The 72,089-nt window shown below is 39.7% G+C and overlaps 3 protein-coding genes and 1 pseudogene across 4 annotated transcripts; 3 read left to right on the top strand and 1 right to left on the bottom strand.

Annotated features, from left to right (window-relative positions):
• The first annotated feature begins 13,828 nt into the window (after nucleotides 1–13,828).
• Nucleotides 13,829–19,190, top strand: LOC104120687 (pheophytinase, chloroplastic-like). Of its 2 annotated transcripts, none has more exons than XM_033652683.2 (6): nucleotides 13,829–14,038; nucleotides 14,999–15,760; nucleotides 16,914–17,140; nucleotides 17,477–17,668; nucleotides 17,766–17,922; nucleotides 18,400–19,190. In XM_033652683.2, the coding sequence occupies exons 2-6, from the start codon at nucleotides 15,014–15,016 to the stop codon at nucleotides 18,622–18,624; spliced, it is 1,548 nt and encodes a 515-aa protein (XP_033508574.1). In that variant the 5' UTR covers nucleotides 13,829–14,038; nucleotides 14,999–15,013; the 3' UTR covers nucleotides 18,625–19,190. The 2 variants fall into 2 exon arrangements, with proteins under 2 accessions (XP_033508574.1, XP_009630798.1); XM_009632503.4 differs by having other exon boundaries at nucleotides 13,832–14,035.
• A 6,457-nt stretch (nucleotides 19,191–25,647) lies between these two features.
• On the bottom strand, nucleotides 25,648–54,759 carry LOC104120689 (T-complex protein 1 subunit theta-like; annotated as a pseudogene).
• A 6,201-nt stretch (nucleotides 54,760–60,960) lies between these two features.
• Nucleotides 60,961–62,021, top strand: LOC138902558 (uncharacterized). The gene is made up of 2 exons (XM_070190440.1): nucleotides 60,961–61,194; nucleotides 61,299–62,021. The coding sequence occupies exons 1-2, from the start codon at nucleotides 60,961–60,963 to the stop codon at nucleotides 62,019–62,021; spliced, it is 957 nt and encodes a 318-aa protein (XP_070046541.1).
• Nucleotides 62,022–62,630: 609 nt separating this feature from the next.
• Nucleotides 62,631–67,281, top strand: LOC104084596 (N-terminal acetyltransferase A complex catalytic subunit NAA10-like). The gene is made up of 2 exons (XM_009588496.4): nucleotides 62,631–63,068; nucleotides 66,482–67,281. The coding sequence occupies exons 1-2, from the start codon at nucleotides 62,769–62,771 to the stop codon at nucleotides 66,749–66,751; spliced, it is 570 nt and encodes a 189-aa protein (XP_009586791.1). The 5' UTR covers nucleotides 62,631–62,768; the 3' UTR covers nucleotides 66,752–67,281.
• The last annotated feature ends 4,808 nt before the right edge of the window (nucleotides 67,282–72,089 follow it).

Raw genomic sequence — 72,089 nt, 5'->3', positions numbered from 1 at the left:
ATCTTCTCTATTTGCAACTACTGATGAATTATTTATACTAATGCCTATCTTCTCTATATGCAAGTTGTTGACGGTACTCGATATTTCATTCATATCTTCCCTATATGAAATTGCTGACAAGTTACTTGATATGCTGAATTATTAGTTGGTTACAATGTCTCTGCATATCTTCTTAGTATCAAAAGTATAGCTTATTTATATGTTAAATTGTTAAGAGACTTGCACACATAGTATATATATATATATATATATATATATATATATATATATATATATATATATATATATATATGTTTTTGAGTTGCATATGTTATGTAAAGTAAGTATTCTTGCCCAGAGATATCGTCACTACTTCACCAAGGTTAGTCAAGATACTTAGTAAGTACATGGGGTCGGTTGTACTCATACTATACTTCTGCACCTTTCGTATAGATCTTGGAGCTGAGCTACTGTGGATGATGGAGGCTATAATTGAAGATGTACCTCCATTTCGGATATAGCTACCACTTGTTCTTGATAGTTTAGGATTTGTGCTTCTGTTCATGTATATTCCAAATAGATGTTGTATTTATTTTTCTACCAGTTTTGTAATCCAAAAATCATAGTGGTTCATGACTTGTACTACTAATCCTTGGGATGTTGTATGGTATTCAGCTATTTTATTCATTGATATTAATGATCTTTGACTTGAGTTGTATTATTCATTATTTGGCTTACATAGGTGGGTTTTTTCTGGGGTCGTGACAATATTAATTGGGACGCCCTTACCCGCTTGTCCCACAAGCATGAACAACTCACACATATGACTCAAATCTTGCTTTAGACAAAATCCCTCAAGAAGAGTAAGTCTAATAAACTTACCGCAAGTCTAAGCTCCAAAAAAATACCACGACGCTCCAATTTGAGTAAAATACTCAAATATCGCCAACAAGTCGATATATACATCAAAGCATTCAATTCGCATCAAGAATCGATGATCGATAGTCAACTAGTCTCATTCAAGCTTAACTTTAAGTTACAAGCCCTTCAATTCCGAGACAAGTTTAAGATCTTCAATCAACTCTCATAACTTTCATTAACAGTATCTGCTAACTTTATATGTCGTTTAGGACACCAAGATTCAAAGTGCCTAAGGTTACTATTTATCGTTTCATTCACTTAATCCAACAATGGTGAAGTTTTCATAAATCCAAGGGTTCACTCAATAGTTCAATCAATACATATTTTCCTTCTCTTAACAACCCCCAAGAACAGTTTTATTAACAGAAATAAAGAAGGAGTTGAGATATTACCTTTTGAATAACCCTAAAAATCTTCTCTCTTGAGTGTTCTTGGTGATTCTTTAGAAATCTAGAGATTTTAATGTAATTGAAGGTTAATACTTGCACTTACATGATGAAATCTAACATAAATGTCCATAAAGACTTACCTTGGCAAGCATTAATGTCACGACCCAAAATCCAACTAGTCATGATGGCACCTAACCCCAATCCGCTATGTAAGCCAATTAACAATAAACCAATTCCATGAGATTCATTAAGAGAAGTAATGATAATACAATTGTGCTTTTATACAAAGAATTCCCAAGGACTTGTAATACAAATCATGAGCTTCTAAGATTTAGAGTTTACAAAGCTGGTATGAAATAAATACATCATCCGTTTGAAATATACATTAACAAATTAATAATTCTAAAGCTACCAAGAACAAAAGACAGCAATGACCGGAACGCATGTACATCTTCAATGCCAGCTCTCGCCATCCACAGCAACATCAGCATCAAATATCTGCACGCAAGGTGCAAAAGTGTAGTATGAGTATAACTAACCCCATGTACTCAATAAGTAACAAACCTAACCTTAGGTTGAAAGTAATGACGAGCTAGGACAGGGGTCAAAGTCCAACACTAGCAGCCAAAAACACCTCATAACAATATAATAAAAGTGGTACAAGAAATAACTCAGAGATATGATGCTTAGCTAGTTCACAGTTACGGAAAATAGTCATGTTTTTCAAGTATAACATTAAAATCCAAATCCTTCACCGAAATCACCAAAATATGAGTAAGTCAGAAATCTTTGATTTTTTCCAAAAACTTTCAACAATAGATAAGATTCAATCTAAGATAGCATGAGGAAAGTACATCTCTATGCCTACATGTCAATGTGCATGTGAAGTCATAAATGTGATAAACCGTGCAACATGAGGAAATGCACCTCTATGCATGTGTGTCAAGTATGCATGTCAGATGCAATGCATCACAGTGATGAACTCATGTACTCACACTCTCAGAGTACTCAGTATCAACATTTCACATTCCCACTCATCACGCTTAATCACTCAGCACACTCAGTCACTCAGTATTGTATAGGGCCGATCCAGCCCAAATGCTTATAAATCCTGCTGCGGCGCGCAGCTCGATCCCATCGTGAATCAATAGCAACTGCGCACACTGTGGGTGTGCAGACTCTGGAGGGGCAGATCCAACCCAAGCGCTATAATAAGCCAATCATAGCATGAATCAATAATAACTGATGTGTCGCGCAGCCCGATCTCATCATGAATCAATAATACATGATGCGGCATACAACCCGATCCAATCAATATCACTCACAAATCTGGCTCTCAGACCTCAACTCAGCCATCAATCTCTCTAGTCTCTCGGGCTCACAATATCATGAAAATCAACCCAAAAATGATGGTATGATGTATCAAAAAATGGCAACAGAAACTGAGATATGATATGCAAATGAATGAGTATGGTTGAGTATGTAATTGCGATGTAAGTAAATAATTCAACAGTAGAACTAACCTCAGTGAGTCTCAACATGAAAAGCATATAGCCTAGACATGGTTTCTAACATGGATCACAGCTCAATTACTCTAGCACGTAGAGATCTCATGGATAAAAATAAGATTAGGTAACTACACAGTACCACAGAAATAACCAAGTCATAATTCACACGGTGCACGCCCACATGCCCGTCACCTAGCATGTGCGTCACCTCAACACCAAACACATATCACGTATATATTCAGGAGTTCATACACCCAACACCAAGTTTAGAAGTGTTAATTAACTCGAACAAGCCAAATCCAATACCGAGCAAGCCAAGCGATACTCCAAAAATGCGATCACACGCATACCGACCTCCGAACGGCTTGAAACTAGCCAAAAGCAACTCAAATACATCAAATAATGCCTAAGGAATCAAACCCAATCGATAAAGGTTGAATCTTTAATCAAAAGCTGAAAGTCAACCAAAAAATCAAACTCGGGTCCGTACCTCGGAACACGACAAAACTTACAAAATCCGATAACTCATTCAATTATGAGTCCAACCATACTAGTTTCACTCAAATCCGACTCCTAATCAATGTTCAAACCTCAAAACTTCACTCTATGAAGCTTTAGACAAAAACCCCCAATTTTCTGTTTAAAATTCACAATCCAATTACCAAAAGGAAGATAGATTCACGAAATATAACCAAAATCGAGTAGGGAACATATACCCCAATCCATATGGTGAAATTACTCTCCAAAGTTGCCCAAACCGAGCTCCAAAATCTAAAAACGTGAAATGAAAATGACCAACTCTCGAATTATAGCTTCTGTCCAGATCTTTCGCAAATGCGAACAAGTAGTCGCACCTGTGACCTCCGCTTCTGCGGTAAAAGACTCGCACCTGTGAGAAATCACTGAATACCAGCTCATCACACCTGCGGAATTTTCCCTGCTTATGCGCACACGCAGGTGCGACACCCACGCACGCTTCTGCGCCACACGTCACTTCTACAGCTCATATTTCCGCTTCTGCGGACGCGCTTCAACGCTCAAACTTCTGTTTCTGCAGCTCACCACTTCCATCCTATTTTCTCTTATGCGACCAAAGGGCCGCATCTGTGGGCTCGCATCTACGATCAGCCCTCCGCATATGCGGTCACACTAGAATAGACATGCCCTTAGACTTAACCAAGAATGATCCAAACGATCTGAACCTCGTTCGAAACTCATCCGAGCCACTCGGGACCCCGTCTGAATATACCAACAAGTCCTATAATATAATGCGGACCTACTCGAAGCCTCAAATCACATCAAATAACGTCGAAACTATGAATCGCTTTTCAAATCAAACTTAATGAACTTTGAATATGTCAACTTCCAAAACTCGTGCTGAATCATATCAAATCAACTCGGAATGAACTCAAATTTTGCGTACAAGTCCCAAATGACATAACGAAGTTATTCCAATTCTCGGAATCACAATTTGAATCATATATCCTCAAAATCAACTCTCGGTCAAACTTATGAACTTTCCAAATCTTCAAATTTCTAACTTTCGCCAATTAGCGTCGAAACCTTCTAAAATTATCCAAATGCAAATCCAGGCATACAACCGAGTCTAAAATACTAAAAAGTCAAACTTGGTCAACTCTTCCAACTTTAAAGCTTCAATCATGAAATTCATTCTTCCAAATCAATTCTGAATAACCTGAAAGCCAAAATTGATGATTCACATAAGTCATAATACATCATACGATACTGCTCAAAACTTCAAATAGCTGAACGAAATGTAAATTCTCAAAACGACCGGCTGGGTCATTACAATTAATGATGGTAGGACACCTCTTTCTCTCACTAGTACTCTAAAACTCTACAATTTTCTTCCCTTTTCTCTCTACCTGACTTGGGGAGTATACATAAACTTTGCTCAACTGTTGCAATAATTTATGGACACAGTTTAACCGTGGAAATGGTTGATGTCCATGGTTGGGCTAAGGCTTCCCTCCCTCTTCTTAATTGGAAAATGCATTGTGGCAATGGATGGAGGGCACGGTTGTCTCAGTCCCCCTAACTTCATCTTTAGTCCAATTCTCGTCAGTTATGTGTTTGGCCATCCAACTTACATTATGGTGGTTTCTAAGTATCCCAATGACCGCATTACCCTCAGGTAGGTCCCCCGTACTTTGAGGATTCGCTAATTTCTCTCTTAAGCTCGTCTTATGCTTTGTTTTTTATCTCTTAGTTAAATACCTTATTTTTTCAACCTTTTTACATTTCTTTATTAACCCAACTCTTATACATTAATAAAATAGTTATTTCAAGTGTTCCCATAACTTTGTTAGGCTCGAGTCACCCCGTGTACCATGGGTTTTACTTAAATTGTACTTTTAGGCTCAAAAGTCACCTGAATTAATTGTAGAAATTTATGAGGCTTTACAATACAAGAATTGCTTTCTGGTACTTGAGTTGATAACTAGTTAGATATTAGCAGGTGAGACTAGTGGATTAGGAACTTACTTGGATATCCATGAGTGGAAGTTAGAATGGTACTATGGACTTGTGAAAGACTTATCACCTACTTTTGAAAGGTTTGAGATTAGTTTGTGTTTATCCTCAAATCGGATAACAATTAAATTTGTAAGTGGTTTTAAAGATACGCGGATTAATTTGATAAAAAGTGATAAATTAAGTTGCTATTGAATAAATAAAGACAAAATAAATTCGAACCACACAAGTTGGATAGTTTCAGCCTTAATAAAATAGCCACTCTCGAACCGAGCTCACTGAGACCGGTATAGACGAAAAAGAACTAGAGCTGGAGACAATGAAAATAATAATATAATTGCTTTTAAGTGTGTGTTACAATATTTTTCATGAATTATCAGACCCACTTTATATAGTAGGGGAGTCCTATTTTAGGTACAACTCTGTAAAAAGTAAAAAAATCTTTTGATTCACTGATTGCCGGTTCCTCACCGATACGTGTCAAGATCCCGCTGTAATATTCGGCAGGTTACAAATATTTTGGCCTTTTGTTGTCTATGCTAGATTGTCCAACAATTTCCTTCGAAGTAGATCGAGGCTAAGACCGATTTCTAGACCATGGCCTCGATATTCTCGAAGGCACGTGTCATGACCCCGAGTTCTGGCCCGGTGGGACTTTGGATCGATTTCGGTCCCTTGTTGCCATGTCTCAAGCCTGACTTATTTTGTCGGAGGCTAGGATGCACCATAAGCTCGATTTCACTGTATACAGATACTCCCCTCATTTTTTGGAGAGTAAACGATGAGAAACTACATGAGCTTCCGATTCTTATTTCGATATATCGTGACAGAAATGACAAAACAACCGAAACGTCTCATCAGTCAAGTCATAATGGCATTAAATGCATGTCAGTCGCCGGTCGGCCATCCCTGGATGCGAAACGCCTCTAAACTACTATAAATACCCCCTCATTTGTTCATTTTAACTTTACATCCAAACCTTCTACCCTCGTACCTTTAAGATTTCAATACTCTTTCGCACTTTTACCCCGATTATTCAAGGTCCTTTGCAAGAATTTTTACCCATCTTCATTCTCAAGCCAAAAAGTCTAATCCTTCAACTTTCTTTCTTTCTTCTCCTTTCTCAGATTTTCCTACATTTTAATTCTCTAAAGAAATGGCAAAAACTTCTAAAACCATTCCCCAGAAATAAACTCCTTCTTATTTGCGGTCGGCTATTGAGGCCGAGGAGACCGCTTTGCGCGCGGCCGTCGACGAACCAGTACCCGAAACCCTTTTGAAAATGTTCATCCCCGGGGGATGCTCGATCAACGTCAATTTCAAGGTCGAAAAGCGTTCCTCGATACAAGGCCAGTGTGAGGATGTCTCAAGATACATTTGCTCGATCACCGAAGAGGTCCTCCATATAGTCCAAAAAGATTGCAACTGGGCCGATAAAGACATAGTGGTCCCCGACCCCGATGAGGCCATTACCACTTATGTCGAGGGATACTTAAGTGTTTACACTTATCCCTTTACACTAGGCCCGGTGGACCCGGTCATTATAGATTTCTGTAAGAGATACGAGGTATGCCTCGGTCAGATTCATCTTTCACTATGGAGGATTGTGATCCTCCTTTAGTTCTTTGTGAACAAAATCGGTGGGAGCTCGTTCACCATCGACCATATTTTTCGCTTATACAGTCCCCGAATCTTCCGGGAAAGGACTGATAAAGCTCTTGCGTCGGGCCAGTAAAGCCCTGCTCTCCAGTATTTATGAGGACCAGGATCGGGGCTGGCAAGGCCATTTTGTCCGAGTGAGGACTTCGGACTTAATCCCAGCTGAGTGCAGGCCCTTCACCGAGAAGTGGAATACATCACGTAAGTATAACATACTTTCGAATGTCGATTTCATACTTACTTCTTTTTTCCTTATCGGTGCTTTGTGGTGGTGCAGCCGTCTCTCAGGTCCTTCGACTCGAGGAGTGGATCGAGAGTATCGTAACACAGGTGCCCTACTCCGAACGCTCGTGGTGAAAACTATCGAAGGGCCATTAGGAGGTCCGTTCCCATGGTGAGACTTCTTTCCCGAGTACGTAGTATTAGGATTCTCGTTTCTACGTTAAGTCCTTACTCCCTTTACTTCTTTTTGCAGGTTTATCCAAGGATGTCGAGCTGAGGCCTCCAGTTGGTGGCGAGGACTTTCCTGTCGAGTCCCATAATCTGAGACAGACCGAAGAAAAGAAGAGGAAGAGGGCTTAGAGTTCCCCGAGCTCAGAGATAAAGAAAACAAGGAGAAAGCTGGTGCGTAAGTCAAGAGAAAAAACCAGCGCCCGAGCACCAGCTTCGGATTCGCTCTATTGGCTGATGGACGAATCTGAAGAAGAAGAACCTTTTGTTCTAGTGGCCCGCGAGCCATCACAATTTGAAAAGCAGGGGGCCTCCAAACAAGAGATCAGTGAGGTAGATCTGCCTCAAGCCAAGGAGGTCGATGAGGAGACTGGGGCCGAGGCTTCCCGGGATGCGGGCAGTTCCCCGAAGGAGGCACTCGGTATGATAGACATCACCGAGTCACCCTCGTTCACTGAGTCCATATACAACAAGGCCCAAACGGTGAAAGAGTGCCCCAACGAGGGGGCCCACGGAGCGGACGAACCCCTCCGCTACTTTTTTGATGGCTTGGATTCCACCGCCACGGAAGATGTCACCGGATTGGGAGACATAGAGTTACCGAGGAAGAGTCCGACCTCAGGGGCAGGCGGGCCTAACTCGAGCCCGAAATTGGTCAACTGGTTCCCTGCCCCAAGTGTGGATCCTGATCAGAAGCGGTCCATTGTCATTACTTTTCCGGAGGATGCCCGGGTTCTTTCCGCCCCCGTAGGGGTGGCCAGTTACCTCCGGTGCCTGGTGACCGAAGAATATAAGGCCAAAATGAACGAGGTTGACGCACCATGCCTGTTCAATGAAGCACAACACGCGCTGAACCGGGTAAATTTAGATAACTCTCGATGATTTCAATTTCTCCTTTTATACTTGAATTAAATCATTGATAATCCTAATATTTTTCTTCGTATTTGTAGGCCTCGGTGCTTCACTGTGAAACTTTCCTCCAGTACCGATATGAGCTGAACCAACTCGAAGCCGAAGTCAGAGAGCTTACTGAGAAGAGAGACACGTACAAACTTCTCAGCGAGCAGTGTGAAGGAGAGGCTAAGAGCCTTCGAGCTGAGTTGGAAATGGCTCGGAAAGAACATGCCAACCTGGTTGAACAGGTAAAAATTTTTAAAGTTAGTGACGAAGAGCTAGACATGGTGTCTAATGGTCGGAACCCACAGGTTCAATAGAAGATTGATCGGATCAACCAGCTCCGAGCCAAGATGGATGCAGTCAAGGTCGAGGCCGAAGAGTAGAGAGGTAGGATGGATCGCCTGGCCTCGGAAAAGGATACTGCCCGGACGCAGTTGACCTCGGCGGAGGTCCAGCTTCAAGCGACGAGGGAGAAGGCTGAGGCAAGGTCACAAAATATTGAGGAGCTCTAGTCTAGGCTAAGCTCGGTTGTTTCTGATCGAGAGAATTTTTCCAAGGAGCTTAAGGTGGCCAAGTCAGTGGTTGAAGTAACCAAAGCCGATGTCGAGGCAGTCGAGGACCGCCTGAAATATATTGTCGAGTATGTGAAGTGGCAGTCCAGAAGGAAGGCCCTCGAGAAAGTTCATGCTCGGGGTTTTGATTTGTCGGCCGAGGTCGAAAATGCTAAAGGCTCGAAGTCGAGGCCAAGAAGTTAGTATATCCCGAGGACGAAGAAGACTCCAAGGGTTCGGACGGATCCAGGGACGGAAAAGACTCTGATGGTCTCGGCGACAAGGCAGGCTCCGGTGGAGACCAAGCCGTTTAAGTACCTTGTAGATTTTTTCTTGTTTTGTACTTTTGTTCTTTTTTGTCAAGGTCGTTTTGCCTTTGTAAAGATCTTTTCATATAAATATATATAAGGCTCTTTTTCCCTTCGACAATTTTTAAGCTCGTTTCCTTTTGCTTTTTTCCTTGTGATTGTAAAGATATTGAATGCCTTAGCACGTAGTAATTAGGTCTTGTTCGGAGGTTCGAACAGGCCTTGTTCTCGATATTATTTTGTTTAAACCTCGTGGGGGGCTCGGGATGACTGGAAGCTTTCCCTAAAGTACTTAGAATTTTTTAGATTACAATTCGCCGAGAGTAGCCTTTTGAACCGGTTTAGAATTTTTTGGTTACGAGTCTTGGACGTCTCCGAGCCATTTTAAGACGGTCATAGCCTTTCTAGTTCGGGTGTTGCCCAGTGGGCTTGTTATCCTGAGTCATCCAGGCTTAACCGAGATAACCGTTGCCGAATGGGGGTGGCCCTAGCCTTTAAAATTCGGGCACTTCCAAATAAGCTTTGTGCCCCGGGCTTCATTATCCCGGGCTATCCGAATCTGCCTTGGGCGGCAGTCCTCGAGTGAGGTGGCCCTTGGGCTCAATGTCTTTAGGGGATCAAATGTAAGAAAGAAAAATTTTCAAAGGGCAAAATATTTATCTGCAAGGTAGAAACTTCCTTTCAATTTTGTGCATAATATACAAAGTTACACATGTGTTCAAGATTTGTGTCCGGGATCAGGCAGTCTATGTGGGAACGATTCATTCGACCGTTTGGCCCTTACAGTAAATCTTATCGATCGAGCATAAACTATTCGAGCACAAAAGTTTCTTTCCTTACCATAATCGTTATCTAAGGGTGATGCCCCCTTGCCCCCCAGTGTTTGAGGTCGATCATAGAGAAGCCTCGGATACTGTTGACAACCGATCTTCGATCATAAGTTAGCATGATCCATTGTTTCCTGGTTTAAGGGAAAAAGAATACAACGCGTGCTTTCAGGCCTAAAACATTGTATCGTTCTTTGACAGTTACCTGCAAGTGTTAGTCCAAAATGTAAATAAATAAAAGAAGTAAACGGGGTCGTACCTCAGCAGTAATATCGTTTCAAGTGAGTTATGTTCCAGTTGTTCGGTAGTCGCTCACCATTCATTGTTCCGAGTTTGTATGACCCATTTACGGTGATCTCGATAATATGATACGGACCTTCCCAGTTCGGCCCCAGCTTCCCTTCATTCGGGTTCCCGGATTTTAATGTGACCTTCCTCAACACTAAGTCTCTGACATTGAAGTTTCGAAGGTTGGCTCTTCGATTGTAATACCTCTCGATCCATTATTTTTGGGCGGCCATTCAGACGAGTGCGGCTTTGCGCCTTTCATCCAACAGTTCCAGGCTCGTATTCATGGTCTCGTTGTTTAATTTTTTGATTGCATGTCGGAACCTGAGACTTGGTTCTCCGACTTCGACCGGTATTAGAGTTTCGGCACCATAAACTAACAAGAACGGGGTGGCCCCGGTACTGGACTTTGAGGTCATACAGTAAGCCCATAGGACCTCGGGCAAGATTTTTTTTCATTTTCCTTTGGCGTCGGTCAATCTCTTTCTGTGGTTTTGGAGTGTGGTTTTGTCCGTGGACTCCGCTTACCCGTTCCCACTAGAGTGATAGGGTGTTGACATGATTCTTTTGATCTTATGATCTTCGAGAAACTTGCTTATTTTGCTGCCGATGAACTGCTTCCCATTGTCCCACACGATCTCGGCCGGCATTCCGAACTGACATATTATGTGCTCCCAGATAAAATCGATGAATTCCTTCTCCCTGACTTTCTCAAACACCTGGGTTTTCACCCATTTAAAAAAATAGTCAGTCATAAACAACATAAATTGAACCTTACCGGGTGCCCAGGGAAGGGGGCCGACGATGTCCATCCCCAAGTTCATGAACGGTCAGGGCGACAAGACCGAATGTAGCAGCTCCCCGGGCTGATGAATCATCGGAGCATGCCTTTGACATACGTCGCATTTTCATACGAACTCCTCCGTGTCCTATTCCACGTCGATCCAATAGTAGCCGGCTCTAATTATTTTCTTAACTAATGATTCGGCGCCCGAGTGATTTTCGCAGGTGCCTTCATGAATTTCTCTCAGAACATACTCGGTGTCTCCGGGGTTGACTTTTTAACTTTGACCTAAAACCTCATCTTTTACTTAGTGAATTAAGTCCTATAACTTTGTTGGACATTGTGGAGAATTCTTTGGGCCAAATTGGGATAGTTTGATACATTTGGAGCAAGGAAAGATGATTTTTGAAGGAAAAGGATAGGTTGGACTGAGGTAAGTTGAGACTTGACCTCAACGGGGAAATATTTTATAAATTGTCTTATTTTTTATGTGCTACGAGTTTGGGGTAACATATATGTAAGTTGATGAGCACATATGCGAACTCCATGTCTTCTTTGCTTGGATGGAATGATAGCTTCGTATGCATTACTTGCCCTACTTGTTTTTACTTGCTTACTCGTTCATGACTATTTGTGCTTTTGCACGTAATAGTATCATATTTTAGGCATCTCTCACGTGCTAGTTCAATATGATAGTATGTTATGATTAGTTATTGTAGGACTACTTAAGCATCTTATTTATGCTTGTATAATATTATAGGCATCCTTCATATGCTTGTATATCTATATAAATCTCATGTATCTATTTTACATAGTTAAACTTCTCAATCATACAATGTTTTTATGCACTTTGTTAGCATAAATTATTTTTATTACTTATGTGAGATGATTATGAGATATTGAGCTATTAGGGCATGTGAATTCACGATCCTGTTGAGATATCAGTTAAGGCATGTGACTTTATGTTCCTGTTAAGGCATGTGGATCCACATTCCGATTGAGGTATCAATTAAGGCATGTACATCATGTTCCTATAGGACGCAAAGGATTTACGTTCCTATTTGTATATAGATAAGGATCTATCCCTCTCGAGTAGCCCTTCCATGTTTCTCTCTCGGTGGCATATACACGGGTTTATGAGAAATAGTCAGGTTTCTAGTTTGATCATGATATCGCTAGTGTTCGATCATAAAAGTAGAAGCTTTGTATGGTTTTAGTGATTCTTTATATCTGTTCATGCATTCTTATATGTTATACCAATGCATATTATTATATATGTTATTTTGATGCATTACAGACATGCACAGAACTTGTTAGCGGGTTTAATTTCATATAAAAGTTGTGTGGATATCATTATATATATGATATTTTGATGCACCAGTTCATGCATTGGACTTGTTAATTAGCCGATAGAGTGCATTACTTTATATGTTATATCTGTGCATATTGATATATTTTATTTGACCGTAATTAGCTTATTATGTTATTGTTTTGAAAATTTCTCTATTGTTGCTATGTATATGAACTGCACAGTTTAAAAAGAGAATATTTTGATTAAACCCTTGGCACTATTTTTTTGAATAATAGTCGGGATACTTACTGAGTACTACGTCAGTATACTCATACTATACTTCTGCACACTATTTGCAGATATTGGAGCTGAAATGTTACAGAGTTCGAAGCGAGCATTGAAGATATAACAATATTTTAGTTGTGAGTTGCTCTTTGTTCATGGTAGTCTAGAGTCTGTATTTATGTTAATATATATTCAAATAGATTGTATATTTTTCTTTATATCAGTAATATATTTCTATTCTTTGTTGCTCATGACTTATGACATCAAATTTTGCCACAGTATGTATTGGATTTTGCATTTCAACTTTATTATTTTTATGAAAATCATGGAGTTGAGATGCATTTGTGTTAGTTGATTTGTCTAATGAGTACGGTTAGACGCCATCATAACTTTTTTAGGTCGTGACATGTTTGATGGGTCATGTAATCTTTCCACGAGACCACGATGTGGGCAATTTCTGAGCAACTTTTAAAATCTATTTAATGCTTCACGCAATGTTTCCCTATTGTTCTAATGAAATCCCACTATCTGACTCCGTACCATCTCTGTCTTCCTCGAGGGAAAGAACTTGTTTAGTCCTTACATGTACTCCAGCGTACTTTTGGTTATTTGATTTTGTTAGTAGTGAGCAATTTTTGTTAGCGTCAAATATTTAACAAACTCGAGCCGTTAAATTTAATATAAATGTGATAAATAATAAAGATGTGATCAGAATCACATTTGGAGTTGAAGTTTTTTATTTTATTTTATAGTTTTTTCTATTTTGTTCTATATATGATGTTTGATATAGTTCTTGAGGTGCAGTTTTGGTTGTTTTTTTTGGTCTATTTCTAATATTTGGTGTAGTTTTTGGTGTAATAGTTTTTGGACTATCCTGGTGTTTATGGTTAAATATGTATTTTCACCCTTAAATCTAATACTCAAATTTTGTTAAATATTTGACAAAAACCAAAAATGCTCATTTTTGATAAATTTAAATGATTAAGACTGCTCAAGAGTATATTTAAGAGACTACGTATTTTAAATCTAACTCCAAATAAAAGGAACCACTTTTGTTATATTGTCTGCAAATCTCCTTTGAAAATCCCACTTTCTGTGGGCCCACCGCAACCCATGAACAAATATGGAACGCCAATCAGCAGCCATGATCACCGGACACGTGGTGGCCCAAACGATTAAACCAAATCCTTCCGTTCACTCCTTTTCCTTTTCGTTAATTCCAAATTCTGCCTGAAAGAATTACCAAAAATAAGCAAATTATAGTGGGAAAGAAAGAGTTGAATTCTACTACACATTTTCATGATTATTCTCGTTTTCTTTTTCTCTCTACTCAGCAGAGAAATAGGAAATATTTAACCATCTTTCCCACTGTTTTGGAGCTTCTGCTAATGATATCTGATTAGAGGTGGTACTATTATATTCTTTCCTTCCTTCTTCGTATATTTATCATTTTTTATTACTAAAAAATTGGACTTTTTTGTTTGAATTATCGTCTACATGCAAAACTCTGTTTGGGTACTGAAGAATTTGTAGATATGCTTCTAACTTCCTCAGATCGGTCTGCCATTATTCTTTCTATTTTGGTGATGACATGGAATGAAGAGTGACTTCACTTTTAAAAAAGAAGTGGTAGAACTGGTGCCGTAGCCAATGAATCTGATTTTCTAATTAATATCACAGATAGTCTGTCTTAGAGCCGGATTGAGGATTTTAACTTGGATGGGCTCGACCTTTTAAGGTTCTTAGCATCGACTTTTGAAATTATGAGTTCAGAAGGTAATATTTGTTGAAATATTTGTGATTTTTCAAACCGTGTCAAAACACTAGGTACGATTGAACTCATAGCTAATAAGCTACATCAACCACTGGTCTGACTATTTGATATTACTCGTTTTCAGCACTAATGATGAAAACCAACAAATACATTCCAAAAGAATCTGATATTGATATGCTAGAACTAAAGTAAGGGAATTGTATTTTGGGGCCTTACCTTAGCAAGTGAATTGCTGATTCCTTTTTTGTTCGGTGAGCACTCTCCACTTCCAACCAAGAGGTTGTGAGTTCGAGTCACCCCAAGAGCAAGGTGGGGAGTTCTTGGAGGGAGGGAGCCGAGGGTCTATCGGAAACAGCCTCTCTACCCCAGGGTAGGGGTAAGGTCTGCGTACACACTACCCTCGCCAGACCCCACTAGTGGGATTATACGGGGTTGTTGTTGTTGTTGTTGTTGTTGTTGTTGTTGTTGTTGTTTTTTGTTTGGTGAATTGGTATTGTGCATCGAATTACTTGTGCTCTACATGTTACATTTCTGTTTAACAATAACATAATTGCTAGTTATGGTATTTTCTTGATTTGAATCTTTTCATTTCAGAAAGTTGATTCAGGAATGGAAATTATATCTTGCCATTCTACATCATTTTATTACGTTGTAAACGTTAGAGGGAAAGCAACGGGTAAATGTCCAGGTTCAAATCAGGCAAGTTTTCCCATATTAAAAGAGGAAAGGATGTGTTATGTTCTATTTAAACCTTCTCGGGGAGCGCTCGGGTATTCTGGTGCAGATCAGTTTAGCATAAAGAGACCAAATCGGAGCAGAATTTGTTGCCCTATCAATGCATTCAAGGAATTTGATAATTTTGATTCAAGTGCCTTGGGTAAAAGTTATAACTCTTATGCAGTTGATGGAAAAGAGGGTAAGCAAGACGTGACTGGTGCTGGCAAATCAGTACCCAAGGTTATCATTCCTGGTTTGCCCGACGAAGATAATAAAGGTGATTTGGGTGCTCCCATTAGCAGTTGGTTTTGGGAATGGAAGCCAAAATTGAATGTTCATTATGAGAAATCAGGTTGCGAAAATGTTAATTCCCCACCAGTGCTTTTTCTTCCTGGTTTTGGTGTTGGTTCCTTTCACTATGAAAAACAGCTAAAGGATCTTGGCCGTGATCACAGAATATGGGCAATAGATTTTCTCGGCCAGGGGAAGTCATTACCATGTGAAGATCTGACCTCGACGTCCAAGGAACAACTTGACGGAGATGTGTGGGGCTTTGGAGATGAAGCAAAACCCTGGGCAAAAGAACTTGTCTACTCTATTGACTTATGGAAGGAGCAAGTGCACTATTTCATTGAAGAGGTAGTACTTTGTGTCTTTATATTTTCACTTTTTGCGATGTTTGTAAAGAATTTAGAATTAAAATTTGTTGGCATGGATTTGTTTCTTTGATATTTAAATTTGGTGCACTTTTCCAGTAATTATTTGTTACAAATTCAACGAGTTTTCCCAGCTCTTAACCGACAAAGAAAAGAAAATCCCAGCTCTTAAACACTGATCAATTTTGTTAAGTAGGATTCCATTTTCATGTATCACATTATGTCTTCTTCCTAATGCAGTAGACAATCGAATGATAATATGTGGCAGGCTATCTTCCATGGCACTAGTCTCTCTCTCTCTCTCTCTCTCTTTATTCTCAGTTTTGTCTTTTCTTTGACTTGTATTTATCTACTAATTCAGACAAGCAAGAAATGAATTATCATAAAATTGTTGGATTTTGGACTGAAAGGCAGGAAGAAGTTATACTCTTGCTGGCATGGTGATGACCAGATTTTTTGCGGTTACAGTTAGAAAATGACTGAACCGAGAATGATTTTAGTCTGAGGTTAGGCAGTTCCTTATTCCTTCAGGTGCATCCTCTGTGCTTCACGACCTAGCATCAAGAAGTTATTTCTGGTTCTTTCTTACAGTTGTAAAACTAACATCATCGGTTTATGAAGTAACTTGAGCTACCAAATGTTACCAACACACCTTCTATTACCTCAGGATGATTTGATGTGGATGTGAGAAGATAAGAAAGGCTTTAGTTGATCCCAGCCTATCAGTAGGAATTTCTCGTTTGCGTCAAGTATCCTGGTTTGAATGTTTGCTATAATGTAAACTACCTCTAAGCAGATGTGTTGATTGCAGCCAGGCTATTAAACTTTTTATTGATCTGTTTGCTCATGTTGCTATTCTACTGTCTTGTATATTTGCCTGGAGTATAGTTTCTTGCTATTCTATTACTCTGCTGCGGTCATATCTGTTTTGCTGGTGCTCTTTACTGCTTTTGATTTATTTTGTGATAATAGGAAAATAGACTTTTATAGAGGCTTCGTCTTATTTTGGCTAAATAAAATTGCTTGGAAAAATATCTTTTTCTGACAAAGTCTTTTAGTTTTGGTTGGTTTAACTTTATTTATATCAGTTATAGCTCATGAGGAATACATAAACTCGAACAGATCTTATGGTGCAGGTTATTAAAGAGCCAGTTTACATTGTGGGGAATTCTCTTGGTGGGTATGTTGCCATTTACTTCGCAGCACGTTATCCTCATTTGGTTAAAGGTGTAACTTTGCTGAACGCAACACCATTTTGGGGATTTTTTCCGAATCCTGTTAAATCCCCAAGATTATCTAGAGTATTTCCCTGGACTGGGAGCTTTCCTCTTCCCACCTCTGTCAGAATGCTCACAGAACTTCTGTAAGTTATATGATTCTTTTAAGAATGTTATTATGCAGTTCCCTCAGGCCTGTAAACTTGTCTCCTGAAGTAGAGAGCCTTTTTAAGTCAGGTTAACTAGTTTTCTTAAATTCAGTTAAGACCTACAGAAACCAAATATTATTCAATTAATATGTCTATTACGTGTTGTAACTTACATGAAACAAAATGCATGGTGTCATTGGCTATTTGGTTTAACATAATGTGAGTTATTCTTTTGAAGTCTTCAGGATTGTTTTACGGCTTGTCTTAAAAAAAAACAAAAGTTTGCCTTCTGTTGTACCCTAAATGTATGCGTCTGCTTTATTATGCTTTCAGATGGGAGAAAATTAGTGGTCCTGAATTTATTGCTAAGGTACTGAAACAAGTTTATGCTGATCACACCACAAAGTTTGATAAAGTTTTCACTCGGATACTTGAGACGGCAAAACATCCTGCAGCAGCGGCAGCCTTTGCCTCAATAATGTTTGCTCCTAGAGGACAAGTTTCTTTTGAAGAGGCTTTATCTGGGTAGGTAGAGCAACGCATTACATTGCTGCACTTGGCTTATTTATCACTAGTTTTACTAAACAAGATTACAAAGCTTCCAGTTTTTACATTTTCGTAGGTGTCAAATGAAGAATGTGCCTGTCTGTCTCATGTATGGGAAACAAGATCCATGGGTGAAGCCTATTTGGGGTTTACAGGTGAAACGGCAACTGCCTGAAGCTCCATATTATGAGATTAGCCCTGCCGGCCATTGTCCCCATGATGAAGCTCCAGAGGTATGTCACAGACACTCAAATCTGTTAATTTCTCCTGCCTTCATGAAAGAGCCTTGTCGTAGACCCACAAAATCTGTAAATTTGTCTTCTTCCTGAAAGAGCCTTGTCCCAGACCCTTCAGTCATCCTACATTATGCTTTTACGTTCGTTGACTGGTGCATGGATCATAGCCAACTGTAAGAGCTTATGCACGTTCTTGCTTAGTAATGCAAGGAAAAGCTTAGTAAATAAATTTTCTCATCATCTTTGGTTAACATTCTGAGACTGCTTTTGAAGTCGATTTAACTGCGCTTGTAATTCTTTCAAAGATAAATAGCTTACATTTTAAGTTGGCACTGGCACTTGGCACTGGACTGATTCTTGATTGTGACAGTTTTTTTCTGGGGCAACATGAGATATACAAATGAAAACAATGAATAGTCTATAAGTTATTATTAGTGTAAGTTCAGACATGTGAAGGCGATTTTACATGTACAGGTCGTGAATTTTCTGCTCCGTGGATGGGTAAGGAGCTTAGAGTCCCATGGATCAGTTGCATTGCCTCTGCTTGAAACTCCAGAAAATGTTGATTATGATGTTGCCAGAGACTTGGATTTTTCTCGTGAGGGGCTAAAAAGATCAGTGCAAGTGCAGTTTTATGGGTCAATGATTCCCCATTGGAAGAGGGTTAGCGCGTACCTAAAAACTCAATTTCAAAATTGAGGGGCTTACTCTCGATAAATGATCAGAAATCAAGGAATGTAGATTGCCATTTAAGTTTTAACATATTTTTTAGCAATGTAAATTGTTATATAGGTTAATATATGATAATTATTTTTTTCATTTCTTTTATTTGGCATGTGAATAATGTGGCTGGGAAATTGTATAGGGTAAAATCTGTTATGACATGTGGCCGTCCAAGAAAGGGACACGTGGAACTCAAGACAGGGGATGACTGAAGATTGAAGACAACTGTTTCGTTTGTCACCGGGAAGAATAATGCTCATAAAGATGTGATAAGTGTTATTCTCCCGATAGCATTCAATAGAGAATATTCATAGCATTAAGAGCAGTTACCCGTTATAAGGAATTTGACATTTATGTTCACCGTTATATCTTCATCAATGCCCCTCATAATTGACATTAAAGAAGGGCACGACCCTAGGACCTTCTTCATAGCTATAAATAGTGAGCTCAGTTGTTATTGTAAGGGAGATGAATTTTCTGGAAAACTTGCACTATATTTTATTCAAAGCTCAATCCAATCTTATCTTCTTATTTTTTGATTCTTTTGTTGTTGTGCCCGAAAATCCTGTTCCTGAAATTGTTGCTTCTGTTGTTTCGTCTATATCTTAAGGCTAAGTATTGCGTAACTTTTCAATTATTTATTTATTTCGGGATCAAATTAATTCACTTATCTGGAAACCACGTATAAATTTATTTATACCATTTTTCAGGTAAACAGTTTGGTGCCCACCGTGGGGCCTAGATAGTCGTGTAACTAAATTGATCCTTGCCTTTTTTACTAACATGTTTTGATTTTTTTGTCTAAAAAAAATCATAAGAATTGGCAGATAACACTGTTAACGACATGTACAACCCCGAGATTCGAGGGGATCAGCCTTATTCCGAGGACTCAATCAGCGACACCCATAACGAGGGGAGTGACGATACACCAGTGCATGATAGGCAATATCCTCGACATGTTCGGGGGACCACTCCCGATGACGCTGATGAGGAGCATGTCGTCGACGCGGTAAGGGTCTTGCAAGAACAACATGCGATCATTCTAAGCCACCTCATGCAATATGATAAAGTTATGACGGAGTTGAAGTAAGTGCTGCCGGGAGCTTCAAATAATGCAAACATACGAGATCTGATTTCTCCCGGGATTCTCACGAATCAAACAACATGGAGGATCGACAACAACACTCCTAGGGTGAAATTGGCTCCGATGGGGTAGGGGGAACGGATCCGGTCTCAACAACAAGAATGATTATTTCAAGAATGAATTTTTACGATTCACGAGGGAAGTAAATGCCCGCATGGACCAGATCCCGGGCGCGCCACCAGTGCTAAAAGGTCCGGACTCGAAGAAGTATACTCAATTGCCGTACAAGCCAAGTACGGCACCAGAGTTAATCCCGAAGCGGTTCAAAATGCCTGAAATGCCAAAGTATTACGGAACTTTAGACCCCAAGCGATTCACCAAAGGATTGAATCCGAAGGGTTCAGACGCTTCTAGGAAACTGAAGAAGAGCCCACTCGAGTTTCAAGCAACGACCTGGGCGGACGTCCACAACCGGTATGAATCAAAAATAAGGATCGAAGATGATCATGTTGGTTTTTCATCGTCGACCAAAGGATGAGAAAAGAACAAGGAAAAATCAAAGGATGATTATGACGCGGACAGGCGGACTTCGAGGGGCCGGTTTGTGCCTTACGAACGAACCGAAGGCCACAGCAAAGGAGGTGGCAGCCATTGTTCACGCGCTGAAGATTTGGAGGCACTATCTTTACGGCGTGCCATGTGAGGTATTCACTGATCATCGGAGCTTGCATATTTGTTCAAGAAGAAGGAACTCTATTTGAGGCAGAGGAGGTGGCTGGAGCTATTGAAAGACTATGATATCACCATATTATATCATCCCGGGAAGGCCAACGTGGTAGCCGACGCTTTGAGTAGAAAGTCAGTCAGTATGGGTAGCCTTGCATATATTCCAGTTGGTGAGAGACCGCTTGCATTGGATGTTCAGGCTTTGGCCAACCAGTTTGTTAGGTTAGATATTTTTTAGCCCAGCCGTGTTCTAGCTTGTATAGTTGCTCGGTCTTCTTTGTTTGAGCGCATCAGAGATCGGCAGGATGACGATCCTCATTTACTTGTCCTTAGAGACACAGTGCGGCACGGTGGTGCCAAGCAGGTTACTGTTGGAGATGACAGAGTTTTGAGGATGCAGGGTCGTATTTGTGTGCCTAATGTGGATGGATTTTGTGAGTTGATCCTTGAGGAGGCTCACAGTTCTCGGTATTTTATTCACCCGAGCGCTACCAAGATGTACCAGGACTTGAGACAGCATTATTGGTGGGGGCAAATGAAGAAGGACATAGTTGCCTATGTAGCTCGGTGCCTAAATTGCTAGCAGGTGAAGTGTGAGCATCAGAGACCTGGTGGTTTACTTCAGAGGTTAGAGATTTCTGAGTGAAAGTGGGAGCGTATCACTATGGATTTTGTTGTTGGACTCACACGAACTCACAGGAAGTTCGATGTAGTTTGGGTCATTGTGGATAGGCTGACTAAGTCAGTGCACTTCATTCCTGTGGTAATTACCTATTCTTCGGAACGGTTGGCAGAGATTTATATTCGTGAGATCGTCCGTCTTTACGGTGTGCCCATGTCTATCATTTCTGATCGAGTTACGTAGTTTACCTCGCACTTTTGGAGGGCAGTTCAGCGTGAGTTGGGTATGCGATTTGAGTTGAGCACAGCATTTCATCCTCAGACGGACGGGCAGTCCGAGCGTACTATTCACATCTTGGAGGATATGCTCCGCGCTTGTGTTATAGACTTCGGAAGATCGTGGGATCAGTTCTTGCCCCTTGCAGAGTTTGCCTACAGCAACAGCTACCAGTCGAGCATTCACACGGATCCCTATGAGGCATTATATGGTAGGCGGTGTCGGTCGCCAGTTGGGTGATTCGAGCCGGGAGAGGCTCGGTTGTTGGGCACAGACTTAGTACATGATGCCTTGGATAAGGTCAAGATTATTCAGGATCGACTTCACACAGCTCAGTCCAGGTAAAAGAGTTATGCCCATCGTAGAGTTTGTGATGTTGCATTCATGATTGGAGAGAGAGTGTTACTTCGGGTATCACCCATGAAGGGTGTAATGAAGTTCGGAAAGAAGGGCAAGTTGAGCCCTAGGTATATCAGACCTTTTGAGATTCTGGAGAGAGTGGGAGGGGTGGATTACAAGCTTGCGTTGCCACCTAATTTAGCAGTTTTTCATTCGGTATTCCATGTGTCCATGCTTCGAAAGTATCACGGCGATCCGTCCTATGTGTTAGATTTCAGCTCTGTCCAGTTGGACAAGGATTTGACTTACGAGAAGGAGCCGGTGGCAATTCTAGCCCGGCAAGTTCGCCAGTTGAGATCAAAAGGTTACCCTTCAGTTCGAGTGCAATGGAGAGGTCAGCCTATTGAGGAAGCTACTTGGGAGTCCGAGTCCGATATGCGGAGTAGATATCCCCACTTTTTCACCAGCCCAGGTACTTTTCTATGTCCGTTCGAGGACGAACGGTTGTTTTAGAGGTGGAGAATATGATGACCCAAAAGGTCATCTTATGTCTTAAAACTCGAATCTGAACTCATAAGCCTTACAAATATCATTTTTACCCTACTCGATTTGCGTGCGCAGTCCGGGCAGGTTTCCGGAAAGCTTTTATGTTGAAAACTAAGGAAAATAAGAATTTTTGCCTTAAAAGTTAATTTTTGTTGTCTTCGGTCAACATTTTTGGTAAATAGGTCCGGATCCGTGCTTTGACGGTCCCGGTAGGTTCGTATCGAATTATGGGACCTGGGCGTATGCGAATTGAATTCGGAGGTCCCTAGCTTGAGTTATGAATTTTTGATGAAAACTAAAAGTCTGAAAATTATTTGTTTTTAAGAATTGATTGATATTTGGCATTGTTAGATCCGAAGCCCGGTACAGGTTCGTTATGATATTTAAGACGTGTCTGTGAAATTTGGTGAGAAACGGAGTTGATTTGACGTGATTCGGGCATCCAGTTGAAAAAATAGAAATTTTAAAGTTTTCTTGAGAATTTCATTTGATTTGGTGCTAAATTCGTAGTTCTATGTATTATTTTGGCGATTTGATCGTGCGAGCAAGTTCGTATGATGTTTTTAGACTTGTGTGCATGTTTGGTTTGGAGCCCCGAGGGCTCGGGTGAGTTTCGGATAGGCCACGGGATGTTTTGGACTTGGAAAAAATCTGGTTTTCTGTAGATTCTGGTGTCTCACATATCCTTCTTCGCGTTCGCGAAGGTCCTCTCGCGAACGCGAAGAGTAAACTGATGAGGCAGGGATTTCTTCTTCGCGAAGGCTTGGTCACGAATGCGAAGCGATGGGGGTGTTACCCTTCGCAAACGTGACAAGCCCATCGCGAACGTGTAGTGTTAGGCATTGGGGAGGGGGAGTCAGTCGCTCCTTCATCGCGAATGCGAGCAATGCCTCGCGAACACGAAGGCCAGGGGGAGTAACCATTGCGAACGCGAGCTGGGTCTCGCGAACGTGAAGGCTTGGCAGCTAGTACCCTTCGCGAACACGATGAACACTGTCGCCCAGCACTTAACAGAATCCAAAAACGGGATTTTAGCCAAAAATTTATTTTTCTCAAAAACCAAACGGTGAGAGGCGATTTTTCAAGAGCCATTTCTTCTCCAAATTGTTGGCAAGTGATTCTAAACCATTTTCTTTCAATTACCCATTACATTTTATGAATTATCAACCTAAATTCTAGAGTTTTCATGGTAGAATTAGGGGTTATGGTAGAAACTAGGGATTTCAGAAATTTGAGGATTTAGACCCCAATTTGAGGTCGGATTTCAAAACTAATTACATATTCGGGCTCGGGGATGAATGGGTAAATGGATTTTGATCCGAACATCGAATTTTGACCAAGTGGGCCCGGGGTCGATTTTTGACTTTTTGGAGGAAAAATTTGAGAAATCTGTAATTATTCATTAAACTTGATTCCTTTAGCAATGTTTGATATTATTGAGTCATTTTTGAATAGATACGAGTGGTTTGGAGGTGAATTCCAAAGGAAAAGTTGTGATTGAGAATTATGTGGCCTTCGGAGCGAGGTAAGTGTCGTGTCTAACTTTGGCTTGAAGGAATAGGTATTATGTGTTCATTTGCTACGTGTTTGGTTGTTAAATACGATGTATAGGTGAAGTGACGAGCATCTATGCGTCGTTGTCGAGTCATAGCATGCGAGTGAAATTCTATTATTGTCTATTTTGTAGCCTTAAATTCTACTATCCATGCTTAGCGGGTTATTTGAAATGTTGGGTGACTCATATCTGGTTTCACTGAGATTTGGTAACTTTCGAATATTAATTCAAGGTTGAGATTACATTGTGCTATTGATTATGGGTAAAATACTAGTTTCTTTGTGATACTCTTATCTATCCGTTGTTATTGATTCTGTGATTGGTGAGGAGGAGTGTAAAGCACGAAGGGTGATGCTGTGCATGCATTATTTATATTGTGAGGAAGAGTGTAAAGCACGAAGGGTGATGTCGTGTATATTATGAGAGGTTTAAAGCACGAAGGGTAATGCAGTGTATATTATGAGAGGTTTAATGCACGAAGGGTGATGCCGTGCCGTTCTATTTATTTATTTGGTGAGGTTTAGAGTAAATATACGAAGGGTGATGCCATGTCGTTCTATTTATTTATTTGGTGAGGTTGAGAGTAAAAGCACGAAGGGTGATGCCGTGCAGTTTTCCTTGCTGTTTTAATTGCTCAATTCGTTTAAGGATTTTCGGTTTAATTCTGTCTTTTCATTATTCTCACTCTTTATGTTGTATTCCCCCACTGTATGTTCCCTTCCCATTATTTCTGCGTTATTTCTTTATTTACTGTTGTTGCCACTAGCATGATTATACTGTTCAGGTTATATGTGGGTGTCTTGTCCTAGCCTCGTCACTACTTCGTCGGGGTTAGGCTCAACACTTACCAGTACATGGGGTCGGTTGTACTGATGCTGTACTCTGCACTTTCTGTGCAGACTTTGATACCGACTCAGGTTGATCGAGGTTTTGCTATTGGTCCGCTGTCCGGAGACTCAAGGTAAATCTGTCGGCGTTCACAGACCTTGAAGTCTTCGTCTACCTTTTTTATGTCACTGTTGTTTTCTTTCATTCAGACAATTGTATTTCTTTCAGACTATTACTTGTAGTAAATTCTAGAATGCTCGTGAATTGTGACTCCAGATCCGGGTGGTAGTAATTAATACAGTTTTATAATATTCCGTACTTATTTTATTTCATCTTAGTTAATTATTGTTATTTACTGAATGGAAATAAGGAATTAGTTTAACGATTTTCTAACATTGGTTTGCCTGACAAGTGAAATGTTAGGCGCTATCACGGTCCCGTCGGTGGGAAATTTCGGGTCGTGACAGTAGGTGACTCTCGAGAATGGTTCTAGTGGATTCAAGTTTCAAAATGTGATACTTAAGGATTTACGGATACTTTATTTGGTTAAGAATTTGAGATTTAGTGTTGGATTATGTCAGAAACATAGAGTACTTCTGTATCATTATTGATCCTATAATGCAGCATTCAAGAGATAAAAAGGAACAGTTTCAGATTAATTGGAGAGTGCTTTAGAGCAAAAATCTCTGTTTGAGGTTCTTTTGGGTACATGAAGGGGAATGAAGTGGCTTATAGATATTGGGATGACGTTCAGATACTCTCAAAGCAGCAAACTTTTAGAAGTAACGGTCTGACCTCAACCCGTAGGGATCTAATTCGAATCCAGCAGAAATCTGTTTTACAAGTCGAACCATACAAACGTATAGGTGTCCACGTGTGTGAGAAAAACAAGTATAAATAGAGATATATTTCAAAATACTCTCAACACAGGACAGTGCCAAAACAGCTTGGATCATTAGTGTTTCAAACCAATGATGCTCCCTGACGAGTCACCAGAACAAAAAGAATTGTTCGAGTGCAGGGTTCTGCTCTCGCATACAAATTGACAATGCTATCACAGACTGCTAACATACAGCAAACGACACCCAATTTGCTTACAGTACCCAAGATCACCGGAGGAACCCAACGGACTACAGCTTTTGGCACCAACCTAAGCAAGTGTAATATAAGTGGCATATACAAACAGTTCCAAAGTTATCAAAATTTTGTTGAGTCATTCTCTTAACAAGAAAATAAAGTCAAAAATATAAAAAAGAAAGAAACCAAGCCCAGAGAAGATGTATCATGCATTGATATGAAAGAAGACTCGACATAATATGATGTGAATAAAGATTCAATCCTCTTCCAACCCTGCCGGTTGATCTCTCCTGCTTGGACCACCAGCTGGTTTTGCCATAATAATCTGAACAATATACAAAATTTAAAGAGAATGCATAAAGGTTAAAAGACTTCAAAATGAAGACAAAATTTAATAAATGACGATTCATCAAGCAAAAGAGAATTAGTGATAATTTCATGTCGATCAGCATTTTGGAGAGCCGCAATTTTCCTTATTATAATGTTGGTAGATTAGCAGCTTTTTCCCCTCATTCCAAACTCCAAACTTTACTATTATTCATTGTGCTACATAAGTTTATGAATGACTAATAGCTGATTACCTGGTCTACCCGAAGCACTGTGCAAACGGCATCCGCAGCATATTTTAGAGCAAAGAACCTGTTTAGGGGGAGGCATCAGTCATGAGGAATGGGAATTGCATCACAACAATCAAATCTTTTATGAAGAAATTTAGTCGAGAAACAATATTCAACTAAAAATACTTTAATTGTCAGGATATATACAAAATGAAGAGTGAAATCAATAATGAGCTAGGTGAGACCTCTTTCACTGCAGCAATTGCTTTATTTTTTATAAGTGATTCACTTCAGCAATTACAATTGAGTGTGAACCACATACGTCAAGTTTAGGCTGTCACATTTCAAGATAGATGTTCAATGTCCAAGTAAAACCTTTCCTCCACTCATTGAACAAAATAAAAATAGCAGGTTGCAGTAACCGGTGGAAAAGGCAGCTTACTTGGTGACATGGAGGTCCCATACATTCATGGTGGAAACATCCTCAGAGACACCTCTCTCCAAGTTAATGCCCACTTTAATGTTTCCAGATGCATGTTCAGCATACAAGGATGATATAATTTCCATTGCATTGAGGCCAGCATTCTCAGCTAGCGTCTTAGGAACCATTTCGAAAGTAATTAGTGTGATGTTACACAGAACAAGAGTAAGTGCACGCAGCAGGAAGGGAGAGCTCATCTGCATTGCAAAAGCAACAGAAACAATACCCAGTTTCTTTGCAAGAAAATTCTTTCAGTTTTCTTGCCAACTCAATTTCAGTTGCAGCAGCCCCAAGTACAATCCGACTGTCCCTGCACATTGCCTGGTACAAACATAAAGCAACAAAAGTCAGATCCCAATAGATCTTCCATCTGTAGCAACGTATATTCGAAATGTACCTAATCTCCAATGTCCAACAATAAAATGTATCCCAACACAGTGAAAGGGACGTTTTTTAAAGATAAATCATAATGCTTCCATTAGTAGCTATTAGGTGAATTTCCTCTTCTACTTTGGCTACCTTGTATGTATTTACGCCATCATCAACTACTCTTTCAAGGTCATCCAAGATACTATCAGTGCTTCCTCGCAAAACAATAGTGGAGACAGAATTTCCAACTTCTTCATTCCTCACAACTGTAACCTGTTGCAAATATAAGGAATCAAAGGTACTACTAATGCAAACAAGACCTATAAGATTTTGACTGTAAATTGAACAAAGATGAATATTACCCTAGCACCACTGATTTCCTCCACTGAAACAGAATCAACATAGCCGAGGTCATCTGGATTTGGCTGGCTAAGCTTCACCTGTTCTCACAATCAAACAAGAATATTAGGATAAACAGAAATGAACTCTTCTGCCCGCTCGAGCGCGCGCACACAGACATACAGGTGTGTGCATATATAAATACACATACATGTTTTACATGTGTATTAATATGTGTGATTCTTAATACATATTTGTGTGGGCTCTATATAACACCAGCATGCTTACAACTGCAACAGCCCCAGTGGTACGGCAAAACCGTCGGAGTTCGAACTTGGAGCTAATTTTTAACACCATAAGCCTGCAAATGTTGTTATTCCCGGTCAATATTCCTGTATTTGTAAATATTAATTCTGCAAAATATAAGTTAACGTAATGAAACAATAATAATAAATTCGAGCCCACTGAATTCACAGTGTTTCCTTAAGGAATTTAATCCCCTCCTAGTACCCAAGGTAATGGATTATTTCCTCCCAGGATAGAACGAATAACACACTGGTGTAGCGGTACTTCAAACCCCAGTGTTTCGGCGAACACAAAGTTCGGTAGCAAATCACACTTACAGTTGCTTTGTTTGAAGTTAAAAAACAATGCAGAACGAAGGAGTATATACTCAGAAAAACGTATGGAAGTTCTGAGAGGAAGGAGTGCAATGTATAGCCAATTTGTTGAGCGAATTGTATGTTGAGTTGAGTATCTTTCTTCAACATTTGCTGCTCATATATATAGCAGCCAAGAAGGAGTGCAAGACCAAACGTCCACCCTTCATGGTGGAGCAAGCATTACATGTTTGTGGAGCAAGCACTTCATGGTGGGAAGACCATTATCCGGCTGCCAAATTATCAATACACGGATTGAAAAATATCCGTTATAAATACGGATAATCTTACGTTAATATTTACTATTAACAAATAAATTTGGTCCAAAAAATTAATCAATCAATCGATCATTTGACCAAATCCAAATCCAAATCCGAAGCCGAAGCCGAAGCCGAAGCCGAAGCCGTAGCCGTAGCCGTAGCCGAAGCCGAGCCGAGCGAGCGAGCGACGACGGCGCGAGGCTTGCTTTCTTCTTAACTCTTTAAGAGCTACAAGAAGAGCAATTATATATATACCCACCAAAAATGTCTTCCACTTCCAATATGGGACAATGTCTCATTGTTAAGAGGGGAAACTTAAAATTTTACTCAAAATTTTATTTTCCCTCCATTTCCCATTCACCCTCATTTTAAGAATATTACATCTTAAAAATAAAACCTCAACAATCCCCCACATGAATGGGGAATGGCTATATCACGGAAGTATGCATGGAAAACTGTGTGATTTACAAGCAAGGATTAATTGCATCTGGATAAGTAGGTTTCCCTTTGAACTTTCCGTAGTAAACTTATGTCGGATATACTCGGTCAATCGGTAGATTTGATATCTTTGAACCGTCGATCTTTGGTGTATACCTAGACAACCATAAGTCACACAATCAACCCTTAACCGTCTTTGGTTCTCATTGTTGTGTTCGTTTCAGCCATGAACACCGCCTGGTTTCATAAGTGCGTAGAGAACTGGCCTTACAAAGTTCTCCTTGAAGCGGCTCACACTTCACACTTAAATAGGTGATTCCTTAAACGTGTCATCCTGTAGATACACTATTTGATATATCCCGTATCAAATTTAGAAATCATTAAAAAGCCTTAATGCTTTATCCTTGGTACTGAACATTGTCTCATCACGAGAATGGACTAAAATTTTATTTGACAATGTTGAACCGTCATTAATGACTTTGTTTGATCTCTTTGAACCTAGATCTTGGGATCTCCAGTCTTCTAGGTAGAGTTACCGCCACAATGACTTGTTCTCGGCCATAGCCCCATTCCCCTTGATGATTTCTCAACTACCTCTCTAGTTAGGCCTTTTGTAAGTGGATCCGACACATTATCACTTGACTTTACATAGTCAATTGTGATAATTCCTCTAGAGAGTAATTGCCTAACGGTTTTATGTCTTCGTCGTATATGACGAGATTTACCGTTATACATGACGCTCCCAGCCCTTCCAATTGCCGCTTGACTATCACAATGTATGCATATTGGTGCCAACGGTTTGGGCCAAAATGGAATGTCTTCCAAGAAATTCTGGAGCCATTCAGCTTCTTCACCGGCTTTATCTAAGGCTATGAATTCAGCCTCCATTGTAGAGCGGGCAATACATGTTTGTTTGGACGACTTCCAAGATACCGCTCCTCCACCAATAGTGAATACATATCCACTCGTGGACTTAGAATCAGTTGAACCGGTGATCCAATTTGCATCACAGTATCCCTCAATCACCGCAGGGAAATTACTGTAGTGCAATTCAAAGTTCTGGGTATGTTCTAAATATCCCAAAACTCGTTTCATTGCCATCCAATGAGATTGGCCTGGATTGCTCGTATATCGACTCAGTTTACTTATAGCACAAGCTATGTCTGGTCGTGTACAATTCATGATATACATTAAGCATCCCAATACACGAGCATAATCCAATTGTGATATGCTTTGGCCTTTGTTCTTTGCTAATGCAAGATTCACGTCAATTGGAGTCTTTGCAACTTTAAAGCCCAAGTGCTTGAATTTTTCAAGTACTGTCTTAATATAATGAGATTGTGACAATGCCAGACCTTGAGGAGTTTTATTGATCTTAATTCCCAGAATTAAATCAGCAACTCCCAAGTCTTTCATATCAAACTTGCTATTGAGCATACGCTTAGTAGCATTTATGTTGGCAATGTCATTACTCATTATCAACATATCATCCACATATAGGCAAACAATGACTATGTGATTTGGAACATTTTTAATGTACACGCATTTATCACATTCATTTATCTTAAAACCATTTGACAACATTGTTTGGTCAAATTTCGCATGCCATTGTTTGGGTGCTTGTTTTAGTCCGTAAAGAGACTTAACAAGTCTACATACCTTCTTTTCTTTACCTGGAACCACAAACCCTTCAGGTTGTTCCATGTAAATTTCTTCCTCCAACTCTCCATTTAAGAAGGCCGTCTTAACATCCATTTGATGAATTTCAAGACCATACACTGCAGCTAATGCTACTAACATCCGTATGGACGTAATTCTTGTAACTGGAGAGTATGTATCAAAGTAGTCTAGACCTTCTCGTTGTCTATACCCTTTGACTACGAGCCTTGCCTTGAATTTATCAATAGTGCCATCATCTTTGATTTTTCTCTTAAAAATCCATTTAGAACCCAAAGGTTTATTTCCAGGAGGAAGATCAACCAATTCCCATGTATGGTTGTTCAATATGGATTCTATTTCACTATTGACTGCCTCTTTCCAAAACAATGATTCCGAAGAAGTCATAGCTTCTTTAAATGTTTGAGGCTCATTCTCCAATAAGAAAGTCACAAAATCTGGTCCAAATGAAGTAGACGTTCTTTGACGTTTACTACGTCTTGGATTCTCCTGATTACATATACTTTCTTTTGTTTCTTCCCGAGGTCATTTAGATCCTTCACCAAACGACTCACATTCCTTTTTATACGGATATATATTTTCAAAAAACTCAGCATTATCTGATTCTATAACCGTATTATTATGAATGTCGGGATTTTCTGATTTATGAACCAGAAATCGATATGCTTTACTATTTGTCGCATATCCTATGAAAACACAATCAACGGTTTTCGGTCCTATCTTTACCCTTTTGGGTTTAGGAACTTGCACTTTTGCCAAACATCCCCACACTTTAAAATAATTCAAGTTGGGCTTCCTTCCTTTCCATTGTTCATAAGGAATGGATTGTGTTTTGCTATGGGGCACTCGATTTAATATTCGATTAGCCGTAAGAATGGCTTCCCCCCACAAGTTCTGTGGCAAACCAGAACTTATCAACAACGCATTCATCATCTCCTTTAATGTGCGATTCTTTCTTTCCGCAATCCCATTAGATTGGGGCGTGTAAGGGGCTGTTGTTTGATGAATAATTCCATATTCTAAACATATTTCTTCAAAAGGAGATTCATATTCACCACCCCTATCACTTCTTATCATTTTTACTTTCTTGTTAAGTTGCGTTTCAACTTCATTTTTGTATTGCCTGAATGCGTCTATTGCTTCATCTTTACTATTCAGTAAGTAAACATAGCAATATCGAGTACCATCGTCAATAAAAGTTATGAAATACTTCTTTCCACCGCGAGATGGTATTGACTTCATGTCACAAATATCTGTGTGAATTAAGTCTAAAGGATTTGAATTCCTTTCAACTGACTTATAAGGATGTTTAACATACTTACATTCCACACATATTTGACATTTTGATTTTTCGCATTCAAACTTGGGCAGTACTTCCAAGTTAATCATTTTCCGCAAGGTTTTATAATTGACATGACCCAAACGTACATGCCATAAATCATTTGACTCAAGTAAGTAAGAAGAAGCTGAAATATTATTATTATTTTCAACAACCATTACATTTAGATTGAAAAGGCCCTCGGTGAGGTAACCTTTTCCCACAAATATTCCATTCTTACTAATTACAACCTTGTTGGATACAAAAACGCACTTAAAACCGTGCTTAACAAGAAGTCCAGTAGAGACTAAATTCTTTCTCATTTCGGGAACATGAAGGACATTGTTCAAAGTCATGACCTTGCCAGAAGTCATTTTTAGAAATACCTTCCCATATCCTTCAACTTTTGCTGTTGAAGCATTTCCCATATAAACTGTCTCTCCGGGTTCAGCAAGAGCATAGGTAGCAAAAGCCTCTCTAACTGCACAAACATGGCGAGTGGCTCCTGAATCAAACCACCACAGTTTAGGATTTCCCACCAAGTTACATTCAGAGAGCATGGCACACAAGTTATCAACATCATCATGGTTTACTACCATGTTTGCTTGACCCCTTTTCTTGTCTTTCTTCGGAGCACGACACTCCGTAGATTTGTGTCCGGTTTTCCCACAGTTGTAGCAGTTTCCACTGAACCGCTTCTTGCTTGGGTTGTATTTCGGACCAGAAGCCTTCTTCCTCTTTTTGTTAGCTTCAACAATATTTGCTCCCATTATTGTTGAATTTCCACGGCCTCTCCTTTCAGCAGCTTTATTGTCCTCTTCGATTCTCAACCGAACAATGAGATCTTCAAGGGACATTTCCTTTCGTTTGTGTTTCAAATAATTTTTGAAGTCCTTCCACAACGGAGGCAACTTCTCAATCATTGCTGCTACTTGGAATGCTTCGTTGATTACAAGACCTTCAGCAAGTAGATCATGAATAATCACTTGCAATTCCTGGACTTGAGTAATAACAGACTTGCTATCTATCATTTTGTAGTCCAGAAATTTTGCGGCAATGAATTTCTTCATCCCGGCATCTTCAGTCTTATATTTCTTTTCAAGCGCATTCCACAATTCTTTGGATGTCTCCATGCTACTGTATACATTATACAGATTATCATCCAGTCCGCTAAGAATATAATTCTTGCATAAAAAATCAGAATGCTTCCACGCTTCAATCACGAGAAAGCGTTCATTATCTGGAGTTTTATCCGGCAGATCAGGAACATCTTCCTTGATGAACTTCTGTAGACATAACGTAGTTAAGTAGAAGAACATCTTCTGCTGCCAGCGTTTGAAATCAATCCCGGAAAATTTTTCGGGTTTTTCTGCCGGTGCCAACGCCGGTGTTGCATTGGCAGTCGCCATCGGAACAACTTGGTTTTCGTTTTCAGTCATCATCTTTTTCAGAAAAGAATGACACAAACAAACGTTTAATACACGTTTTCAAACTGGAGTAAAAATCACGTAGATTTTAATATCCAACAAAACGCCACGAAGGCTTAACTCTCCAAAACGGGAGTACACAAACCACAAAGGTTTTAGTTTGCAGAATAATAAGAATAACACAAGTACAGAAATAAATATTAAATTCCTTAAGATTGTTATTCCCGGTCAATATTCCTGTATTTGTAAATATTAATTCTGCAAAATATAAGTTAACGTAATGAAACAATAATAATGAATTCGAGCCCACTGAATTCACAGTGTTTCCTTAAGGAATTTAATCCCCTCCTAGTACCCAAGGTAATGGATTATTTCCTCCCAGGATAGAACGAATAACACACTGGTGTAGCGGTACTTCAAACCCCAGTGTTTCGGCGAACACAAAGTTCGGTAGCAAATCACACTTACAGTTGCTTTGTTTGAAGTTAAAAAACAATGCAGAACGAAGGAGTATATACTCAGAAAAACGTATGGAAGTTCTGAGAGGAAGGAGTGCAATGTATAGCCAATTTGTTGAGCGAATTGTATGTTGAGTTGAGTATCTTTCTTCAACATTTGCTGCTCATATATATAGCAGCCAAGAAGGAGTGCAAGACCAAACGTCCACCCTTCATGGTGGAGCAAGCATTACATGTTTGTGGAGCAAGCACTTCATGGTGGGAAGACCATTATCCGGCTGCCAAATTATCAATACACGGATTGGAAAATATCCGTTACAAATACGGATAATCTTACGTTAATATTTACTATTAACAAATAAATTTGGTCCAAAAAATTAATCAATCAATCATTTGACCAAATCCGAAGCCGAAGCCGAAGCCGAAGCCGAAGCCGAAGCCGTAGCCGTAGCCATAGCCGTAGCCGAAGCCGAGCCGAGCGAGCGAGCGACGACGACGGCGCGAGGCTTGCTTTCTTCTTAACTCGTTAAGAGCTACAAGAAGAGCAATTATATATATACCCACCAAAAATGTCTTCCACTTCCAATATGGGACAATGTCTCATTGTTAAGAGGGGAAAACTTAAAATTTTACTCAAAATTTCATTTTTCCTCCATTTCCCATTCACCCTCATTTTAAGAATATTACATCTTAAAAATAAAACCTCAACAAATGTAATAATGAAAATCACAATTATCTTCCAGAAGCATTTTATAATAAAAAAATTAAGTAATTTTCAGAAGATTCCAGGAGGTAACCAAGTCAAGATAGTTCTACAAACATTTAAAAAAGTCTACGAAATAAAAGAAAAAGAATCATGACATAAGGAAATAGTCTGCTGATATTTTTAAAGAAAATGGTACTTATGGGGTGAAAATGCTGCTTTCTATTTCGGTTCTTCTCAGGTCTAAATTTTCTATTGCACAATATATTTCATTTCTTTTCCCCTAATTTTTCCCAACAATCAACTACTACAAAATTCCAATAACGAAATTAGAAACTATTACCTGCTATATGCGGGACAGACAGTTATCACCATCTACAAAATAAAAAGTTCTAGTTTATCCTTTAAATTAGTTGCCAAGTGTATTTCCCATGCAGGTGCTTCGAAGTTCAAACTATCTTAAGAGGAAATAGTTCTAATCTGTCCTAGAAAGGTACCAACTTCTGCTAATGAATCTTTTCTACCAAGTGTCTTATGCACCGACACTATCAAGTAGCAGTATGCAAAACGAAGATGTTTGTCATCGGTGGATATCCTCTGTAAACCCACTAATTATATGAGAAATTATCATCCACGGAGTCGGAGACACCTTACAAAAAGAGAATTCAATGGAGTACACAACACCGAGAAGGAAATAACCCTGAATATGCAAGTCACAATCTCCCTATTTAGAATTCAATACATCAGAACAAGTCTAAATAAATACAGATGACGTTAAACCTACCAAAAAATGTACCTAGCCACTCGCGCGTGCATAGACTATATATATATGTAATGCTATGAAGCACTGGAGTATTGACATAATAAGAAATACAAATAAAACTTCTCTCAATTTGAATATTTTACGTAGAAACTGTTGAAGTTACAAGTGGTCCAACGGCCCAACACAAAACTGAAGGCCCAACTTGAAGTACTTAGCTGTACATACAAGTTAACTTACAAGTGTAGCCTTTTCTTTTACAGGGATAGCCATTTTTATTAGTTGTATATAAAAATGTATAGTTCTAAAATATTCAGATTCTCTCCGTAAGAGACACATCTAAAATAAGAGTCCATATTTTCTCTCTCTTGGTAAGCATGGGGTTCACCCCTTCATTTCATCAAATTGCTTCGATCCTTGTGCGTAACATGGTATCAGAGCCCGAATTTGGGTGAATCGGAGCATCGACCGTCGTCCGATGTTACCCTTGACGGACAATTTTGGAGTTATTTTTTATTTTTCGGTGTAGAGTTTGGTGAAGTTTGTGGTTGTTTCCGATAAATTCTTACTTCTACGAAAATCCAAGGTTCTGTTTCTTCGATTTGCTGGAGAAAGTTGTTGATTTGGTGGAGAAGACTGGTACCTTCTTCGATTTTGTTACCATTTTTTTTTTGTTCGATTTGAATTTGAAACCCTAGTTTCTTAAATCTGTTATGGCTCCACTAGAAAATGCATCTGATACTTCTACTTCTACCGTATCTGCCAATTCGGTTACTGTTGAGCCCTCAAATCCACTGTACCTCTATCCTACTGACAACCCCGGTACTATTATCGTTGCCGATCGATTCAATGGTATGGGATATGGAAGTTGGAGAAGGGGAATGCTGATTGGTTTGTCATGTAAGAATAAGCTAGGCATAATCAATGGGACTATTTCCAAACCTAATGTTACATCTCCATTGTATGAGCCTTGGTGTCGATGTAATGACATGGTAATTTCTTGGATACTGAATAGCTTGGAAGCTGAAATTAGGGAAAGTGTTATATATACAGAGTCAGTTGCAAAGTTATGGATGGACATTGAGAAACGATATGGACAGCCCAATGGGAGCAAAGTGTATCGGATTCGTAAGGCTCTCTCATCTATTTCTCAAGGAGCTTCAAATATTGCTTCCTACTTTTCCAGAATTAAGAAGTTGTGGGATAAGCTAGCATATTCCATAACATATCCTGATTGTGTATGTGGATGTAAAGAGGCTTATAAAAAATTGGAAGAAGTTCAGAAGCTTCATCAGTTTCGTATGGGTTTGAACGATAATTATTCTACCATCAGAAGGAACATTCTGGCTATGAAACCTCTTCCAGACATAGACACAACGTATGCTATGCTGGTTAATGATGAAAGTCAATGTGAGTCACAAGCTTTAGTTCCATCTTTCTCTTCTGAGTCTGCTTCTTTCTCCACTAGTGTTCAGAAGCCATATACTGGTTCTTCCCCTGCTGGCATCCGAAAACCTTATTCACAAAAGGTTAATTTCGATCCTAAAAGGGCAAATGTCATATACAAGTACTGCAAAAAAGCCTGGCCACACCATAGAAAAATGTTACAAACTTCATGGGTATCCTAACACTTTTCAGAGCACTGTCCAGTCCAACAGATTTAAGAAGCCTACTGGTTATGCTTATGTTTCAGAGACTCAAAGTCTGGGACCAACAGATGGGTATGCTTCTGATAATAGGATTGAACAGTTTGATTCTAAGAACCATGGTTTCACATAGGAGCAGTATGAGCACTTGTTGAACATGTTTCAACAGTCTAAAATCTCTCATGATGCTACTACCTCTGGATCTGCCAACCTTACAGGTTTGGTACATTGTGTTGATACTAGACATTGTTGTATGTTTGCTCGCAATCTTTCTCGCTTAGTTGGTAATCCTTGGATAATAGATTCAGGTGCTACAAATCATATAACTCATCAGAAATCTCTCTTAATAAATCTTAAACCACTAGCAATCCCTTACCTTGTCATACTTCCCAATGGTTATAGGGTGAAGGTCACTTGTTCTGACACACTTCCTTTATCTAACGAGTTGATTTTGAAAAATGTTTTACTTATACCTTCTTTCCAGTACAATTTAGTTTCCCTACATCAGCTCTTATTGCAACTTCATTGTAATGCTTTATTTTCTGCCTATGATTGTGTCTTACAGGGCCTTTCTCTGAGGAGGCCACTGATTTTTGGTAAAATCTCAAATGGACTTTATCTGCTACAATTCGCCCCTAACTCAATTTCCGCTACTTCAATTGGTGAAGTTGTCAATGCTACGACTGCTGATTATACTAATTCTTCATCTTGTTTTGCTCCTGTCAACACTATAAATATCATTGATGCCAATAAAACTGTTTCTACTTCTGTGCCTTCTACAAATGATTTTGTTCCTGGCAACACTGTAAATACCATTGATGTTAATAAAATTATTTCTACTTCTGTGTCTTCTACAAATGATTTTGTTCCTATTTTTAATTTTGATATGTTTTGGCATCTTCGACTTGGTCACATGCCTTTTCATAAAATGAAATCTATTACTCATATTAAAGATAAGCTATCTAAGAAACAGTCTTTTGTTTGTGAAGTTTGTCCAATGGCTAGGTAGCAAAGACATCCTTTTCCTGATAGTTCCATTAAGACTACCAAGCCTTTTCAACTTGTCCATGTGGATTTATGGGATCCTTACCATACACAAACATACAATGGTTTTAGGTATTTTTTGACCATTGTAGATGACTTTACTAGGGCTAGTTGGACTCATTTGTTGTCTACCAAGTCTAATGCTTTTACTTTATTGAAATCCTTCATATTTCTTGTCCAAAATCAGTTTCATTCTTCTGTCAAGACACTCAGGTCTGATAATGCTTTTGAGTTAGGATCTAGTGCTGAAGCCACCTCTTTCTTCTCTTCTCAGGGAATCATTCACAAAACTTCCTGTCCACATACTCCTCAACAGAATGGAGTTGTGGAAAGAAAATACAAACATTTGTTAGAGACTGCTAGATCCTTACTTTTTCAGTCTAAACTTCCACTAAAATATTGGGGGGAATGTGTACTTACTGCAACTTATTTGATCAATAGGTTTCCCTCACCTCTTTTAAATCACAAAACACCTTATAAGCTGTTTTTTGGTATTCCTCCTATATACTCTCACCTTAGAGTTTTTGGTTGTCTATGTTTTGCTGCTGTTCCTAAGCCTTATAGGGATAAATTTCATTCAAGGACTGTTTCTTGTATGTTTTTTGGATATAGCATGACTAAAAAGGCTTTTAAGTTGTTGAATCTGACCAAACACAATATTTTCTTCTCTGCAGATGTCCTTTTTCATATAGGGATAAATTTCATTCAAGGACTGTTTCTTGTATGTTTTTTGGATATAGCATGACTAAGAAGGCTTTTAAGTTGTTGAATCTGACCAAACACAATATTTTCTTCTCTGCAGATGTCCTTTTTCATGAATCTGTTTTCCCATATTCCTCTCCTTCTCCTACTTGCCTTTTTCCTTCTACTGCACATATATCTGTTGATTTCTCTGCTCCATCTCCTCCAGTTACATCTGCTCCAATTTCTGCTTCTACCCATGTCACGCCCCGAACCTAGGAGCGAGACAAGCACCCGGTGCCTCACCTAACCTGGCGTACCAAATTGCGACTAAGGGACTCTGAACATATAATGTCATACTTTGGCCATGGGGCCACCTTGCAAGACAATTTGCAAAGCAAAATATAAAACTGAATGGAAACTAGCGCTAACTAAACATCAATATAAAGCTAGGCCGACAAGGCCGTCATAGCTACTACAGCTGACAAACCATCAAATATACATACCAGGCCTACAAACCCAACATACTGCACTAACCAACAGGATATGTCTACAAGCCTCTACTGATAGATGTACTATGATCGGAACAGGGCCCCGACCTACCTATAACATATATACAGATATACATAAGATGTACACAACACTCTAGACCTGGTAACTCCGAAAGACATGGAGCTTACCGATCAGGCTGAACTCGGGAAACACCTACTGAGGAGATCTACTCGTCCGTCTATCTGAACCTGCATGCATGAAATGCAGCGTCCCCGGAAAAGGGACGTCAGTACGAAATAATGTACCGAGTATGTAAGGCAATAACATAACTGAAAATCAAAACTGAACTGATAATATAATAACTGGAAGTAACTGGGAGTCAAAGATGATCTAGAGATATACTTACCTGCTGATACTGACTCAACTCCTTCAATATAGTAAGTAAAATAATTGTACGGCCTTATAAGGCTCGGTATATATAACTGCTCTGCCATAGTAGGCTAGCTCATAGGCGCTCGGCCATACTAGGCTATGTATCTCGGCCATGCTGGGCTCGCTCATAGGCGCTCGGCCACAGTAGGCTCAGTATATAACTTTCCATCTGATCAGAGGTTGCCCAATAGGGGCCTGCCCATCGATTATAGCTCGATAGTAATGAAAATACTGTAATACTGTATATATAGGCTTGCTGCTCTCTTGACTGGAAGAAGACAATACTAAAATTGAATATAGAGTCTCGATAAGGAATAATATTGTAACTTATGAGACTAGAATAGTGTGAATAAATTCATGAATATGAACTTCTCTTTTTGTCTCATTACTAACACATGTAGCTACGAGATCATGCCAAAATGAAGGAAGGCTTAGCCTTAACATACTTTATCACAATCTTTCCAATCACCAAGTTGAACTCACCTCTTCGCACCTTAATCTACAAGAATGATAATAATACTATCGTTAAGTTACGAAAGGTACAACTATCGCACAACGAACGACAAACCTATTTTGTATTAAAACGGGCAGCATCTCCCCTATAATCCTTACTTCCTCCAAATTCAAGATAACACCAACAATACAAGAACAGAATAATAACAACATATATACATCATTTTCCAGCCCTATATACACCATCAAATACTACAAAACAGCCCAACACACCCCCAATCTCTTCGTACACAAAACGACCACCGTAGTAGTGTCAAACGACCCGAAAATGTTATGACGAACGACCAGCCAACCACCCTACATTTATATGGTGTTTATAAACCCCCTTCCTCCTCCAAAACTCCACAAAATAGTAGTAAAACACGCAGCCCAACAGCAACACAAAACAGTCCACAAAACAGTCCGCTACAAGTGAATAACTCGAACTCACGGCTTTCGATCACCGTCCCGTGAGTTCTTACAAGTATAGAACGACTTACCATGAATTTATAGAAGAAAAATTGGATGAAAGAGAGCAGTAAACTCACCTTATTTGTTGGATAACTCAGCTCTTATCTTGGTTCTTCAAACTCTAGGTTTTATCTCCAATTGGAACTTGAAAGGGAGAGAAAATCAATTAGGGTTTGTGGGAAATTTTTGGGAGGATTCTTTGCAGAGCTTATGTCTGGTTATTATGATCTATTTTAAGTCTAATATATGAAGAAAATAGGCCCTTAAAAGGCCTCTTTGGACGACCCGAAATGGCCCATTTTTTGGGCTCTCATTTAAGCAAGTAGGTGACACACCTACTTGTCACCTAGCAGCTTGCGCAGTATCGCACAAATGCCCATATCTTTCTACTCCAATGTCGTATTGACAAACGGTTTAATGCATTGGAAAATAGACTCATAGATCTTTAATTTGATGGGTGGAACACCCCATAACTCTAAGTATATTGGGAGAAAATCGCAGTTACATTTGACCCAAAGTTTCAGTAAAACTTATGAATGTAACTTGTGATGACTTTCATCGACTTTTGTTCCACAACTCGCTTGACTTCAAAACATAACACACGGATGTCATACGACTAATATAAATCATAACATAATCTCCTTATCATGTTAAGCACCCTAGTCTCACCCCAAAGGTATATGTTATAACATTCCCAACTTGTCGACTTTCGACGAAACATTATTTTCTTCAATTGCTTTAGCTTCTGAACCGTCCAACCCTCTTTGTACTTGTTGTTCATGATCTTCAATATTTGTAACCTCAGAGGTAACATGATTAAATTAATTTATATACTTTTAAATATTATCTCATTTTTGGTCCTACATTAGTTTGCTTACGATGCATTTTTATGTACGAAAATATAGGGTGTAACATCACTCCCCCCTTGGGAACATTCGTCCTCGAATGTTTACTCTTAGAGACTTTGGAAAAGTTTGCCAGAGTATCCTTCGTACACTAGGTTAAAACCAACCTGCACGCAGCCAGAAAACATACTATGCATGCCACACTTGGCCAATCTTTATAAATAGCAGCAATTTGCCTCACCGACCGTAAATCATAAATATTGAAAGTGAAAAATAAAAGCTTACCTGATGACTTGCTAGCCTGAATAGAGCTGTGTTGTAGTATCCCATCTCGAGCCATATCTTCAGTTTGAAATAGGTGGGGGTATTTAGACTTCATTTCTCCCTCCGATTCCCACGTCATCTCTTCTACATTCTTGCTCCTCCATAAAACCTTCACGGAAGCTACCTCCTTATTTCGTAGCTTGCGGATTTGTCGGTCTAGGATGGCAACTGAAATTTCCTCGTATGACAAGTCCTCTGTAATCTGTACATCATCCGTGGGCACCACTCGGGTAGGATCGCCAATGCACTTTCGTAGCATAGATACGTGAAAAACTGGATGGACAGACTCCAATTCTGAGGGCAACTCTAACTCATAAGCTACTTGGCCCACTCTCCGAATGATCCTATAAGGCCCAATATACCGTGGGCTAAGCTTGCCTTTCTTGCCAAACCTCATCACGCCCTTCATAGGTGATACCTTTAAGAATACCCAGTCATTAATCCTGAACTCTAAGTCTCGTCGCCGCACGTCAGAATATGACTTCTGACGACTCTGAGCTGTCAACAGTCGCTCCCGGATAAGCTTTACTTTCTCTATGGCCTGTTGAACCAGGTCTGGCCCATATAACCCAGATTCCCCAACATCAAACCACCCTATAGGAGATCTGCACTTACGCCCATACAAAGCCTCGTACGGAGCCATCTGAATACTGGAGTGGTAACTGTTATTATATGCAAACTCGATAAGAGGTAGATGTTCATCCCAACTTCTTTTAAAATCCAACACACATACTCGTAACATATCCTCGAGCGTCTGAATTGTGCGCTCGGCTTGTCCATCAGTCTGTGGATGAAAAGCTATGCTGAGATTCACCTGAGTCCCTAGACCTCTCTGAAATGACCTCCAAAAATGTGCTGTAAACTGAGCCCCACGGTCAGATATAATAGAAACTGGTACTCCGTGTAGCCGCACTATCTCCTTAATATATAACTTTGCATAATCTTCTGCTGTATATGTAGATCTGACCGGTAGGAAGTGAGCTGATTTCGTGAGCCTATCGACTATCACCCATATGGAATCGAACTTACGATTAGAACGAGGTAAACCCGTGATAAAGTCCATGTTTATCGCCTCCCATTTCCATGTCGGGATCTCTATAGTCTGCATTAGCCCTCCAGGCTTCTGGTGCTCTACCTTCACTTGCTGGCAACTAGTACATTGGGCGACAAACTCAGCAATGTTCTTCTTCATATCATTCCACCAGTACACATCCTTAATGTCATGATACATCTTCGTCGACCCAGGATGGATGGAATACCATGAATAATGTGCCTCTGACATAATCCTGTCTCGTAGCCCTGCACTCCTCAAGTCCTGATCTGATGGAAGTGGAGGGGGAACTGGATGTGCGGTTTCCCTAGGAATCTCCGTAGTTGGTGGAGGAGCCGGTAATGGCTGAGTAGGGGTCTCACCTTGAGCCTCAGACTGGGCCCCATCTACTGGGGGTACCCTGCTGGTCCCCTCACCTACTGCTGTATCTCTCCTCTGGCTAGCCGTAGTCTTCCTAGTCACCGTCATCTGTGCATGCAAACACCAACACATAAGTTTAATTCAAATTTCCTATAACTCAGTTCTGTAGCACGATTTAGATTTCAAAGAAGGGTAACCAACTCCTAAATGCCCTGTAGTGCCCTGCTTATATAATGTGGTGCACAACACATCTATAAACAAGACTCTACTAGACACGGCTTGTAGACTCCCTAGGATAGAACTGCTCTGATACCAAGTTTGTCACGCCCCGAACCTAGGAGCGAGACAAGCACCCGGTGCCTCACCTAACCTGGCGTACCAAATTGAGACCAAGGGACTCTGAACATATAATGTCATACTTTGGCCATGGGGCCACCTTGCAAGACAATTTGCAAAGCAAAATATAAAACTGAATGGAAACTAGCGCTAACTAAACATCAATATAAAGCTAGGCCGACAAGGCCGTCATAGCTACTACAGCTGACAAACCATCAAATATACATACCAGGCCTACAAACCCAACATACTGCACTAACCAACAGGATATGTCTACAAGCCTCTACTGATAGATGTACTATGATCGGAACAGGGCCCCGACCTACCCATAACATATATACAGATATACATAAGATGTACACAACACTCTAGACCTGGTAACTCCGAAAGACCATGGAGCTTACCGATCAGGCTGAACTCGGGAAACACCTACTGAGGAGATCTACTCGTCCGTCTATCTGAACCTGCATGCATGAAATGCAGCGTCCCCGGAAAAGGGACGTCAGTACGAAATAATGTACCGAGTATGTAAGGCAATAACATAACTGAAAATCAAAACTGAACTGATAATATAATAACTGGAAGTAACTGGGAGTCAAAGATGATCTGGAGATATACTTACCTGCTGATACTGACTCAACTCCTTCAATATAGTAAGTAAAATAATTGTACGGCCTTATAAGGCTCGGTATATATATAACTGCTCTGCCATAGTAGGCTCGCTCATAGGCGCTCGGCCATACTAGGCTATGTATCTCGGCCATGCTGGGCTCGCTCATAGGCGCTCGGCCACAGTAGGCTCAGTATATAACTTTCCATCTGATCAGAGGTTGCCCAATAGGGGCCTGCCCATCGATTATAGCTCGATGGTAATGAAAATACTGTAATACTGTATATATAGGCTTGCTGCTCTCTTGACTGGAAGAAGACAATACTAAAATTGAATATAGAGTCTCGATAAGGAATAATATTGTAACTTATGAGACTAGAATAGTGTGAATAAATTCATGAATATGAACTTCTCTTTTTGTCTCATTACTAACACATGTAGCTACGAGATCATGCCAAAATGAAGGAAGGCTTAGCCTTAACATACCTTATCACAATCTTTCCAATCACCAAGTTGAACTCACCTCTTCGCACCTTAATCTACAAGAATGATAATAATACTATCGTTAAGTTACGAAAGGTACAACTATCGCACAACGAACGACAAACCTATTTTGTATTAAAACGGGCAGCATCTCCCCTATAATCCTTACTTCCTCCAAATTCAAGATAACACCAACAATACAAGAACAGAACAATAACAACATATATACATCATTTTCCAGCCCTATATACACCATCAAATACTACAAAATAGCCCAACACACCCCAATCTCTTCGTACACAAAACGACCACCGTAGTAGTGTCAAACGACCCGAAAATGTTATGACGAACGACCAGCCAACCACCCTACATTTATATGGTGTTTATAAACCCCCTTCCTCCTCCAAAACTCCACAAAATAGTAGTAAAACATGCAGCCCAACAGCAACACAAAACAGTCCATAAAACAGTCCGCTACAAGTGAATAACTCGAACTCACGGCTTCCGATCACCGTCCCGTGAGTTCTTACAAGTATAGAACGACTTACCATGAATTTATAAAAGAAAAATTGGATGAAAGAGAGCAGTAAACTCACCTTATTTGTTGGATAACTCAGCTCTTATCTTGGTTCTTCAAACTCTAGGTTTTACCTCCAATTGGAACTTGAAAGGTAGAGAAAATCAATTAGGGTTTGTGGGAAATTTTTGGGAGGATTCTTTGCAGAGCTTATGTCTGGTTATTATGCTCTATTTTAAATCTAATATATGAAGAAAATAGGCCCTTAAAAGGCCTCTTTGGATGACCCGAAATGGCCCATTTTTTTGGGCTCTCATTTAAGCAAGTAGGTGACACACCTACTTGTCACCTAGCAGCTTGCGCAGTATCGCACAAATGCCCATATCTTTCTACTCCAATGTCGTATTGACAAACGGTTTAATGCATTGGAAAATAGACTCATAGATATTTAATTGATGGGTGGAACACCCCATAACTCTAAGTATATTGGGAGAAAATCGCAGTTACATTTGACCCAAAGTTTCAGTAAAACTTATGAATGTAACTTGTGATGACTTTCATCGACTTTTGTTCCACAACTCGCTTGACTTCAAAACATAACACACGGATGTCATACGACTAATATAAATCATAACATAATCTCCGTATCATGTTAAGCACCCTAGTCTCTCCCCAAAGGTATATGTTATAACATTCCCAACTTGTCGACTTTCGACGAAACATTATTTTCTTCAATTGCTTTAGCTTCTGAACCGTCCAACCCTCTTTGTACTTGTTGTTCATGATCTTCAATATTTGTAACCTCAGAGGTAACATAATTAAATTACTATATATACTTTTAAATATTATCTCATTTTTGGTCCTACATTAGTTTGCTTACGACGCATTTTTATGTACGAAAATATAGGGTGTAACAACCCATTCTCTATCTGTTCCTGTTGATTCTATACCTTTGAGGAGGTCCTCTAGACCGACCAATCCCCCATCTTTCCTCAAAGATTATGTTTGCACCAATGTTTTTGTTTCTAAGAATACTAACTTTGTTCCTGAAGGTTGCTTGCCTGAACCACAATTCTATCATCAGGCAGTTTCTAATCTTGCATGGCAGGATGCTATGTTGAAAGAGTTTCAAGCATTGGAGGCTAACAATACATGGACAATTGTCCCTTTGCCTCCCGGTAAGAAAGCTATATCTTTTAAGTGGGTTTATAAGATCAAACAGAAAGCCGATGGTAGTATAGAAAGATATAAAGCTAGGTTGGTGATAAGGGGGGACACCCAACAGGAAGGTATAGATTTCATTGAAACTTTTTTCCCAGTTGTGAAACTCATAAGTGTTTGCTAAGTGTTGCTGTTAAGCGACACTGGCCTATTTTCGAACTGAATGTTAATAATGCCTTTTTGCGTGGTGATTTAGAGGAGGAGGTATATATGAAAGTTCCTCTTGGGTTGCAAGTTTCTGATTCTCCTTCCACTCTAGTTTGTAAGCTTAACAAGTCTCTTTATGGACGTAGACAAGCTTCCAGACAGTGGTATGCCAAGTTGTCCAATGCCTTGCAATCTAGAGGTTATGTTTCTAGCAAAAATGATTATTCCTTGTTTGTTAAAGAGTATGGTTCTTCTCTCACGGTTGTAGCCGTATATGTGGATGATATTCTTTTAACTGGTGATGATTTATGTGAAATACAAGCCTTAAAGCAGTTTCTGGATGAGCAATTCAAAATTAAAGACCTATGGGAGGCTCATTACTTTCTGGGATTGCAGATCATCAAGAAGCCTCAAGGTCTCCTTGTCACTCAACAAAAGTTTCTCTTGGATTTACTTGCTGAATTTAATTGTCTTCATGTTACTTCTGTGGTATCTCCTTTGGATGCTCATTTTAAACTCTCTGCTGATTCTGGTGATATTCTTCCTGACCCTTCTTTGTTCAGGAAGTTAGTTGGGAAACTAAATTTCCTGCAACACACTCGCCCTGACATTTCTTATAGTGTGCAACAACTTAATCAATTCATGGCACAACCGAGGGTCCCACATTTTGAGGCAGCTTTGCATGTGTTACGGTACCTTGTTGGTACACCTGACTTGGGGCTGTTGTTTAATGATTCTCCTTTATTTGCCTTGACTGGTTATTGTGATTCTAATTGGGCAAGTTGCTCTATTTCAAGGAAGTCTGTCAGTGGCTATGTTTTATTATTGGTTGGGTGTCCTGTATCCTGGAAGTCTAAGAAACAAGCCACTATTGCTCTATCTTCTGCTGAAGCAGAATACAGAGCTCTCCGACAATTGGTTGCTGAGATTGTTTGGATTGTTAGATTACTTAGAGAGTTTGGGGTCTCTTCTTTGTCTCCTGTTCCTGTCTTTTGTGATAATCATTCTGCCATACATATTGCCCGGAATCCTGTATTTCATGAACGTAATAAGCATATCGAAATAGATTGTCACTTTGTGCGTGAGCAGCTTCAATCTGGTCTCATCAGTTTGCATGTTATTTCCACTACTTCTCAATTGGCTGATGTGTTTACTAAGTCTTTGCCAGGGGTTCAACACTGTACTTTTCCTATCCAAACTTGGTCTGGTTCCCCATTCCAGCTTCGGGGGGGTGTTGAAGTTACAAGTGGTCCAGCGGCCCAACACAAAACTGAAGGCCCAACTTGAAATACTTAGCTGTACATACAAGTTAACTTACAAGTGTAGCCTTTTCTTTTACAGGGATAGCCATTTTTATTAGTTGTATATAAAAATGTATAGTTCTAGAATATTCAGATTCTCTAGTAAGAGACACACCTGAAATAAGAGTCCATATTTTCTCTCTCTTAGTAAGCATGGGGTTCACCCCTTCATTTCATCAAATTACTTCGATCCTTGTGCGTAACAGAAACCCCCTAGTCCAGGAAGCTCTGTTATTGCACCGGAACTCAGGCTTAAAGCACTGAATGATACATTATGCTAAAAGAGATAAGTGGACAGTTGGAAGAAAGTGAGATTAAGAGAAAACACCCAAAAATCTAGGAAAATCAGCTTTTCCAAATGTAGATTAACTGGAGTGGCAATAGTATTAAGAAGCTAAAAAATTATGTTGTACTTCTTGTACAGCTTTTGGCATAGAGTGTCCCGTGGCATAAACGGAGTGTACACGCCACTTTTTCCACAGAAATGCTTGGGAACCAGGAAGTTTTTTGGACCGTTGTCAAACACAGGTGACATCGAATTGCTGCGGTGAATAAAGTTACAGATCTATCAAAAGGTCAACCCGCCAAGCAAGAAAGTTTTCAATATGCATTAGCTGTGTAAAGAACCAGATTAAACGCCCTCTGCCTTTTTTTTAAAGAAATGCATAAAATTCCATATAAGATCTTTAAAAGTTAAAAATTAAGGAAACATTTGTCTTATTAAAGTTAAAGGATCACAGAACGTTAGCACAATCAATATAGTTCATACTTGTAACGCTCACAAAAATGTAGTGCCATTTCTCCAACTGCTCCACCACTGACAATGACCTGGCGCCAGAGTTTGCAACTGCTTTAATAAGTTCTTCAACTTTAGCCTCCTCAGTCTTTGAATAATTTTCAAGCTGAAAATGCAAGAAATAAAGGGACAAATAGTGGCAGTGAATTACCCAGACTAAGACGGAAAAGAGGGAAGAAGAAAAAAGACACTAACGCGCTTGGGTGACAAATAATCAAATTTCTGAACTCAAGACTGTGTAAAGTAAAATGTGCTTGAGAACAAAGAACTTATGACTACTAATAACTTATAAATAATTCTAGCACTAACCCTAGGCTTCAAAGCCCATGGTATATGTATTTGACACCTGGATAATCGAGTAAATTGGTTGTAACAGATGCAAAGCATCCTATATTCTATAAGCCAAGTAGATCATTTTATCATAATCATCTATCATGTTTACCAATGTCCGTCAATTTATAGCTCGCAGTTCAACACAGAAACAACTGAACTAGTGCATAAAACTTTTATAATGAGTTATTCTCAGTAACAAGTATCAGTACTAATGATATACCTGCTCAGCACTATGGATAAGAACCGTCCCTTTTGTTTCAGTGGCAGATGTATCAATGCCTTGAGCAAAGACAGCAACCTACAACAAAATAAATGGTCATTTTGGTATAAAATGTTGGTAAAAGATTACGCTAAAAGGATCATAAGTCGGCCTTGCATTTGAAAATATAATCAACCATAACATTTGACACCAAACATGAGGAGAAAGAAATAAAAGCTGCAATTTGTCCAAAAGACAAAGCCAAAGCTCATCATTGCAGTAAAAGGCACAGATTCCTCATGCATTAAAGTGGCTGGTAGACAGAAAAGGCATCACATAGTGAGGCTCAAGCAAAGGCAAAAGGCCAAATATGAGTATCAGGGCACAGTTTTTGTATTACTTGTTCTCAAAATTTAGTGTCGTCAAAGGCTCATCTAAGGCACGCTTAACCCTGAAGCTCAAAAAAGCTGAGGGAGGGCGCTTCGCCTCGCTTAAGCTGTGTTTCGGAGTAAGGCAAGGCACTAAGGCATGCGCCTCGTCGCCTATGAGTTCTATCTTGAATCAAGCGGCACTAAACAACAAATATAATCGGAAAATAAGTGTATAAGTTGTTAAGGAAATATTATGAATGAACTTGTTACTTTGTTCTTGAATTATATATATATATTTTTATTTTTTTCCTTCATTGCGCCTTTTTTTTTTTTTTTACTAAAGTCACACTTTAAGTGTGTTTTGCACTTAAAGCCCCCATAGACCTATAGCACTTTTTAGAGCTTTTCACCTTTGACAACACTACATGACTTACCAGCGCAATCTATGAGCTTTACGTGGAGAAATAACCTGACAATGGCACTCCTAGACATCGATGTTTTCCCATATCTTTCTCACTAAAATGTCTTACTAACAAAGACAAATTCCCATTTAAATTATTAAATTTTTCATCTATGCATCAGTTATCATTCACTTTAAGCATTTCAACAAGTATTTATCCATCAATTGACTGCACCGCCATCTCAAAACATTATTGTTTGGCTACATAAATCTTCTGTAACCATTCCTCTATTAGGAACCACCTGATTACAACTAAAAAAAGTGATGGACTAAAACTCAGAAGCCTGTGGGATGAATTTTAGATTTGGCTAAACTCGGAGTTTGTGATAGATAACAAGCAATGAAGTGAATTCTATCAATCAACTACGATCTTGGCAGAATGGATGGCTAAGCTCCTCTAAAGGATATGCCTTGAATTGTAGCTGGCAAAAAAAAAAGGCATATGTGGCAGATTTTAAGAATGCAGGCAGCTGGTATATTAGATTCGGGAGAGTACATGATTTGGGAGCAGAAGGGGTTTAATTTTTTATTCCTGGGGACTGGAAAGATTTTGTGAAGCAGGACATGAATCTTAATTCTTTCAACCTGAAAAGCAGCAAGAGATGGAAGATTCACCTTTAATCTTACTATAAGATCCGAAGAAATGCAAGGTCCATGGAGATTCATTGCCAGGGAAGATAAATTGGAAAATAAGGTTCCTTCAGAAGTGGATATTTTTTGAATTGATTGCAGCTTGTGAGGCATGTCTATTTTTGTGACGACCTGATAGGTCATTTTGAGCATTAGCCTTTATTTTCGTGTTTCGAGACAACCGTTAGCTTCGTTTGATGTTTCTTGGTTTGTGTGTGTGGTCCGTGTCGCTTTTTGAAAAGCTTTTATGTGAAAATTTGAAGAAAATATGATTTTTTGCTTTAAAAATAACTTGAGTTGACTACGGTCACCTCGAATCGGCATTTCAATGGTTCTGGTAGGTCCGTATCGTGATTTTGGACTTGAGCGTATGTCCGGAATTGGAATTGGAGGCCCCTATGTTGATTTGATTTATTTTGCCGAAAGCTAGTATTTTGAAAGTTTGGAAATTTCTTAAGTTTGATCGTAGTTGACTTCATGGTTATCGGGTTCGGGTTTTGATGTTGAGACTTGGTATAAGTCCGCATTACTATTTGAAACTTGTCTGCAAAATTTGGTGTAATTCTGAGTTGGTTTGACATGATTTGGATGCTTAGATGTGATTCTAGTTGTTCTTGAGTTTCCTTTGAAATTTCATTCATTTTTATGTTCGATTCATAAATTTAGATGTTATTTTGTTGATTTGATCGCGCGAGAGTTTATATGATGTTATTACACTTGTGTGCATGTTTGGTTTTGTCACGACCCGAAATTTTCCACCCTCGGGACCGTGATGGCGCCCAACATTTCACTTGCTAGGTAAGACAACGTTAGCCATATTTATTAACCAGTTTTAACAATTCAAATCAACTGATAACAATAACAACTGAATAGTCTGAAATAAGGTGATAAACTACTGAATGACGTAATCCAAATACAATCCCAGAAATTGGAGTCACGAATACATGAGCGTCTAGAGTACTACAGATAATAGTCTGAATAAACACAATTGTTTGAATAAAAATAAACATCAATGATGACATAGAAGGGGACTTCAGGGTTGCGGACGTCGTTCAACTATACCTCAAGTCTCCACAGGTAGCTGGAACCAGGCAATCTCACTAAGCGCTGCTGAGACCAACTCCGGTATCTGCACAAGAAGTGCAGAGTGTAGTATGAGTACAACCGACCTAATGTACTCTGTAAGTGCCGAGCCTAACCTCGACAAAGTAGTGACGAGGCTAAGGTGGGCCACCTACAACATCCTGTATGCAATAATAATAATAATAATAATAATAATAATAATAATAATAATAATAATAATAATAATAATAATAATAATAATAATAATAATAATGGGAAAACAGAAAATGGAAGTAAAGCAGTTAACTCATGAAAACGAACTCGAAATTCAACTACCAGAGAGCCTAGAATAACAAGTCTCATATTCTCGTATCACAATACCGAGGCAAATCCAACAATCACAAAGAAGTACCACATATACACTCGTCACCTCGCATATACGTTATTTTCCACATAATTCACATAACACATAGTTCAAGGATTCCTAATTCCCTCAAACCAAGGTTAGACCCAACAATTACCTCACTCCACGAATCAATGCAATCAAACAACCACGGCCTTGCCTTTCGAACAAGCCTCCAAACCAACCAAATCTAGTAAATTATTGATCAAATGATTCAAAATAAGCTTTAGAAACTACCCATTAATGAAAGAGGTTAAATTTTGATCATTTTTTAAAAAGTCAACAAAAGTCAACCCCGGGCTCGCTTACTCAAAACCCGAGGTTCGGACCAACACCCGATTACCCATTCACCACCGAGCCCGGTTAAGTGATTTATTTCGAAATCCGACCTCAATTTCGAGTTCGAGCAACCATTCTCACTCGGGGACTATCTATCGAGCCCAAGGGCTGCCATTAATTCGAGTTCGAGAAATCATTCTCACTCGACCATTAAGCCTAAGGCCTATCTTACTTCGAGTTCGGGCAAACACTCACTCGACCATTAAGCTTAAGGGCTACATTACTTCGAGTTCGAGCAAAAACCCTAAGGGCTACCTCAGTTCGAGTTCGAGCAAACACTCACTCGACCATAAAGCCTTAGGGGTATTCTTATTTCGAGTTTGAGCAAGTCCTCATTCGACCACTAAGCCTAAGGGCTATTCTTATTTCAAGTTCGAGCAAATCCTCACTCGACTATAAAGCATAAGGGCTGCCCTAACTCGAGTTCGAGCAACCATTCTCACTCGGGGACTATCTAACGAGCCCAAGGGCTGCCATTAATTCGAGTTCGAGAAATCATTCTCACTCGACCATTAAGCCTAATGGCTATATTACTTCGAGTTCGGGCAAACACTCACTCGACCATTAAGCTTAAGGTCTACATTACTTCGAGTTCGAGCAAAAAGCCTAAGGACTACATTACTTCGAGTTAGAGCAAACACTCACTCGACCATTAAGCTTAAGGGATGCTCTTACTTTGAGTTCGAAGCGAACACTCACTCGAACATAAAGCCTAAGGGCTGTTTTTCACTTCGAGTTGGAGAAATCATTCTCACTCGACCGTTAAGCCCAAGGGCCACATTGATTCAAGTTCGAGCTATTGCCCAGAATCGGGAACTACGTATCAAACTTAAAAAGGCTACACTATTTCAAATTTGAGCAAATCATTTCATTTGACATCTATCCATCGAGCCTAGGGGCCACCTCAGTTCGAATTCGGACATTCACTCGGGGACTGCCTATAAGAAACGGCCGAGTGCAATACCTACTACCGGCATTTACTATCTTAATCTTGGACCTTCGAATAATTATTCAATGCTAAGGCATTTTTGACCTTTGTATAAATTAACAAAAAGGCAAAAGATTAGAAAGCCATAAAGGGGAAAAGGTTTTATATACAAATCTTTTACGAAGGCAACTCGGCCCGAATGAAGTTCTTTACAAAGGCCGAAAGCAGCCTCAAAAGAAATAACAACAACTACCTAAGATCCTAAATGGCTTGGTCTTCATTGGAGGTCGCGTCCTTGACATCTTCCCTACCTTCAGATTTGCTCGAGCTATCGGAGTCTTCCTCAAGGAAGGCCAGCCTTCGAGCTTTGTTTTCCTCCGCCATGGAAATTTTGATCTCGGCCCCAACATCGAAGCCCTGAGCACTGACCTTCTCGAGAGCTTCTCTCCGAGCCTGACATTTAGCGTGCTCGACCATGCTCTTGGCTTTGGCTTGATTGACCTCAACATCGATCCTGAACTAGGCCACTTTAGCATCAACTCTTTTATTGGCCCCGATCACCTCAGATCTGTCCACTTCAAGTTCATCAGCCAAGCTTGCTTTATCAGAAATAGCCAAATCTAACCAATGTTGAATCTCCTTCATTCTCTCGATTAGCCCCGAGGCATTTTCTTTCACAGATCGAAGTTGGGTCTCAGACAACTCTAACTGAGCTTGAACGACTTCCTTTTTCAAGGCAAGGATATCCATATTCTTTTTAAATTCTTCCGCCTTGGCCCGTAGCCCATCTACCTGTGAGTTGAGCCATCCGATCTGCTCGATCCTCTGCCGAACCTGCAGAATCGGATCGTTAATGGTTATCTCCAATTTATCTTCACTATCATGCAAAATTCGGAATGCCTGCTCAGCCATCTCCTCGTGCTCTTCCCGAGCTGCTGTCAAATCTGCTCGAAGTTTCTCACTAAGAAGCTTGTAAGAGTCACTCTTCTCAGTAAGGTTCCGAACCTCAGCCTCGTGCTCCTCTCGGATTTGGAGGAAGGCCTCGTGATGCAGCACCAAAGCCTACAAACATAGGAAAAATGTTAGAATTAAATACATATCTAAATATAAGAGAAACAACAAAGATGCCATCAAAGTTACCCGATTCAGAGCATGCTATGCCTCGTTGAAAAGGCAGGCGGGTCCTACCGCATTCATCACTGATTGATCCTCTTCGATCACCAAGGACCGAAGGTAACTGGCAACCCCCATGGGGGAATAGAAAATTCGGGTATCTTCCGGGACAGAGAGCACTACCCTCCGCCTGCGATTGAGATCAACACTCGGGGCCGGGAATCGGTCCACCAGTTTTAGAACTGATGAAGACCCGGTAGAGCCCGAATATGATGCTTTCTTTGGTATCGGTAATCCATCAAACACGATAACCTCATCCGAGGCAGCTGACTCGATCCCATCCAGAAAACCATGGATATCGGTCGGCTCCTGAATGCCCTCGTAGGATCGACCTTCCAACATGTTGGCCTCACGGATCATAGCATCCGATATCTGAGGGGATCCAGTAATATTGACTATCCTGAGCTCGTCCCTCGAGATATCTTTTGCTCGAGATGTCCTGCCCTCGATCTCTCCCTCGACCATCTCAGCTCGAGATCGAATATTCTCGGCTTTCCCTTATTCGGGAATCACGACCAAACTCCCTTGTTAACCTCCGCCGATTCGAAGGATTGTTGTATCACAACATTGGCCCGCACACAGGCTAACTCCTCTTATCCTTCTTCGGGCTCGTCCCTTAATCGGCAGATCGAGTCCAAAGGCATGATATCAGATCCCCCCTTGGGTTTGCGAGTTCTCTTCACCAGGTTTTTCTTGTCCGAGACCGGGGAACTCGGTGCATCTTTTCTTTTCCTCTCTTTAACCTGCTTCGGGGCAGGGACCTCTTCATCACCAGATGGGGGCCTCATAACAACATCCTTCCCGAGTCCTACAAAGGAAGAAAGGAGGGTGAGTAAGTGAAGAAGATCGAGCTACAAACAAACTGAGAAAGAAACTTACCATGACTACGGGCCTCCCATCGGCCCTTTGATAGTTCCACCCAAGCACGCTCAGAATACGGTCTCTGTAGTATGAGATATTCAACCCATTGTTTAAGGTCCGTGATCAGTTCCGGCATCTGAGCCACAGCTGTAATAGAAAAAAGAATGGATCAAGGAAATGAAAGGCGGTCCCAAATTAAAATACTCGAAAGGAAGCAAATACTCACGGCTCATATTCCATTTCTCAGGAAACGGCATGTCGGCGGCAGAAATCAAGTCCGAGGTTTTGACTTGAACAAACCGGCCTATCCAACCTCGATCACGAGTTTCGTCTATACTCGAGAACGACGCTTTAGTGGCTCGGCGAGCTAGCTTGATCAGCCCTCCTCGATAGAGTCGGGGACTATAAATGCGTATAAGGTGATCGAGGGTGAAAAGACACCCCTCGATTTTGCTTGAGAAGAATCGAAGAAGAATCGCTATTCTCCAAAATAAAGGATGAATTTGGCCTAGGGCCACATCGTATCTTTTACAAAAAGCGACGATAACGGGATCTAATGGACCCAACGTGAACGGGTAAGTATAGACACTTAAGAATCTTTCCACATGGGTAGTAATTGATTCTTCGGGTGATGGGACTACCACATGCTTGTTGCCCCAGTTGCATTCCTTTTTACCTTTTCAAGAATTTTCTCGGTGATTGAACACTGGTACCTCGAGACCGGCTCATATCGGCCTTGCACCGAAGAAGGTTTTTCAACTTTGAAATCAATGATAGTCGAGCACCCTACCGGAACGAACTCCTCAGGGCGGGGCTCCACCGCATCCTCGCCGCCGGTAGGCCGCGATGAAGAAGCGGCCTCTTTCTGCGGCACCATTTTGGAGATTTTCGCCATCGGTAAATAAAGGAAAGAGAATTGGGTTTGTTCATGATGTAAAGTATATGAAGCAGAGGGATTTTTGAAGAATATACAAGAGTAGAGGAAAAACTTTTGGGTAAAAAGTTTGGATGTGAATAAAAGTTTGAATATTTATAGGCATGATAATGACGATTCAATATCAGCAGTGGCCGACCATCATCTGACACACATTTAATGCCTCGGTAACTGAACCGACAGGACATTTATCACGTACGTCATGGTCGGGCTCGATGTAAACATTAGTGTGTATCTAGTCATGTCGTTGAAAATTCATATCGTTTCTCGCCACATTCCTTCCGAGAAACGAGGGGACTATCTGTATACGGTCAAAATCGATTTTGCCCTTCGTGTAATTAGTCGAGATTAGGACATGATGGACCGAGGGTCGTCATCATAATATCAAGATGAGATCTGAAGCCAGGTTATCGAGCTCAAGATTCAGGGACCGATCAATACCGAGCTCGAAGTCAATATCGAGCTCAAATGCAAATCGAACTATGATGTGAAGTGGTGTTATCGAGCTCGAGATCCAGACCGATCAATACCGAGCTGGAATCGACGTCGAGCTCGAGTCAATATCGAGCTCGAGATAAAGAGATCGACCAATACCGAGACCGACCGAGATCGAGCCAAGAGACAAAGAGTCGTTGTAGGTGCATTGGGGGAGAGAATATCGGCGGGAATTAAGGAAAAACTAATTAACTAATCTATCATGGAATCCCCACTATGTATTTTTAATAACATCCAAAGTAGGTTCTTCCACTATATAAAGAGTGGCTATTATTTCTGTATAGGGGACGGAACATTCAGAGAAAACAAATATTGATACACTCACATTCTAAAGATTATCATATTGGTATATAGTTGGGATTATCCTTTTTTGAGCTTGGACATTGATGCATTTTGCTTGTTTATAAATCATTCTCTACTCAATTTGGTTTGTATTTCATTCCTTTATATAGTTGATATTCAATATATTTCTACTTACTTTTTCGATTTGTACCAAGCTATACCACGTATCCTTAGAACTACGTATAAATTCAACTCTATCCGTTTTTCGGGTAAATACAAATGTTATTAAAACGTATGCGATTTTACTTACTCAAATTGGCTGAGGAATAACATCGACTAGTTGGGGTTTGACATTAGCAATCAGATGAAGATATTGAGTACTTCTATCCTATAAATTAGTAAAATTCATATAATTGAGAAATTTATGTTTGTGTTAATTGAATATAGAAGCTAACAACCTTACCCAAATAAATATATGCCACATATTTGCATAAACACGCTATACTTTTTTTTTTTTTGTAAAAAAGTCGATGCACATAATACAATATATAACACAATACAAAGCACAAAATATTAAATATATATCATGATTACTACTATTGTACGGATACTATATCATACATAAAAACGGCACAAATAAATCTAACCAACAATAAAATATTTCAAGATAATAAATAATACCAATAAACTACACATTAGCCTTAGACGATTCATCTGCTTTCCATCTTTATTCAATTGTTCTTTCGGTCGATTTCTCTCTTGTTGAGTTTCGTTCAGCATATTTTTCAAGTAATTTCTTCTTTGTTCGGATTCATTCAACAACATTCTAAGAAGATCCATGTCTTCTTCTTCTTTGAGCCTAAATTGTACTTCAAACTTCACGTTACTTTGTGAGTTTGATGTATCAGCATCAATAGTGAGCCTCCCCAACCGCGATATAATTGTGCTAGTTTGGTTTGTTGCGTGCCAATCATGCCACCTAACATACTCATTATCCTACAATATATACACAAATTAAACATGGTTGAATTACTCAAATTAGGAAGTTATAACCCTAAAATTTTCGATCAGGATTTTGTATCTATTATGAAGGTCTTCAACCCACAATATTATCTGCAAAAGCAAATGTTACGTTCTGTGGACGTCGTTGAACTTTGGTACATCTGTCATATAGCTAATCTAACAGAGAAAGCTAAAGAAGAGAGAAAAAATGGAAGAGAAGTTAAACAAGATATGAAAATAAGGGGTCATTTGGTACGACGGAGAAGCAAGAAGAATCGTGGAATAAAAATTTAGTACCTTCTTATCCTTTGTTTGGTTACTAATCCTGAGATAAGTTATTCTAGAATTAAAAATAGTATCCGGTATAACTTAGAGGGTATTTGGCTAAGCTTATAAGCTGGTCAAACTGGCTTATAAGCACTTTTTGGCTTATCTACGCGTTTGGTAAAATTAAAAGTGCTTATAAGTTAAGTGCTTATAAGCCAAAAATAAGCCATAAGCCATTAAGTTGGTCTCCCCCAACTTATCAAATTTCAGCTTATAAGCACTTTAGGTTTGACCAAAATATTTACTATTCTATTCCTAAAATGCTTCTTTTTAAAACAAAACTCTTCGTATAGTTTTACTCTATCCCGGTTCTTCATAAAACGTAAACAGTTGTTGCCTCTCCAGCCATGCCATTGCTTCCTTTACGTGCTTCTTTCGTTCTTCTCTGCAACTATCAGACAAATTGCAGGTAATTTTTTTATGTTTTAAACACTCTATCAAGATATGTGTACAAATCCTCCTACGTGTTTCTATCAAGACAAGATGTGACTAAGATGAAAAGAATTGAAAGCTGAATGAATCCAATTTTTGGTTTTGGGGTCCAAATCATAAGCTACTTTTGTTCCTTTCATCCCATATGTTTTAAACTTTACTGAGTATTTGTTGTTTGTCAAATTTATATTTCTCGGGCAGTATTTTTCTGCGTGTAATCAAAGTGACGGTACAAAACAGGCCAGCCTTTCGCTTTTACGCATGGATTTTCTTGTCTTGTATATTTTTTTTTCTCATGACTTCTTGTTTAGAGTTGAGTATATTATTAATGTTATAAGGAGGTAGGCTACACGTATCCCCTTCTTCATGCATTGATGAAGACCAGCAAACACATTTTGGATGTAATACGAAAGATACTTAGTTATACATAAAGTTTCTTGTTTGTGAAATTTATTCATAGTCACAACTCATGAGGAGAAAGAAGGAGTCGAGTAGGAACATAAATTTATTGGAAGTTACAACCCTCTGAAGCTCAAATATAACAACACATGCTTTCTCTTGTTTTGTTAATCACTAGAAGTTTAAGACAGTTGGTCTCATTATAATATTGAATATTATTTATACTTCAAAAGTATGTGACATACAAAAATAAGAAGGCGTTCTTTTAAACTTTGTTTATTTTGAGTTGTGCATAAATATTATTATGTGTATATTTATAGCTAAATCTTGTAATCTCTTCAGATTGTTAACATTCAATTATGGGAGAACGACATAATGCTAAGTGGGACGAATATGCACATATTAAATTCATTGAATTGTGTGAGCAAGAAGTTAGAAAAGAAAATAGGCCAAACACTTACTTGTCTAAAGATGGATGGAAGAATATGGTAAATGAGTTCAATAAGAAGACGGGACTAGAATATACTAGAAAACAAATAAAAAATTATTGGGATCACATGAAAGCAGAGTGGACTCTTTTTAAGCAGTTGATGAGAGGTGAGACAGGTTTAGGATGGGATCCCAAAAGAAAAATAATTATTGCAGATGATGATTGGTGGGAGTAAAAAATTAAGGTACATTCCTTGCCCTTTTCTATAATTATTTCATAACTCTATTAATTGTTAGTTTCATTTGTTTGCTTAGAGTAATTTTAAATTCTTTTTTACAGGAGAATTCTAAATACAAAAAATTTAGGAACAAAGACCTTTCGCTGATATGGTTTCGTTACGATGCTTTATTTACTGATATCATTGCCACCAGAGAGAGAGCACGTGCAGCAAATCAAGAACAAGAGTCGAAAGTTGGGTTAGATCAAGATGATGATGGAACAAATGATGTTTATGATAATGACATAGAACAATGGAATGATGAAAGAAGCGATGAAAGTCATGACTTGCAGAATATGGATTCAATTACGTTTCCTGAGCCATCGCTTAGAAAGCGAAAGTCAATAGATGGCAGTGGCAGTAGCAGTCAAGTGAAAAAGCGCAAGACAAAAAATAATTCATTGTCACTAAAAGAGGAGATACACTCCCTTATTGAGTTCATATCTAACAACAACACATCTAAGTCTTCAGAGCCCACCATTGAGAAGTGCATGGATATTTTAAAAAATATTCCTGGTATTCTTGAAGGGAGTGATATTTTTAATTGTGCTGTGAACTTGTTGACACAGAAAGAGATGGGACATGCATTTTGAAGTTGTCTACCGATGAAGCTAGGAAATCTTGGTTGGAGTACAACCACCGACGATCCTTCATGCCGAACAATCCATCTAATCCAATCTAAGAAGTTGTTGATGATGCCTTACCCATATTACATTAGCATTAGACGTTTTAACTTGTCCTTTAAAGTATGTGCAGAAGGTTACATTTTCTTAATGTTTTATTTCCTGTTTATACATAATGGTGGTTTAATCATTTCTTGTTTAGACATTACGTATTTTATTTTAATAGATGACTATACTATCAACTTTGAAGTTAGCATTTGTCATTTTGAATTCGCAACAGTTTGTATGTCTGTTTCATTTCAGTTTAATGGAATGCTGGAACAATGACTTGTTAAATGACGAAAATGAAGAAGAGGAAACTCAAGAAAATAAGGAACGGATGACACTATGTCGAATAGCATGTAAGAGTATATTGATATATTATGAGAAATACATTTGTAAGGAACCATGTCGTACATCTAAACGCACTGAGAATATATTTATCTAAGAGATATTACATGAAAATGAGACTCGGTGTTATGAAAATGTTAGATTGAGGAAGTCAGTGTTTCTTGATTTAAGCAAAGATCTAACTGATAAATATGGTCTTAAACCCACGCGTGAGATGTCTGTCTATGAAGAGTTAGGGATGTTTTTGATGATTTGTCCACATGGTGCCGGAAATCGATTGGTACAAGAGATTTTTCAACATTCAGGAGAAACAATTTATAGGCATTTTCATAGTGTTCTAAAGGCCATTGGTAAGCTTGCAAGAGACATAATTCAACCACATCCAAGTTATAATGATGGTGTAGGAGATCACAAGCCATGTAATCAACGATATCTCCCTTTCTTTAAAGTAAGTGACATACTTAATAATTATATTATTATATTTTTACATTTTAACTCAAAAAATTACCTAGTGTAAACTTATATTTAGTTTATGCATGTATATATTTTTAGGATTGTATTGGAGCACTTGATGGCACACATATGAAAGCAAGATTGCCTCAAGGTCAAGAGATACCATATATTGGGCGTAAAGGTTATCCAACTCAAAATATTCTTGCTGTTGTCGACTTTAATATGTGTTTTACATTTGCATGGGTTGGGTGGGAAGGAGCAGCTCATGATAACCGTATATTTGGTGAGGCACTTCGTAGACCCGAACTGAATTTTTTACATCCATCCGGGGACAAATATTATCTTGTTGATGCAGGATATTCACACATAAAGGAATATATGGCTCCATATAAAGGGGATAATGTGAGATACCATCTTGCAGAATTTTGTCGAGGTGCGACACGACAATTGCGAGCACCAAATGGACATAAAGAAATGTTCAATTGTTTGCATTCTTCTTGCAGAAATATTGTAGAGCGAACATTTGGGGTATGGAAAGCAAGGTGGTCTATTTTGCGAGATATGCCTTTTTATCATATTGACACTCAAAGAGATATCGTATTGGCTACAATTGCGATTCACAATTACATTAGAAAGAAATGTAAGGTGGACAATGCATTCCAAGAAGCTGAGAATGAGAGATATGTGCCACGTGTTGATCCTGATATTGGAAGATCCACAAGAGTCAACGTTGCAGATGATGAAAATGTAGAAAATCAAGGAGATAATAATATTTGGATGGCAATTTGTGATCTGATTGCTCAAGATATTTATGATAGTTGAATGTTTATTCTTATTTATTACAAACAATACATATTTAGTGCTTGTTTCTTCTCTACAAACACTGTGTGCATTATTTAAGGTTTTCTTCTTAACTTTTGTTAATTTATACTCCACCCCTTCTAATTTATGATTGTATACTTATCATAACATAAATTATATATTATCTAATCATTTTTATAATTAAAATAACATGATAAATAGGTAGAATCTATGTAGAATCTAAAATTTTGAAGAAAATAACGTTTTTAGTAGTGTAAATTGTTATAAGGTCATTTAAGTCATTTTAACATAAAAAGAGTTTATCAGCACTTTTTAATCAAACAGTTTCAGCTGCTTATTATTAGTTTAATCACTTTTATCCAAACACGTAACTGCTTATTTTTTAAATCAGTTTCAGCACTTAAAAGTGCTTTTCAGCACCTAATGCTTATCAGCTACTCTAAATCAGCTAAGCCAAATGGGCTCTTATAATAATCCTAGGATAAACCAGTAAAATTAATAATTCTAAAATTAATATAATATATCAAATAATAAATAATAATAGTAGAATAACTAAACCAAAGTAACTGTCAAACATTAGGCCAAGCTACTATAGCGCATAGTTACTCGGTTCTTTTTTGAGCTAGAGGGTTTTTTGCTTTTCAGTTTAGCGGCTCACACAGTAGAGTTGCCGTAAAGCCCCAATTTATCATTAAAGAAGCGTCCACCATAGTTAGGATCAGCGAACCCTAACCCTAGCTTTGCGAGATGGTGTGCATACGCAAGGCGACCATAGATGATTTGCTGGCAATGCAAGCCTGCAATCTGCTTTGCCTTCCCGAAAACTACCAGATGAAGTACTACTTCTACCACATACTCTCTTGGCCGCAGCTTCTGTACGTGGCCGAGGATTACAATGGGAAGATTGTGGGCTACGTATTGGCTAAGATGGAGGAAGAAACCTCTGAGTGCCATGGACACATCACCTCCTTAGCCGTACTCAGGACTCACCGTAAACTTGGTATAGCTACTAAGCTCATGACCGCTGCTCAAAACGCCATGGAACAGGTAAATCCCATTTTTCGGTTTTGCTCCTTGTGAAATTGAGTAAAGGCCTTTAATTTTAACATTGGAATTGGCCTATGAAATTCAATCCAATTAAAGATTGTTTTAGTAGGTAAAGTCATTGAATCTTTTTTATTGCTTAGGTGCCTTGTCAACTATGAGAAAATTTAGGTTGTGAGAAGTGGTAGTACAGTGTGTGTCATGTTTTTGGCAGTATTCTTAATTCAATTTCTTGGCAGTCTCAGCTACTAGTTACCAAGGCACTTCATTTGACAACAGTGCCATAACTTCAAAAGATTGGTGGCCAACAGAAAAGAAAAATGTTTTCTACACCTGATAGAAAGTTTTATGTTGATCACCTAAGAGAGATCACCGGAAAGCTAATGGAGCGATGAAGGAAGAAAGAGGGTGATTATTAAGGTTGAAAGTGGGAGAAAAAGAAGAACAAGAAAAGGGGAAAGACAGACGGAAGAGGAGTATTTTCTCTATAGAGAGGCTAGAATGTTACATTTTTACTTGAAAAGGACTTTTTCCGTATATTACTTAGCTCTTTCCCCTTTTGGCAATTTTTATTACGTTTAGTTTTAAGATGGTTCAGACATGTTCAGAGGAGAAGCCCAGATGCTCCGGTACGGAGGTGTGAGCGACTGGTTGTGGAAGGCATGAGAAGAGGTAGAGGGCGGCCTAAGAAGTATTGGGGAGAGCTGATCAGGCAGGATATGGCGAGGCTCCAGATTTTCGAAGACATGACACTTGATAGGAAGATGTGGAGGTCGAGTATTAGGGTTGTAGGTTAGGAGGTAGTTGAGTCGTGCCTTACTTCGTACCATTGTGGGACTAGCCATGTAGGGTTTTTGTCTAAGGTAACTAGTGGCAATTTTGTGTCTTACTATTTCGCTTTTCAGTGCAGGTCCTATTTACTAGCTATCGCTTTTGCTTTGCATCTTTCTTCTGGATTTCATGATGTTCCTATTTTTCTTATGATTACTGTGGTGATATTAATATTGTCTCCCTTTGCTTTGCATCTTTCTTTTGGATTTCATGGTGTTCCTATTTTTCCTATGATTATTGTGGTGTTACTAACATTGTCTCATTTTGTCTTTTTGTTTTCTTGAGCCGAGGGTCTTTCGGAAACAGCCTCTCTACTCCTTCGGGGTAGGGGTAAGGTCTGCGTACACACTACCCTCTCTAGACCCCATTAGTGGGATTTTACTGGGTTGTTGTTGTTATTACGTTTAGTTTTAAGAAAATATTGGTCAAATTAATTTATTTGAAATAAGGTGGGTTTTTCATTTAGGGAGGAAACTACAGGGGAAAGCACCTGAAGCATGACTTGGATACAAACAAAGAGTTATTTTCTCTTAAATACAGTGTTAGAAAGCAGTAATATTTCAGTCTCATAAAGAATAGAGATAAAAGATTAAATTAATTGGAAGGCCATACGTTTCACCCAAGGAAGAACGTTATGGCATTATCACGTTGCCGGAAGAATGTTATGGTGTTATCACTTTGCCTACCCGTTTAGAAATTTCTATTTCATTCTGTTAGTAGACATAACTATAGCTTTGTGGATTTGGAGCGGAGAAGCATGCATTATGAAGGGAAGTGTAGTGTAGAAGTACATCACGATAGAAGGGGGTTGGAGGACTAGAAACTTTACAATTCTGTTTGCTTGTGGTTTATGGAGGAGTATCATGAAGGGGTGAGAAAACTTTCACCGTCATATCACATTCAGGGTCGGGGATGGCTGTAGAATTAACTTTTGGAACCATAAGTGGTGTTGTTGGTCTCGTGAGAATATATGTTGAGGGCTTCCTTTTACAACATATACTTGAGGATTGAATCAGAGAGAGTTGACAGTCCAACATAGCCGCAGGGTGCAAGAGGGGGACAAACACACTTTGGTACCCCCTAGGGTTGGAAGGAATCTTCAAGATTGGGAGATGGCAGAGTTCCAAAATTTGGTGGAAGTACTCAGCAGATTATATCGCTTTTAACGCATGATTTATGGAGGTGGGGGATGATTGATGATTTGTTCACAGTCAAATCATCCTCCCAGAAATTTTTGATGAGACATGAGTGAGGGGACGAGTTTTTCGCACTTATCATTATGTATCCCTAGAGTGCCCAGAAAGGTGTGGTCTTTTTTCTTTGGTTGGCAGCGAGACTAGCGATACTGACAGTGGAGAACCTAAGGAAGAGAAGTGTCACTTATGTCAGTTGGTGCTTTATGTGCAAATGTTCGAGTGGAATAATTGATCACCTATTGTTGCATGGTAAGGCGGTGTCGAGTTTGTGGAGGGTGGCTTTGAATTGCTTTGAGATACAGTGGGTGATACCGGGTAAAATAAGAGATGTGTTGCACATTTGAAATGAGGAAAAGAAGACCAAGAGCATGGAGGTTGCGCGTTTCGCTCTTATATAGGTAGTATGGAAGGAGAGAAATAGGAGAGTATTTGAAAGAATTGAATATGATTTTGTACATTTTAGGAATAGCCACTTGTGTCTTATTTCTTTTTGGTGCAACCCATGAGATTCCTACTTGTATAGAAGATTGGGTTTTGTAGAGAATCTACTGTTCAATTTACTGCTTGTTGGGGGGGGGGGGGGGGGGGGTTCTTTTCCAACACTAATAAAATCATTTATTTTTTTCAAATTCAAAAAAGTTTGTATCCGATTTAGCACAATTTACCAGACTCCTTAAATTAAAAGGTCGGTTTTTCATTTAGGGAGCAAGTTACTGAAAGCACCAGCTAGATAGGACAGGGGGTTATTTTCTCCTAAATACAATTCCCTGAAGTAGCATTATTTCAATCTCTAAAGGAATAGAGATGAAAGATTAAAGATTGATTGCAAGGCGAGAATGTTTAATTGTTACTCAAAGAAGACTGTTATGTTACTATCACTTTGCCCCATCCCTTTGGCAATCTTTATTACATTTCCCCCTCCCCCTCCCCCTCCCCCAACCCATCTCCCAAAGTAAAGATAAACCAACTAAAGGAGGGACACATTGTTCTTGTTTTTATCTCTATTATTGCTTGTACAACTGCTTAAGGCGAGTCTTTTAGCAAGCACAAGTGTTGCAAGATTATTTCATGATAGCATTATGTAATTAAGTCTCTTTTGGAATTTCTAATTTGATTAGTTATGGTTTTCACTTTTTAGAACTAACTTTTGTCAGTACTCATGTTTGTAATTCCTTATATAAAGTACTCATGCTTATAAAAAAAATTAATTTTTCTTATAAAAAAATAAAATATTCATGTTATAGTAATTTTTAGTTATTTCTTTTATGTTAGAATTAGTTTCAGCTCAAAACTAAGCGGTGGGTGTTGATTCATAATGCAATGCTGTTCTTGTCAATCTTCTTTCTTATAAAGGAATGCTGACTAGTTCTGGTTCTTCTCATGCACCAGGTGTTTGGGGCAGAGTATGTGTCTCTGCATGTGAGGAAGAGCAACAGGGCTGCATTTAAGTTGTACACAGAGACATTACAGTACAAGATTCACGACATGGAAGCTAAGTACTATGCTGATGGGGAAGATGCTTATGACATGAGGAAGCAATTAAAAGGCAAGAAGCACCATCAGCATCACCACCACCACCACCATCATGCTGGTGGATGTTGTTCTGGGGAGGTAAAAGTAGTAGCTACGGAGAGAACTGCAGAAGGGAAAAAGGAGTGATTGTGGAGGAACTTTTGCCAAGAGATTGTGTGCTTAATGGGCATTCAAGACTGGAATTGTTGCTATTGTATGCTTTTAATAAGAGAGTAACGTGTCTTGAAAAGTTGAACACATGCCTATGGCATTTGTTCTTCTTTGGTTGTATGTGTTCTTTTGTGTCTCTTGAATGAAAGAGCAAGGCAAATTGCGTTATGTTAAATATCATAGAAACAAAAAGAAACTTAAGGTCGTTTCTTGGGACCCGTTAAACCTTACAAGGTGAAAAAGGAGTGATTGCGGATGAACTTTTGCCAAGGCATTGTGTTTTATTTGCTTATTGTGCGTTTCAAGACCGAAGATGTTGCCGCTGTATGCTTTTGATGAGAGAAATGTGTCTGGAAAAGTTGAACATATGTGCTTATGGGCTATGGCATTTGTTTCTTATGCTGTTGTATTTTCACCTTTATATCTCTTGAATGAAGGAGCAAAGAAAAAACTGAGAATTTTGCGTTACGTTAAATACAATATTGAATAAAAAAACTTGAAGGTCATTTTCTTGGGACCCTTTAAACCTTTACATGATGAAGAACTGATATTGGATAACTAGTTATTCTTGAACTACTTGGTTAGTTTTCAGTTGCATGTATGTGTGAAGGCAGATTTTATGGTTCTTTCGGATACAACAACTACTCATTATGATTATTATACTCTCTAATAATGTGGTTAATTCGTGCTGACGTTCATTCAGATGGAAGCTTTATTAGAAACTAGAAGAATGCAGAAAACGACAATTAACCCATTTCTATGTTCGGAACAAAATAACGGAACACTTACGCTGCACATTTTATTTTATCTATTGTTAGACAAGGTATATTGAGAAAATAAAACATTTTAAGTCCATTAGCAAGGCATGTAACCAAGAATTACGTGCAATTGCATTGATTCTACAAAGGCATAGAATTTGCGGCTTGGGAGTAAAAAATTACTTTTCTTTAATAAATTAGACGAAGGCTTCTTGTGCATAAAAGAAGAAAGACTTGGACAACTTGTCACTTGTCATTTGACCAAAAAAAGATTCATAGGGGATACCCCTTGGCATTTTCAGACTCAAATAAGAGATACGAGGCCACTAGATTCTAGCTTGTGATCTACGGGTTCACGTGAACTCAATAACTTTTACTCAGATTCGCTTTGGCATCTAGAGCTCCTCATCAATCGTATGCTTTAGTAGCTCAAGTGCCCTTAAACTCATTTGAAGCTGGTTGGAACAGTTGTGTCGTGAATTTTAAATATCAAATACTTAAAGAAAGAACCAACAAAAAAAAGGTTTCATGTTGTATATTAGAGGCTGAGTTTAGTTGGCTTCAAAATGAAATACAACACGAAATCGTCTTCTATGAGTAAGACTTAAATCATCCATGAGATACGTGGAAAACGTTTTATTGGTAACAAACAGTTTTGCCGATTTTTATGCAATAGTCTACTTAACTGAGAGAGTTTTTCAATCATTTCTTAAAAATGATAGAGACAGCTTAACCATGTATAGAGGTTTTTTTAAATAAACCAATTTTAACAAAGACCAGCTTGGTTTCAGTAGACTCTAGCTTTCCACATGCCACTTGCCTTCAATGAAATGCATATATCAACTTTTAGAAATCAAGTAATCAACTTTTAATTTTTAAATGCAATAGATGTGTCATGGGCGGCTTTCCAACCATGCCCCATGACCCCTTGGACGCGCCCCGTGGCGTCCTGGTCAGCCTCCCAACGCCCGTCGCCACTGTCGGCCCCGTGGTCTCGGCAGCTCCAAGTGACAAGCGCGCATGTGCCTCTGTCGCCCCACCGATAGCCATGCCAGCGCCCAGCCACAGGCAGATGCCAACAGCGCCGCGCGCGTAGACAATACCGCGCGCGCAGACCCTGATGTTAAAGACAAAGTTGCTGCCAACGGACTTGTTGCTGCTTTGTAGAAGACTAAGTCCTTTTCATTGTAAATATAGAGTAATTTTGTTGCATTTTCTTTAAGTGTGATTTTCCAGCTTTCATAGGTCTAGTCATACAACTTTGATTTATTTTTTTTAAGCATTATTAAGGGGGACCAAGCAATCAAAACTTTCAAGCAAGCAAACAATTCTCTGTACTGGTGTCTCTCCCCCGACACCGTCTTGTTTTCTGTAATAGCTTTCATTCAATGCAATCAAGCTTTCTTTCATTCTCAATTCTCTTTTCTGCTCTCTTTCAATTGCTCATGACATTGATTTTCCCGTACGGCACTGACAATCTAGTCTAGCGTACGGAGGGGACCTCGGTTGGCGGACAGCAACCGTACTGACATCGGTTGCCTAGCCTTACGTTGCCCTTCCAAGGAACTTCAGGAAGGCGCCGCGTAACAGTTGGTATTAGAGCCTAGGCGCGACATCGGACGAGGGATTACATTGCAATTACCACCATTTCTGACCATGGTGAATTATAGGGATCGCATCGCGGCCCTTGAGGGAACGGTTGACGCATTACGGCCCATCGTGAAAATGGTGCCCGATCTAAAGACCAGCCTAGTGCAAAGGTTGGACGACCTGGACCGCAGACTCATCCAGGCCGAAGTTGACATAGAAAACATCAGTCGCGACTCTGAATGAGACTGGCAAACGGCAGCCACAGAGGCAGCTGAAATTTTTGGTAAATTTGAGGTCCTCCAGCAGGAGCGTGCCGAGGATTTAGCCAATAGGGAACAAGAGGCAGACAGGGTGACTGCCATGCAACAAACTATAGACAACTTGACAGGCCAGCTCAACGTTGTCAATACTGCTTTACAAGGCCTACTTCGAGGAGGCGGAAACCAATTTGGGGGTGGTGTGAACCTCGCCCCTATGGCACAAAAGCTGAAAATTCCTGAGCCAAAGCCATACAGTGGAGCTCAGAATGCCAAAGAAGTGAAAAATTTTATTTTCGACATCGAGCAATACTTCGATGCCGTGGGAGGCCTAGAAGAAGCTAAGAAGGTAGCAACTGCTGCCATGTATCTTCAGGGTGATGCCAAACTCTGATGGCGGGTGAAGTACGAAGCCATCAAGGTTGGTGAAGATGCCCTCGAGACATGGGCGGAACTGAAGGCAGCCATATGCCTACAGTTCTTCCCCGAAAATGTTGAGTACAATGCCAGGAGAAAGTTGCGGGAGCTCCGCCAGACCAAATCAGTGCGAGATTACGTGCGGGAATTCTCCGCGCTCATATTGAACATCCGTGACATGGGGGACAAAGACAAACTCTTCACCTTCCTGGAAGGGTTGAAACCTTATGCCCGGATGGAGTTGTAGAGACAAAGGGTAGACACGCTGCCTAAGGCAATACAAGCAGCAGAGTGCCTTGGGGATTACCAAGTGGAAGCCCGGAAGGATAGGCCTCAACAGCCTGTCCGAGGAGGATACAAAGGGGGCCAACCAAACACTGGTGGCCCTAGCAAAAGTGGAGGAGACCGGAGTGCACCCAAATCCAAGGCTCCCTCTTCCGGCAGTACTAGTGCTGCATCTAACAACAATGATCGGGGGAGGAAGCCCCCCTCTGGATGTCGTCATTGCAGCGGACCACATTGGAATAATGAATGCCCACATGCACAGATGAACGCCCATCAAGCTTTTGAGGATGGGACGGATGACGACGCCCATGATGCGGACCAGACCGAGCCAGTAGGTGCATTCAATGCAATTGTTAGCTCCATTTCTGAGCCCTTAGCGGGAACCAGTGCCGGTATCCACAAGAAGAAGGACCCATGTCCAATTGCCAAGAAAGGAAATAAGAAGGCGAATTTGAGGACTCCTCCTCCTCAAGAGAGGACCTTAATATTCGTTGACATGAAGGTAAATGGCAAGCCCATTCGGGCAATGATAGACACGGGTGCCACCCACAACTACTTAGCCTCGACTCAGGTGGAGCGTCTTGGACTAGTTGTAGGAAAGGGAAAAGGTCGTGTGAAGGCTATCAACTCACCACCTCAACCAATGGGTGGAATAGCCAAAGAAGTACCAGTGAAGCTTGGCCCTTATGAAGGAAAGTTCAACCTGCACGTAGTGATCATAGATGACTTTGAGTTAATAGTGGGGTTGGAATTCCTGAGACAGACCAATACCATGCCCGCACCTGCCCGGGCGCCGTACAGAATGTCACAACCCGAACTCTCCGAGCTTCAGAGACAATTGACAGAAATGCTAGACACAGGGATCATCGTGTCCTCCAAGTCCCCATATGGGTCCCCTGTGCTATTCCAAAAGAAACATGATGGTAGTTTACGACTCTGTGTGGATTACCGGGCTCTAAACAAAATCACCGTGAAAAACAAGTATCCTATTCCGCTAATGGCAGACTTGTTTGATAGACTGGGTGGTGCGACGGTATTCACCAAAATAGACCTGAGGACAGGTTATTAGCAAGTTCGGATTGCAGATGGTGATGAGCACAAGATGACCTGTGTGACAAGATATGGGTCGTACGACTTCCTGGTTATGCCCTTTGGCTTGACTAACGAGCCAGCCACATTTTGCACCTTGATGAACCAAGTCTTCCGAGAATACATTGATGAATTCATCGTGGTTTATTTGGATGACATTGTGGTATATAGCCAGACACTGGAAGAACACCTGGAGCATTTGCGGAAGGTCCTAGCTCGATTGCGGGAGCACGAATTATATGCGAAGCTATCCAAGTGCTCCTTTGCTCAGAAATAAATTGACTTCCTCGGACATGTCATCGAGGAAGGGAGGATCAAGATGGACCAGCAGAAGATTCAGGCCATTACAGAATGGCCGCCTCCTAAGGATATACATGCCTTGAGGTCGTTCCTTGGTCTATGCAACTTCTATCGGTATTTTGTGAAAAGTTACTCCCTCATTGCAGTGCCGCTGACAAAACTTCTCAAGAAGGCCACCCCGTGGGATTGGGGCCCCAAGCGGGCAGAGGCCTTCGACGCATTGAAGATGGCTATGTCTAGTAGCCCAGTCTTGGCCCTCCCTGACTTGGCCAAGCCATTCGAAGTGCAAACGGATGCCTCCGACTATGCACTTGGTGGAGTATTGCTACAAGAAGGGCATCCCGTAGCGTACGAGAGCCGGAAACTGAAGGATGCAGAGCGGCGCTATGCCGCCCATGAGAAAGAATTATTGGCTGTTGTTCATTGCTTACGCCTTTGGAGGCATTATCTACTGGGAGCCCCATTCGTGGTCAAGACAGACAACACAGCCGTTAGCTATTTCATGACCCAGCCAAAGCTGAATGGTCGACAGGCTAGGTGGCAGGAACTCCTAGCGGAATTTCACTTCAACCTGGAGTACCAAAGTGGAAAGACCAATCATGTTGCTGATGCACTCAG

This window comes from Nicotiana tomentosiformis, chromosome 12 (assembly GCF_000390325.3).
Source record: "Nicotiana tomentosiformis chromosome 12, ASM39032v3, whole genome shotgun sequence".
Taxonomy (NCBI): domain Eukaryota; kingdom Viridiplantae; phylum Streptophyta; class Magnoliopsida; order Solanales; family Solanaceae; genus Nicotiana; species Nicotiana tomentosiformis.
The sequence above is the reverse complement of the archived record's forward strand: the minus strand, read 5'-3'. Positions and strand labels throughout refer to the sequence as shown.

Coding starts and splice junctions, on each gene's coding strand:
- LOC104120687 (XM_033652683.2), top strand. CDS start 15,014: ATGGAAATTATATCTTGCCATTCTACATCATTTTATTACGTTGTAAAC. Junction 15,761..16,913: donor TGCACTATTTCATTGAAGAG/GTAGTACTTTGT, acceptor CTTATGGTGCAG/GTTATTAAAGAGCCAGTTTA. Junction 17,923..18,399: donor CCCATGATGAAGCTCCAGAG/GTATGTCACAGA, acceptor TTACATGTACAG/GTCGTGAATTTTCTGCTCCG.
- LOC104084596 (XM_009588496.4), top strand. CDS start 62,769: ATGGTGTGCATACGCAAGGCGACCATAGATGATTTGCTGGCAATGCAA. Junction 63,069..66,481: donor CTCAAAACGCCATGGAACAG/GTAAATCCCATT, acceptor CTCATGCACCAG/GTGTTTGGGGCAGAGTATGT.
- LOC138902558 (XM_070190440.1), top strand. CDS start 60,961: ATGTCTGTCTATGAAGAGTTAGGGATGTTTTTGATGATTTGTCCACAT. Junction 61,195..61,298: donor GATATCTCCCTTTCTTTAAA/GTAAGTGACATA, acceptor ATATATTTTTAG/GATTGTATTGGAGCACTTGA.